The 72,089-nt window shown below is 32.8% G+C and overlaps 4 protein-coding genes across 4 annotated transcripts; 3 read left to right on the top strand and 1 right to left on the bottom strand.

Moving 5' to 3' along the window:
- Window positions 1–24,223: 24,223 nt before the first annotated feature.
- On the top strand, window positions 24,224–28,792 carry LOC129223146 (uncharacterized). Its single transcript, XM_054857714.1, has one exon. It carries the CDS (start codon window positions 24,224–24,226, stop codon window positions 28,790–28,792), a length of 4,569 nt encoding a protein of 1,522 aa, XP_054713689.1.
- A 4,543-nt stretch (window positions 28,793–33,335) lies between these two features.
- Window positions 33,336–34,262, bottom strand: LOC129223145 (uncharacterized). The gene has a single exon (XM_054857713.1). It carries the CDS (start codon window positions 34,260–34,262, stop codon window positions 33,336–33,338), a length of 927 nt encoding a protein of 308 aa, XP_054713688.1.
- An 8,526-nt stretch (window positions 34,263–42,788) lies between these two features.
- LOC129223144 (uncharacterized) lies at window positions 42,789–44,714 on the top strand. Its single transcript, XM_054857711.1, has one exon. It carries the CDS (start codon window positions 42,789–42,791, stop codon window positions 44,712–44,714), a length of 1,926 nt encoding a protein of 641 aa, XP_054713686.1.
- Window positions 44,715–45,014: 300 nt separating this feature from the next.
- LOC129223143 (uncharacterized) lies at window positions 45,015–47,159 on the top strand. The gene is made up of 2 exons (XM_054857710.1): window positions 45,015–45,782; window positions 46,029–47,159. Exons 1-2 carry the CDS (start codon window positions 45,015–45,017, stop codon window positions 47,157–47,159), a joined length of 1,899 nt encoding a protein of 632 aa, XP_054713685.1.
- Window positions 47,160–72,089: the final 24,930 nt, after the last annotated feature.

Below are 72,089 nucleotides of genomic sequence, written 5' to 3'. Positions count from 1 at the left end.
TTCGTTCTTCGATACCATTTCTTAGCTTAGTATACTTGAAATATTCTACGAGCTTAAATCGTTTTTTAATTCGATTTCCTCCTTAAATTATATTATAAAAATTAAAATGATAGTCCCATTTACACTTTCAAATCACAAAACTGGATTAGTATGTATTAAACGCTTTATATTCATTCAATAACTTGTAATCGTTTTTGAAATTTACATGGGTCAATGTCAATTAGGTTGTTTCCAAAATTTAAAAAAAAAAAAAAAAACAAGCTTTAAAACACAGGATTTAACCATATTTTTAATAATTTGACAAAGTTTAGTACTTTTTAACAATTATTTTAATCGGTGCGCAGATTGAGATTCATTTTTTTACGCTTTTACACATGACATCACAAGTGATAAAATCCCATTCATTGATACAATTTGTACACAGAGCAGATTATCATGTCTTGGCAAAGCGGTTGACAGCAAAGCGTAAACATTTAGTGCACCAATGGAGTAGCACGCCAAAGTACACCACTTTTGTCGTCATAAATACCACGACTTATTTCCAAAATAGGACACTTAAAAAAATTAAATAAAAAATAACTGTTGGGGGAAAAAAGTTTTTTCTAGATCCAGGTTATTTTTTCACTTATTCTATCAATTTCAGTGACTAAAAGTAGTACTTTTGACTGAAGGAAACGACTCTCTTGCTGAATTGACAAGTAAGATATCAAATTTTCTTTTTGACAAAAATAAACCTTTGTTTTACAATTTTACCTACAGTTTACTTTATTTTACTTTTGAAAAATCATATCTATGGAAGCGACAATATTCGAGTGAGCTACTATTTTTATCCAGTTGTTGCAAATCTGTAAATGGGTTTTTCTTTCGAGAGCAGGATAGCATTAGTGAAGCATACTTTACAGTACCTATCGTTGACGCGTTAAAACCTACCTTTGTGACAATTCCGAACTCTTGTTTCACTTCAGAAACAATAATAAAAGTTCATTTGGTATTTAATTTTTAGAACAAATATTAAAATTCTATTTTATCATCATTTTGCTTTGTTTAAGGGGTTACTTTCAAAACAATGCAGAAAACTTCAGTAGTTTACGACTACATTTTCCCTTTTTTGAGAAGAGGTTTTATACTAGCCGAAACTTTTTTTTTTGGTTTGTTTTTTGTGCAATCTTAAAAATTTACTTGAAAATATATGTAAAAGAATAACATTTTTCTTTCTTTCTTTTTTTTCCCTTTTTTTCGTGAATGAGTTTATTTTAGAATTTGAAGGAAGATTTAAAAAAATGGTAATAAATAAACTTTCAATGAAGTGTCAATACTATTTGCACGAAATTTGCAATGAACAAAAAATCAATTAAACATAAAATTTAATGAAATTTTTTGGTTAACATAATTATAGTATTAATGTTTGAATAAATTAGTTTCAAAAAGCGTGTAATTCAAATAATTGATATCAAAATTGACCACTAAAAGGCAAAATAATAAAAATGACTTACAATTAAACATCATCCAGGATTAAAAACTCTTTACTAGGATGTAAAATGCATACAAAGACATCTTACATACTAAAAAATCTTTTAGTTATGTCGAAAGAGAAATTAAAAACTGACAAGTATCAATAAAATCAATGAATTTTAACTGCAATTTTTTTTACAATAGAAAGAGGTTTTGTGAAACAGTGTAGTTTCTAATTACTTTACATGGACAAAAATATAAATGGAAATTAAATTTCATGATTAAACAGATAAGTTGTTCATTTACCGGAAGTAGTTTCTAATTTGAAAAATGTGGGAGAAAAAATGTCTGAACACAGGAAACTAAATCGAAGCGCTTTTTGTGTAAAGTATTGCAGATAGGAAAGCTTTAATAAAATGCGTCTTTTGATCAATTAGTAGATTAAAGCTATTTTTACTAATAACTATCCATTAAGCACTTTCCGAGATGCAAATGAAATATTACTTCAGTAAAAATGCAAATTAAAATGGAGTAGCTACTGTACTTTTTAACTTTGTTAAGGAAAATATTAATTATTAACATATTCAATTGCATACATACGCACAGTCTCATACATGTATCAGCTTTAATGCGATTGGCGCTAAAACTAATCAGTTTCAGTTTCCATTGAGTTGCAACTGTGTATCGTGTTTTATTTGATTTCTGAAATCTTTTTATTTTCTTCTGTATCTAATATATAGAAGAAAGTATTAGATTCGTGTAAATTTTCGAATTTTAAATTTTGACGGATTCGAACGTTTTGAGGTGTGTTGAGTACATTTAGATTATTCTTGGAAAATGTCTCTGTGTATGTGTGTGTCACGTATACGTGTGACCAATTTTTTGTGGCCGCTCTACAACAAAAACTGCCGCATGAAATCGAACGAAATTTGGTACACATATGCGTACTTATGTGAACTTGTGCCCATTGGTTTTTTGGCGCAAATTCCTCGAAGAGGGGTGGAGCAATATGACGTTTCCTGAGTTATGCTTGCCTGCTATTACCCAGGAAGTAACTGGCGGAATCAAACGAAATTTGGTCCATACGTTGCCCCTAACAGGAGTAGGTGTTGATTCAATTTTGGTGTCAATAGCTCAAACGCTGGTTGAGTTATAGAACGTTTTTTTCGTCAATTGTGACTGCTGTATCTCAAGAAATAACGAACGGAATCAAAAAAAAAAAAAATATCGACAAGTAGCCCTTAAAGGGTATAAGAGCTGATTTTATTTTGGTGTCAGCAACTAAAAAGGGGGTGGCGCAGTCGAACGTTCTTTTTTTCCCATTGTGAGTGCCATATCTCAAGAATTAATGCTACGTTCTGGATGAAATTTGGAATAAATGTGAATCCAAATGTAAACAGGCGTAGGTTCAAGTTTGGCGCCAATTGCTCCTAGAGGAGCTGATTTTTTTTTTTGCGAATAAAAATAGCTTTGTTAATGCAACAATAAGAAAGATAAATCGTAAAACTGTCGTCTGCGTATTTCTCGTGATTTTGATTGTATGGAAATGATCGGAAATATTATCTCAAAATGATTTAAAATTTTTAACTGTTGCCATCTTATGTTTGTTAACAAATAAAATATTTGTAATTAATTCAAGCGAGTCTTTTAAAATAACTTTCAATTTTCGCTCTTTGCTTTGATTTTGTGATAATTCAGTCATTGGGATGGTCGTCAAGTTTTTACATGTCTAATTTTGTTTTTGTTTTGAATATTGCTTCCTCGTCAAGGGGGAGGGATCAGAATTATAAGAAAGATATAGAAGAAAGTTTCGTGATGGCCACAACATACTAATTTAAGTTGGGGCTTTCACCAAAAAGTTCTGCCTATAAAACAGACATCCAAATACACGCACACATAACACATATGTATAAAAAATGCATTCTAATGTGTGTCAATGCAAACTGCACTGATTTAATGAAGAACATTTTAAAAATCATCCTCTTGAAGTACTTACTAAATGAAAACCAATGGTTCAAATTAAAATCACTGCGAATAACTTGACATGTAATAGTTACAATGCAAAGATTCTCAATAACATTGCATTTGAAGTAGAGCTCAATAACATTGCTTTTGAAGTAGAGCTCAATAACATTGCTTTTGAAGTTTTAAGCTCTATTTCAAAGCTTAAAACTTCAATTTAAAATTTTTATAACAACTTCGTTTCTCGTTTACCAATTGAAACTGGCAGAATTTTAAAAATAATTTTGTTAAACTTTAAACATTTAGTCAAAAACTAAACCATTGCGCCAGTTTATAATTGAATAAAATAAAGAAAAATATTAAACATAATTTCAACATTGCAGGGTCTTTCACTATGTGTTCCAACTACTCATCTCCGACTACACTTTTATTCCTCAAATTTCTAAAATTTTTGAACTTATGGTATGAAATCTCAAGTGTAATGTTATAAAATGAAACTTTAAAAGACCAATAATAAGAAATAGAAACCAAGTAACCTCAACCGCAGTTGAAATATTAAACTTGTCAAGGAAACTTTAAGAGGTCAAAAAAAGGTTTTTGTAGGCACATGCTACAAATTCATTCTTTCTTCAGAAGCCCTGCAGCTCTTCTCACTTCTTGAAAAAAGTTCTTCAACTATTGCAATTCCGTTAGAAAGAAATTGCTTCTCTCATCCCTAAGCAAAAGAAAAAAAAGGAAAACAAAGATCTTGAATGTATTTTAAAGGCCATAACGTTTGAATTAAAATATTTTATTCTATTTTGCTTTAAAGTAAATATTATACAATAATTGAAATAGTTTCGCTGATACATTTTTCTGAGTTTTCTTTTAATCTTGAATACAATTTAGTTATAGAGTAGTTTTAATCGTTGAGCTTATTAAAGCTATCTGAACCACAAAAAGAAATATACCAAAGTAAAGTTATATCTGTAGCAATAAAGGTATACTTTACAGTTCTAAATTAGCCGTTGCTACATGCCGTGTTGCGACTAAAGAAATAAAAGGGCAACTGACAATTTCAGTATCATTCGGCACCTGGTTGCTATTTTCATCAGCCGCTCAAGCGTCTTCGACGGACGTTAATATCATTGGTTAGTTACATTAACCTTTAGTCAAACTGATCATTCTTATGGTTTAATAGCAATTTAAAAGCTAAATTGTTGTTTAGTTAGATTCTTGGTTTACAAAAAAAAAGTGGTGAGTCAAAAATAAATAGGTGGTGACTATGTCTTGCGCTTCCACTCGCTTCTGGAGACCGAAAATTATTCCCAGCTTTGAAATTCATTTATCCTTTGACTGATGCATAAAAGCTGTAATATTAGTGCATTAGCAGTTAAAAGATTAATGTAGTATGTAAAGGAACCCCCCCCCCCCACCAAAAAAAAAAGCATCACTAGTCAGCAGTAAAAGTATAATGTAGAACAGCAGGATGCAACACTTCAACATGATATTTTTTAAGAATTTATTGTTAGTAGACCAGAAAATATAAAATGCCTTCTTAGTTTAAGAATTCACTGTATCCTCACAACATTAAAAAGTTTTAGTTATTCAAACGAAATATATGCATTGATGCTTTATTGATAAGAATAGTAAATGATTATAATTACATTCATGTAAATATACATTCAACAGATAGAAGCTTTCGTTAACTGTCTGTTTCTCAAAATGTGCTTTCTAAATGATAAAAGATGTTAGCAGCGATGAAAAGGAAATGAATTTCAAGAATAAAACATTTCTATCTTTGGTAAAAATCTATAACTGCACCCGTTGCAGTTATGAAGATTTATTGTATGTGACAGATTACGTTTTGTAAAAATCAAGTAAAATAAAGAGTACAACTCTCATAAATTATGTATCAAAGTGCTTATTTAGTCTACAACGTTGGAAAACAAGTGTCTTTCAACTTTTATTTTATTACGTTATGAATCAGTGATACACAAAAATTAAGCTATTTTCAGTAGCAAAGAGAAGTGAACTTCAAATTTGAAAACATTCAACAGGATTTAAGCCATTCATTACGCATAAAAAATGCATTATGCAGAAACATTCACGAATCGTTTTTCAAGAACGGAAAGAATGTGACGGTAAATGCCAAATGTTAGAGAAGCCATGAATTATTTATAGAGAAAATTTTTGAATGACATGATACCATTTTCTTTTTTTATTACAAAAATGATAAAATGAAGCTGAGGCACAAATCGCTTTTCTAGAGGGGGTAAAAAAGTGTTGTAGAGAATGCTGATGGCTTACATCAAAGTCATCAGAGAGCATAAAGTGAACCTTTGTTCTTTAAATCGATGTGGAAGCGAAATTTATTTTCTAGTACTTTTATTCATAAAAATACGTAATCGGATACTTATATGAATAGCATGAAAGTAACAGATATATACACGTATTTGGAAACTGTTAACAAAACATAGGACCTTGCTAACAAAGGTTTTATCCATCATCGTATCTTTATTCGTGTCTATGATTGTATCTTCTAAATTACAGATGAACATTTTTTAAAGATGTAACACAAAACTTACACATCGTGCTAACAAAGGTTTCATGCATCATTTTCAGCAAATTTTTAGTGTACTAATGCCGATAATGAACATTTTAAATTTAAACAAATTTTAAAGTACTACGGGTATGAATACCAAATTTTAATCGAGTTATTGCTTTTTTTTCTTGAACCAAAAGCAATGGTTAGAAGTCGGGATAAAAATATTTCATGTAAATCACTAGGTAACAATGCGATAAATATCGTGTTATAAGAATACCGAAACAGATCGATAGGAATTTAGTCCGGCTGAAAAAGATTAAACATTATAAAATTTTTATTTAGCAATAAAAAATAATCAGTGCATAGAAAATGGAAAATATTTCAAAATGAATAGTTACTTTAATTTGTGAACTGACGGTATTATTTCAGATTTATCAGTTTTTCCTACGGTTCTATTGATACTGACCTATTATGAATAAGAGATCAGGGATGAGAATAAACTTTAAAAAAAAATTGTTTTTGCGATGATAAGGGCACCAAAGAACTTAATGATGATTGCGACAGAAATGTATCTTTGTCGTATATTTTTTATGTATATCAAATTGTGTATACCAAACGTATATAAACGTATTGCAATTTTTTATTATTTTACAAATGTTGTAACACGTGAATGAAATGTCTAGTTTCATAAAAAAATAATACCAATGATTTATTCAATTAACATTTTTCAAGCAGTATTAGTTGGTCAAGTGCTTAAAGATTTACTTCAAAAAAAAAAAAAAGTATAAAATGACAGTAAACCCTTTTTAAGGTTGGAATCACTGTGCATTTAAGAAATACGTACCTACATCTTTCAAGTATTTTCTTACTTTGCATTACTAATTGATACTTACAACTATTAATTGATACTTCTTGTTTAATTGCATAAATAAATTTTTCAAGTTACGAATGGAAATTTCCTATAATTAATGGTTATTATTTTGAGAATAAAAGTGCTATCAGAATCAAACCCTGATGTCGAAACAGTAATGAATTAGTGCATTAGCACTGTATATGATGGAACGTTTCTAGGGGATGTGAAAGCCTTATTCTCCCCGCTAAACATATTGACTTGAATTCAATATAATCAGGAAGGACTAACCAATAAGAAAAAAGCTAAAACATGCGAGGGACAATCACTCTTCCTTCAGACTGCAAGGGGAAATTCATTAAAAAGTCCCATGAAACAAAGGCTCCGCACAAAATTTCTCTCAACAACATTCTTATTTTAAGTTCAAATCGTAACTTCTAGAAAAGCAATTATACTACTTATTCGTGCCCTTTATTTGGCAAATTCTCGATACGAAAATGCATTCCTTCTACCATTGAGTATTGTATCAACCAACTTATCTCACAAACCAACTTGAGAAAGAGTATTTTCAAGGAAGTATCAAACCATTTATTAGGACTTTCTTTCGCGAGTTAGAAAAGTGTTCGAAGAGATATCTTGCAGAATATTTGTCTTCGAAAGGGAACCGTCTCTTCACTTCATCTCATGTTGCCAAAATTGATGGATCGCGTTGCATTTTGGGATTATCGAGTGCTTATTACAGTTGATGGAAAGGAACCTCACTGGGCTGCTCTAGGAATGCTTGGCTGTTCTTTCCATAGGAGCTAAACTCATAGATATATGCCGTACACGAAGAAATTCATTGAAATAGTAAATTGAAGATAAAGATGCTTAAAATACAAATTTGTAGATTTTTAGGTTCAAAAAATAGTTTAAAATAATATTGAAAAATCAAAAAAAAAAAAAAAAAAATTCACAGTACTCTTTTTTTTTAATTCTAATCAGTTTATTTACAACAATTTTGTGGACAATCCATTTTGCTTTCATAAGATAACATATATTAGATTTTTTTCTGAAAAAAATATTTTAAATTGCTACGTTAAATTCATTTTACATCAATGGTATTTCATAAATCAATATTTTAAAATAAAGTTTTATTTAGGTAGACAAATTACTCAAGTTGAGCAATTTACTAATCTTGCTTACTATTTCTTTTTAAATTGAGTGAAACAATTCAGGGAATTAAAGTGATTAGTTAAACGTGCATAGTTAAACGTGTTTAGTTTTGAAATACTAAAACTAAAATAAAAGAAGTTCTTTGAACTAACCTGAGTTTAATACTGTCATCTATTAATGCATGAATATGCATATTGAAGTAAATTCGATCTCAAATGAAGTCAGTTTGGGCAAAAATAAATTATCCTACTTAACTCAAATAGTTCAGGTAAATAATTATATGTTTAAATCATTTACATAAGCTTAAAGGTTGCAATACTTATCATAACAGATTTCACTTTTCATACATAAAGTCTTCAATTAAGGAACACATTTTTGTTTAGACATCATTATTTTTATTGGACGCACTTGACTTAGCATTATACACTCTAAAAAAATCGACGCATTTAGAAGGTGTTTTTTTTTCTTTGAAAGAAACGAATTTTAACATAAGGAACAGCATTGAAATAAGAAAGTGATGTCAAAATGAAATAAAGTGATCATTTACTGCTGGAACCCGAAAGAATGGAAGATTTTGTACCCTGTTGAGCCGTCCTCTAGCGTGAATATACGAGGCGATACAGGTGTGACAAATTGGAGAATGAAACTGACCAGAAAATATAATAAATCGGTAGAGGAAGAGTTTTGACACCTTTGTTGTGTGCGACCGGACACTGTCCTATTGAAAGTGTCTCCTGGGAGCACTCCCATGAATGCAAAAGCATGTGAATGAAGTATGACACAAAGGATGTAATGGTGCTGTGAACTAATATTAGGGGTGACCATGTATCATATAACATGGAGCTTAATAATATCACATGTCACTGCAACTGGTCCTTTCCGGCATGCCGGGAAAATCGAGGTTAGGAAAAAATATACGTTCAGCAAAATGAATATAAGTTCTATACATATCTTATTAATACTAATAAACAGTTTAATTTTGTAAAAATATTTATTAACAATGTAACTTGTTTTTTTAACAAGAAAAATATTGTTTAATAACGAATAATTTTATAAAAATTAAATCTAAACTAAGGAAGCAAACATTTAAGCAGTAAGATACCGCCCCTCAACCAGTGCTAAAGAATTTACCATAACTATTCAATAAATAAAAATTAAACTTACCTCTCTAAAAGAAACCTAAAATAATTTAATTAAAAAAAAATTATGAACAAATCGCAGTAACGGCGATTGGTTCTGAATTGATTACTTTATTGGCATATAATTAAATCCATTAATAATGACCTACCATAAATAACAAGCACATATGTTATGCAATACACATTTTTTTTAAAAAGAAGGTTACTTTTATTTTATTTTTCTTTCAGTGGTTAGCTTTCTGATTGGAACTAAATGAGGAAATTTACTTTTGTTTTGTTGCAAAATAAACCTCGAAATACCTGACATGCCAGAAAACTCGAATTTCCCGGCATGCTGGTCAACCTCATTTTTTTTTCCGGCATGCTGGATAATGCGGGGTAATATAGTATTTAGATTCAATTTGGAAAATGATGACAATCATGTGAACTTGTACAGAGCTTATTGTAAACTCCCTAAGAGTGCCTCTTATTTTCGGCTACACACAGCGCCAACACCTCGGGTGATGTTATGAAGTACTATCGTATGCGAAACAAGATTACTCTTAATATTGATCCATAACACCATGGTACCGTAGCTGTATGTTTGGGGCACGCTTTAGATCTATAGTGTTGGCACCATAGCGGGAATTCTAGGCCATATTCTTAACAGGACAATGCCCCTTCACACGCAACAAAGATGTCAGGGGACTTCCTCACCCACATTGTCACCCTCTCATCCACATTGTCGTGCATATCTAGAATCACTACGGACAGTACGTTAGACGGCCAACGAGTTTGATCGAAATAGTGTCCTCTTTACAGTAAATGTTTAACGAGATGACGTAGGACATCGTACGATACTTCAAAACTACAATCCTTTCCTGTATAACTCGTGCATTTATGCTAGAGATGGTAACAGCGCACTATTGCTACCATTCATTTGATATTTTTCCTGTAAAAATTAACCCTTTTGCTTTGGTTTTGTAATCACTTTCTTAAATCCATGTTGTCCTAGCTTGTGTAAAATTTCTCTTTTTTCTGACACCTCCTTTTTGGTGCGTCGGTTCTTTGTTAAAAAATTGTATAAAACAAACTCGTTTGCCAAAAAAAAAAAAAAAAAAATTAGCAAAAAAAAAAATTGTTTATTTTGATAACTGTTCCTTTTGATAAGTGTCCGTTTATTTATCAGCAGAACGTATTAAATAAGTTCTTCAGATGAAAACTAAAGTCGAAACACTAGTTCTACTAGAAGAAATTCACAGACGCATTTAACTGACTGACCGTTATATGAGATGAATTTCGAACGTCTTCTAAAAGAATGTAATTAACATTAGAATTTAGAATTAATCAATTTTTGAACTATTAAATTAAAACCTATCCGTCCAAAATGATTCTTTAGTTGCACTACAAATGTTTTGGTGCTGAAGACAGCGAGAATAATCATTTACTGAAATGAGAAATGTAAGGCAAAGTATTGACGATGACCAACTAATTGATTTGGAGTCCTAACAGAAGCCCTCCTCAGCAGACACAATAATTGTATTACATGAAGATTGGAATCTCGAATCTTTCAGGAAATTAACTCTTGTAACTCTGCAACATATAACAAATGTTCGTTTTATTTTCTTATTTCAATCCTCCTTCAAATTGATGTTGTCATTTATTATAATATAATAATAAATGATTTTGCTATACAAGAAATCCAACTAGCACACTGCACTGTAAAAAAATAATGTGCATACTTGCTCCATAAAATCGGTGAGAGCTTAACTGTCCCCACTGCTCTGGCGTAACTTAACGAATATAACTGGTGTAAAGTTACGCTTTTCTTGTTAAAAATTACACCATGGCAATTTATATAGCATAATGTTACACTTCAAGTTAACTATTCGATGATTTAAAGTAGATATGTTAAATGGTCAACTAATATTTTTTTTTCTATGCGTTTTAAATTAAAAGTGAAAAAATAAATTAATAGGTTTCAATATTTGCAATTTACTTATAACAGTATTTTAAAAAATCATGCTAGAACCTTCTCTCTCTTTTTTTTTGTCTTCTTTATAGCTTTTGCTTTTTCAGAACTAATATACATCAATTATTTATTTACTTTAATACACAAACAAGACAGTTTTATTGCACTAAGGGTGGAAATATCCTGAGTGGTGTCCAAACCCTCAACGTGATTTTCACAGACGAAATGCAAAGCAAGAGCTTTTTCTGCTCGTTCACCAAAGGCTGGTTTTCGTTTCTGTAATAAGCGGTTACCTGCTGTGAGCCGACTCTGACCTTTACGCATGCACTTTAAATTTCGCTAAAACCACAGGGCAAGGATCCTCCAACAATTTTAGTATTTAAAACAATCATACTTCTCATTCCAGAATTCATGTAATGTTACATCCATTAATACTAGTAACTTTGCATAAACTATTCACCGTGTGGTGGCATATTTGTCACAGAACCAAATTTTAAGTTATAATTCCGAAATTACATTAGTTACTTTGAGAAAAGAGGTGGTGATATGCTGCTTTATTACCTGTAGAATTTCCTTTTAGAAGCTTTCCTATAGTTAACCTGTTTATAACAATACTGCTTTGCAGCTAGTCTTAGAACTCCTCCCAAAAGGCCACATTTACTCTGCTCTCTAAAAAAAAAAAAATCAAATTGAACTTTAAGTGTAATGGCTTCAGAGCTTGTAAGCACTTGAGCTACTAAAGACAGAAAAGTACAACGTACATCTAAATACTTCAGTTAAAGCAATTTCACAGACTTATTATTTATATCCCTTTCTTTGCCGTACATGAACTAACGGGTCTAGAAGACCGACACCCAAAATGAACCGCACACAGCGATCTCCTAAAACTGAACGGCCGTTCTTTTAAACGATGAACGATTTGGTACTTTGAGCAATATCCGCATGTGCTAATTGTACTCCTGCCCCACTTCTTTTGTTCCTTTTTTACATTGAGGAGTTTAGAACACTGCACTGGTCGTGCATGTATTTCAGTTAGTTCGTTCTTTCATTTTACTTTTATTAAAGTTGAAGCTAAATAAGACGCACAAATAAAATTGTTTTATTTATTTTCTGTTTTAAAGTAATGCAATAGGCATCACTAGCTCTTAATCTTTTTTTTCAAGACCTTATTACACCGTTGAGTGTATCCAGAAGGTGGCCAAATTATTATACTCATACAGAATCGTTAATTATTTTTAAAAAAATCACACTCTCGCAAGAAGAAGCTTGTAGATTGAAATTTTAACGAACACCTTCACTGACGTCTGTCACATTTAAAATAATAATAAAAAAAAATCCAATTTGAATTCTGAAACTTTGAATTCAAATTATGTTTTTCGCAATCACGAGTTGCGACAAGACCCTACTCATTAGAGTTATTGTTTCTAGAAATGGCTCCCCCCCCAAGCATGTCCCTCCTCCTGGGTGGTTATGTGTGTATAGTTGTGTGTGTGCAGGCTTAAGTGTGTGCACGTAGGCCTGTGTATGTGTGTAAAGGCGCTCACGCGTTGGCGAGTGTGTATGAGCATGCGTGTGAAGGACATGGACGCCACCACCCAGCAGAAGTGGATTCCGGGGGACAGTGCTCAGGAACAGAGCAGCCGTGCCGCCGCCGCCGCGCCGGTGGTGCTGCTGGTCCAAGCTGAAAAATAATCCCAACGTCAAGGACTGTCAAATGAGAACATTAAGCAATCGTGATTGCTCAAAAAAATAAATAAATAAAGTGTTACCAAAATAAACTTTATTATTTAAAAAATCTTTAAAATATGTGCAAATAATAAAACTACTGTTTGACCACAGATTGTATGGAATTGACAAACATCCAGTTAAGGCGACTCCATCTGATTGAGGGGAAAAATAAAAATTTTATGCGCGTATTCCGCTCATTTGAATGAGACTCTGCTTAATTTAGAGGCTAACATACATCTGCAAAATCTGACATCCCTGAAAACTAATAGATGCTTCCATTTCCGCGTGTAAACCGGATGTTTGCCCTTCCATACAATCCGTGGTTAGACAGTATGTAACAACAATAAAAATACACAAAAGTTTTTTTGGATATAATAATTTGGTCACAATCTGTAAATAAGGTTTTATAATTCTTATAGTCTACCATGCGGAGGTTTTAAAATTATTGTTATTTGGTTTATTTATGAGTTTTAATTATTTACATTAAATTATTTAAAACCAATTTTTCAAATAAACGAATAGAATGTACAGGGGAAAAAAAAGACGATAATTTGATGATTATAAAAAAAAAAAAAACGACTTTTTTCATGTCTAGTCTCTACGTTTCACCACTACATAAAATATCTTTCTCTGAACTGTATCATATCAAGAAATGCGATACAGGAATTACGACTCAGCTTTTTTTCTGACTTTTATATCTCCCAAGCCCATTCCTCGTAATAACTCATCACACTCTTGATGGGTCACTTTGTACATTTACGTAATGCCATCATTTGATTCCAGTTCAAGAATCGGTTGTATTTCCTTTTATGATGATACATAAAACATGGCTATAAAGATGAGGAGAATCTCCCCTAGCTTGAGGTTGTTTCTACGTTGTATTTGAAGTAGAGGGTTCAAATAGCTTTTAGATTACATCTTACGCGGAATAGAGATTTTTATGCACAGGTTATGTTTTACACACGTACACATGAATATGCTTTTTTTTTTCAATTTTGATAAGCATGTTTTATTGATTTAGGTACTTTTTCAAACTATCTCAAAATAGCATTTTTAATAAAATATTTTGAGTGTTAAATACTAGTAGTAACAAATAATTTTGCGCGTACTTTATAGGAACGTACGTATATCTTCCTTACTAATAATAAAGCAGAAAGTCTCTCTGTCCGGAGGATGTCTAGATGTCTGGATGTCTGTAGGATGTCTGTAGGATATCTGTAGGATGTCTGTGACGCGCATAGCGCCTAAACCGTTAGGCCGATTTTCATGAAATTTAGCACAAAGTTAGTATGTAGCATGGGGGTGTGCACCTCGAAGCGATTTTTCGAAAATTCGATGTGGTTCTTTTTTTATTCCAATTTTAAGAACAAAAAAACTATCATAAATGACGAAATGATCATAACGTGGAACCGTGACATGGGCACAAGCCAATTGGCGAGATACGAAATGATAATAACGTGGAACTGTAACGTCGGTACAAGCCAATTGGCGAGAAAATTCACCATACATTATTTGTAAATATACAGGCAAACCAAAAGACCTTTAATTTTTCTATTACGGGCGAAGCCGTGCGGGTGCCACTAGTTACTAATAATACAGCGGAAAATCTCTCTGTCTGGATGTCTGTAGGATGTCTGTGACGTGCATAGCGCCTAGACCGTTTGACCGATTTTCATGAAATTTGGCACTAAGTTAGTTTGTAGCATGTGGATGTGCACCTCGAAGCGATATATCGAAAATTCGATTTTACTCTTTTTCTATTTCGATTTCAAGAACATTTTCCGGAGCAAAATTATCATAAGATGGACGAGTAAATTACTAAAGTATCATGACGTGGAATGGGAGAGCAAATAAACATAGCCAATTGGCGAGAAATTCGTCATCCATTATTTGTAAATATACAGGCGAACCGAATGACCTTTTAATTGTCAACTACGGGCAAAGCCGTGCGGGCACTACTAATAAGTTTATAAATTACTTACTTTATGCGTTATTATTATTATTATTATTATTATTATTATTTTTTTTTTTTTTTTTTTTTTGAGGAAGAAAGTTGAAGTACTTGAAATAACTTTTAAACAAATGAGGAATTACCAAAAAGAATTTTTTTTAAAAAGGGAAGAAATGAATTAACTTGATCTTTAGCTATCACGTACAGTAGGAATTTCAGGTTAATAATTGAAAGTATATTCTTATATACCAATTACCAATGCAATTATTTTATTCTTTAAATTAGAACAACACTTAATATTAATATTATTATTTCTAATTTAAGTTCATATTTTTCGTTGTTTCTACTAATAAAAGAGTAATAGAGTAAGTCGGAGTCTCACACGCATCTAGGTAAAGTAACTGTATTTCATGATTTCAGCAACAGAGTGAGCCTATGTTAACTTTTTCAAGAGCATTTGTGTATGAAGAAGTTTTACGCACACACTAAAGTCATTTTCAGCGAGTTTTTAGAGGTAATTACAGCTTTATAGCAAAGGAAAAGCAATAGTGATATTTTTCAACTCAGTTAAAAACCTTTTACATTTCCATTTTCCCACATCTTTACTTTGCTAGAATAACTTTGAGTTTGATTTTTCATTTTGTTGCTCATATTATGATAGATTTGCATTAACTTAGTTACGCTTAAATATCTTTTGCTAACCGTAACTAGTTTGGTGGTGTTAACTGAAGTGAGACTTTTAACCAAATAAAGTTGGGTAAATCGCCTGATGTCAAGGTAATACGCTCTAAATCTGAATTTTTTTCTTTTTTTTTTTGCAGTAAAACATTTGATTCGGTGTTTTTGGTCATGTTAGATTTCACACGCCATCTGAACATATATTAAGAGAAGCAGGATGTATTATATTTTACTTTTAGTTAACATAAATTTTAAAGAAAAATGTTCTGCTTAGGCGGGGCGTAATACCCCAACTTACTCTGTATACTCTGGGACCTGCGTGGCTTCACTTCATATTCCTGATTCATGGTTTCGATTTTCGCCTGTGCCCTGAATGTTATTTCCCCTCTGTACTGTAAACTTTTTGTATTGTTTTGTCAGCAAATAACTGAAGAAATCCAATTTCTCGAAGCGACGGCACCTACTCTCTTCATGCTTTTTAGGATGATGTTAGAACGAATATAAATTACTCCTCATTATTGCATTTTTGGTATACTTTATTGCATTAGTTCAGTATAGAAGGGTTTTTGCAGTGGTATACTTCCTTGCATTAGTGCAGTATAGCAGGGTTTTTGCAATGGTATACTTCATTGCATTATTGCAGTATAAAAGGGTTTTTTGCAGTGGTATACTTCATTGCATAACAGCAGTATAGAGGTTTTTTTTGCAGTGGTATACTTCATTGCATTAATGCAGTATAGAAGGGTTGTTTGTAGTGGTATACTTCATTGCATTAGTGCAGTATAGAGGGTTTTTTGCAATGGTATATTTCATTGCATTAGTGCAGTATAGAAGGGTTTTTGCAGTTGTATGCTTCATTGCATTAGTGCAGTATAGAGGGTATTTTGCCGTGGTATACTTCATTGCATTACTGCAGTATAGAAGGGTTTTTTGCAGTGGTAAATTTCATTGCATTAGTGCAGTAAAGAAGGTTTTTTGCAGTGTTATACTTCATTGCATTAGTGCAGTACAGAAGGGGTTTTGCAGTTTGCAACATCAATGTCTCTTTTGTTTAGGCTGTACTTTTAAGGAAGCAGAAACCCTAACACCAAGAAAGGAAACATTCAGTCTTTATCCATTCCTTCAAGCTGTACAGTCTGATGTACATTAAGCATAGTTATGCGTCGTCAGAGATCACTGTGAAAAGTTAAACATAATTATGCCATTTCCATTATATTCATCATCACTATAAAATTACTTTTAATTATTTTCTGAATAAACTTCTTTTCCAGATCTTTGCATTTTTGTGAATTTTGTTGCACTTTTAACTATAAACTTAAAACAACTATTACCACAGTTCAATAAATTAAATAGTTCACGTGTACTTGTAGAACAAATAACTTATAATTTCTCCTTCGTTTGATAAACTCATTTTGTAAGCTTCTCAAAGAAAACAATATTATTATTACTAGCTATACGTTTATGATGGAGAGCTATAATGTGTAAAACGTCGGGCACACTGAACACCAACAAAGAAAGCAACTTAAGAAAGCTTATCTAAACTTCTTAAAACACGTTTTTCCCCCCTCTCTTTTTTGCGTACAAACTGGTAAAAAAATATTCGTTATTGACAGAAAGCGAATACATAGATATAATTTAAGCTTTTTTCTACTAATTTAACTGTGTTGGAGGTGACGAGGGAGGGAAGAATATGTTTAATATAACCGTATAACGTTTTCTAAACAATTTGCAAAAACGCATAGGATACATTAATTTATCACTAACTGCTTACTTTTATAATTCTTAACTGTAATAATAATAACAATAAAATAAAAAAAAATAATAAAAATAACAAGATCAGTTTATCATAACAATAATATCAACAATAAAAATAACATTAATAATAACAATACTAACAATAAGAATAATAATAATAACAATTTTAACAACAATAATTGTAATAATAATAATAATAATAATAATAATCGTAATCATAATAATAAAAATAATACTAACAGTAACAATGATAACAACAACAATAATAGCAAGAACAACAACAACAACAAATGAAATAATAATAATAGCAATAGTAATAAAAAATATTTTTTAATAATAATAATTATTATTATTGTTATTATAATTTTCCTACACCAAACAATGAATTTATAACAAAAAATTCTTATCAAACTTATAGCAAAAAATGTTCCTTGTGGTTTACGCAAGAAAAACGCTGCATACTGGTACCTTTTATACTAAATAAGTTTAATTATAATCTAGTCTATTGTTACTTTAAGACAGGCATCTTTATCTTCTTTACTAATAATAAAGCTGAAAGTCTCTCTGTCTGGATATCTCTCTGGATATATGTCTGGATGTCTGTGACGCGCATATCTCCTAAACCATTCAGCCGATTTTCATGAAATTTGGCACAAAGTTAGTTTGTAGCATGGGGGTGATCACCTCGAAGCGATTTTTTGAAAATTCGATTTTGTTTTTTTTTTTCTATTCCAATTTTAAGATAATTTAACCCAGCAAATTATTTTAACGTGGAAGAGTAGATTACGAAATTATCATAACGTGGAACCGTAACATGGGCGAGCAACTGGACATAGCCAATTGGCGAAAAATTCATCATCCATTATTTGTAAATATACAGGCGAACCAAATTACCTTTTAATTTTCTACTACTATCAAAACCGTGCGGGTACCACTAGTTTATAAATAAAATAACGCGATAAACAAGATTACCCGCGTGAAACACGAGCATTTACAAAGTTTCTGGTAACTTTTGCCCGTGTAAGACACAGGAACATGTGTTAAGTGGTTAAATTAAAATAAAATTATTATTTCGTAAAGCTGTCGTAAAAAATGTAATCTGCATTCTTTTGAATATTGGACTCACTTCCTTCCCATTTTCCTTACCAACTATTCTCTTCTCTGGATGTTCTAATGAAGAAGTAAAGTGATTTGTCGTAAGATCTTTCGGAAATAATATTAGGAACATTCATTTAAAAAGTGGCAGCTAAGTTTTCTGCGAGAGTTACTCGCGAATTGAAAATGTTTATTTAGTTTCATTATATTCTTTTGAGGAAAATCAACTAAAATTACTATAACAGTTAGAAAATATACCAATAAAAAGTTCTTCAAAAAATATTTTATTTATGTTCAGATGTGAAGCAATTGTAGTTCACTCTCTAAGTCATCGATTGGAAAGATATTTGTTTTCGATTCCAAAAGTCACAGGCCCGATTCCTGCATTGTACAAAATTAAATTATTAAATTTCTCTTTAATAAAAAAATAGATTGATGTGACTTCAAAAAAGTTGAAAAATTGATATTAAAATAAATAAATATATAGCAAAATTCACTGAATGCAGTCCTATAAAACATGTTGAAGGCGAAGGAAAAAAAAACACGATTTTGAATAGGTAAAATAAAAGTAAATCAAGACATAAAAAATAAATTTAGAAATCAAATTTAAAGGAGAGAAATAAATAAAATAAATATCACTCAAAAAAACAAGCAGTGTTTTTTAGGAGATCGTTCTGAATTGTTCATTTTAATGAGTCGTTCTTTTAGACTCTTTCGTCCATGAATGACAAATCCCTAATTTTTAGCTTTTTTGAAAAAAAAAAAGACTATAAGTAATTATTATAAAAAAGCAACAGACAAAAGCAAAAAAGATAAAAAGTTATTGTATAATTAATAAAATTTTGATATCATCATATATCCGCATGTCAGAAAACTAATCACACTTAAGTAATAATTTTTGAAACATTATCAACATTTAAGTTAAAGTATATTGATCAATTAGGTACTTATCTTTATACATAAAGGGCTAATCTCTGTCCGGATGTCCGGGGTAAACTTCAAAACTACTGGAGGGATTTTAACCATTTCTTCACCATAGATAGCTACATAATCGGGGAACAACTTAGGCTATAATTTATTGCTAAAAAACTTAGTTTAAGAATGTCGTGATCGTAAACTGTAAATGTAATGCAATTTCAACATCAAATGATTTAAGATTAAACCCATTGTTTCGAAAATTCGTTGCCTAACAACAGCAATATTAAAAGTAATAATAATGTAAATTTTGAAACAAGGCCTCTCAGGAGCAAGCATGACATTCCTTTCTTAGGAATTGCATCCTCATCTTTATACATAAAGAGCTAATCTCTGTCCGGATGTCCGGGGTAAAATTCAAAACTACTGGAGGGAGGGGGGAACACTTTGCCGCCACGTTTCCACGTTATGATAATCAAGAAGCGAATTAAAATTGCGCTCTACTCTTGCGATCAACCATATCGTTGGAAATACACGTGAGTAAAGGTGCGAATTAAATATTTAGCTGTGTGAGGGGCAACACGAAATGACATTTTATCATTTGTAATGACATCCGGCAGAAGTATAAACAATGAAATCGCACCGATTTAAGTATTTTTTTTTAAACATTAAACTTAAACAAATTATTAAAAAAATGGTCAGATCTTATGTTTTTAAGCATGCTCTTACGGAAAAAAATAACTTTAAAATTTTGGAAACGACCCCATTATTACTGACCCAGGCAACGCCGGGTATTTTTGCTAGTTATCTTATAAGTTGATAAGTGCAACAGAGAATAAGTCGCAATTACATCAATGGGAAATAAGAGAGAAATTGCAACAAAAAAAAAAAAAGTAAATTTACGAATATATGAATAAATAAATCTGAAACAATTAAAACTTTCGTAATATCAACCTATTTGAATTGTATTAAACATAAACTATAGAACGTATACTTTGAATTTTGCTGATTAGATATGTTTGAATGAAAGTGTGATGAATTAGCACAAAAGAAGTTGCCTCAGGACCCTCTGGAACTGCATCAGACACTCATTAACGCGTAAGGATGGAACACGCCGGGTGGAAATGCACGCGATTTGATTAATTATTTGGGTGGAGAACCAAAGAGAAATTTCTCATTCTCACGAACGGAACATAAAGATTTTCTTTCCGGAAATGCCTTTTAGCAAACTTCAATGACAGCTACTTTAGGAATATACGGGAAAGTGTAAAAGAAAGCACATATTTCCGTAATTATAATTTTTTTTTTTTCAGTTTAGGAATTTAATAATGTTTCTTTTTTAATATCATAGGGTCTATGACATCCACTGCTATAGTTAAGTCTTTTGCTACTATGAAAATGTGACTACAAAAATTACCATTTCTCATTTGAAATTTTGGCCAAAATAACACTGAGATCTAGGGAAAGTGAGCTTTTTGAGCTTTTTGGTTTTCGCTGTTCAAGCTGAGAGAAGACAAATAAGCTGTAAGTTACAGCCTGTAAGCCATGGATTAAGCATAACTACAAGCATGTCTCTACAACCCGGTCATAACCTATACAGAGACTGCAGTTTTGTCCTCGTTATGAACTCATCAGTCGGGAATAGTCAATAACCAAAATGGAGGCAGATATCCTCCCGTTGAAGCTGCGATTACCTTTAAACTGGAAGCTAAAACTAATTTAGAAAATCCCGCAAGTTGAGAAGCACAATTGCTTTGCGGCATCTGCACTCGCTATTTCACGAGTTAGCAATTTTAGTCGCATAATTGCTTACGGACTCACGCTGGTGTGTTAAGTTAGTTTTAGGAGTCAGGACCAAGATTTCCTCAGCTTCAATGTCTTGTAGTTACATCGTACTAAGTTCCTTTTTTCTTCTTAATATATTTTAAAACAATAAATTACCGTATAATTTTTATAAAAAACACAATATAACTAACTATCGAGACTAAATTAAAATAAATGACAATATTCAAAAGAGCAATAAAAGATATCATAAAAAGGATTCCTTAAATAACTGCGTACGCATGGTGTTTTTTTTTTAATTTTTTATTAATATGAGAGAAAGCGTTTTTACTATTCATGTTAAAATGTTAGTCGGGTGGTATTGAAAAGAATTGCAAATTGAGAAAATTATATAACAAAAAAGAAAAAAAGAAATAAAAACATTTTCTAAATTTAAAATTTAGGAAGAACTTGGATGTGATTTATATGAAAGCAAAGGGGTCTAGTATATCAAACCATGAAATCATCTCTAATGCATTTTAACCTAATTTTACTGAAAAGAGTATGATCCAAAATAACGTTCACGAAAAAATGGTAAAACACTTAACTCTATTAGTCCCTCACTGTAAAACAGTGTGCAACCTTATTCATACTAGAGCAGAGTATCTTTCATGTATTTAGTTAAAAATCTTAGTTATTCATAACAAAAGTAGTTCATACAACATTCGAATTCTGTTTTTTTTTCCTCAGAAAATAAAACCCAGATACTTATAATATTTTTAACCCTAAGAAACAGTTTTTGTTTTTCTCTTGGTACTTCTTTTTACCTCAAAAGGCGAAATAAACATCCACAAAACTCTTGGGGAAAGAAACGTTTTTACACATTCAAAGATGCAATTAAGGCTAATGATCTGAAGCATGTACGAAGTTTTTATTTAAGTGAATCCAAAGCAACAGAATCCTAGCTAAAGTAAACACGAAAGAACTTAGGCTTATTTCATTTACTGTTCTTCTAGAGTGTCTCGTTAAACAATTAAAAGGGAAAAGCTTTAGAAACTTTTGTTAGGGGAGCCTCAAAGAACCAGCCTCTATTTTATTGCTATTTGCGATTTTTATTAACCTTTAGTCTTTCTCCATTCCAGTTTCTTAAAAAAAGGAAGTATACTGTATTGTTAGAGTAAGAAGCATATTCCCTCACCGCTTCAAAACATTTGACAGTAAATTGAAAAACAATTTTTTTTGAATATCTGGGATTTAACCTGGTACGCTGTGACCACTATGTAACTTTATTCCTTGTGTTCCTTAAAACACTTCTAATTTTTAATTTTTCGAACTGTTCCATTAGAAGTGATTGATATCAATCAATATTCAGCATTACATTTTGTTAGGGGTAAATCTCTACCCCATTTTTTTGTTTGATATTGTACCTTATTTTAGTGGATACTCACGTCGAATGGTCGAAGATGTTGCGCCAGTCTATGAAGGAGTATGCTTGCAGTTAAATCGCACATCAGGGTCTATCAGTACTTTAAATTTGATTAATCTATAGGAACACATTTCAAAAGTTCTCACAGGGTTTCATTAGTATTAAGTACAAGGGATTACATTTAGTAACTTTTCAAACGTTAACTTTTTCATGTTGTAAAGGCAGTAGAAAACCTTTTTTCAATTTCTTGGATGATCCGCATATTTATTTCAGCAGCTAACTATATTTACTTCTTGACTCTACTGTGCTCTGCGTATTTGTTTCCTACTTTTTAAAAGATCTTCGGAAAGTTTTCACACTTATCCTATTACGCAGGTACATTGGTGCGTGGAATGGGGTAAGCTATCGAATTCAAAAGCACTCATAATACACCTTTAAAATTTGACAGAAAGGCTGAAGGATGTATTAAATAAGCATTTAAAACTAACCCAAACCAGTAGAATAAAACAAAAATAGTATTAAAACTTGCTTTCAAAGTAAGTTCATCATCTAAAAGATTCAATTTTTATTTTGGAAATAAATTAATTTGGAAATTTTTTTTTAAAACAAACACTCTGTTAATCGAAAAAATAACTCTACTTATTTTTTTTACATTGGATGATGAACGATACCATCATGGAAATTATGGTTCTCCAGTAGAAGAAAAATCTGAACTTCCCCTGTGTGGAAAAACTTTTATGTTTTTTAAAAGGGCAACAGTATTAGCCAAGCAGTTTGGTGTATATATACTCAGTGAATTCATGTTCAAGTGCTTATGTTGTTTCTGTTAGTTCTGTTATGATTTTAATTTATGTTCGTTCATTCAGTTCATAATTTTTCTTCAATAAAATGTTTTAAGTTAATTGGTTTTATGTATCCTATAACCGCGTGGCAGAAGAGAGTTAGAAGTTGTTTCGCGACATCATTTTTGGTGCATCGGCCGCGAAGTCGTGAAAGGTGGAAATTGTGAGAGTTGTGTTTGAAGTTGCTTGTGGGGGAAGTTGTTGGAAATTTTGTGGCACGTGCAAAGGTTGTGAGTGGTTTTTCATTTCTATTTTGACTGAAGTTTGTGTTATTTCTACTGTGTTGTTGTGAGCTGAACTGTTGTTGAATAGTAGGAAATTTGGCTCGTGAGTTGAGAATTATAGAAATTGTGCTTTTATATACGTTAGTTGGTAATTGAAGTAAATAAGGATTGAAATGGCAGATATTGCAAAGTTAAAAATTAAAAGAGCAGCTATTAGAATGACGACAACTAAACTAATTAAAAAAATAGATGACTTTTTGGTGAAGATTCAAACTTGCAGCGAGGATAATGATACTAAGTCGAGTATTTTGAAAGAGTTTCATGAGCAATTACTTGAGAAAGAAAAAAGTCTGAAATTTGTGAATTTGGATATTGAAGCGTATTTACCGCTAGATGAAATTGAAAAGGATTGTACTACTTCCGAAGAATATTCGGAAAATATAGTACTTTGAAAGCAACGAATAAAAAATAAAATAGAACTTTTAGAGACTAAAACTAACAATTCCAGTTCAGTTAATTCCTCAGAATTAAATGTTCAGAATGTTAGGACTGTAAAATTGCCTCGATTGAACATTAAAACTTACTATGGGGATCCAGTGGGATATTTGGAGTTTATGAATCGGTTTAATAATGCAATTGATAAAAATACAAATTTAAGCAAAATTGACAAGTTTAATTATTTAAAGACATTTTTGGGAGGTGCTGCAGCAAATTGCATTAAAGGTTTTACTTTATCAGAAGAAAATTACGATTCGGCTATTGAATTACTAAAAAAGCGTTTTGGTAATACACATACTTTGATTCAGTTACACATGAATAATTTATTGAAAATTCCTGCTGTGTATAATTCAAGGGATTTAAATAGGTTGCGAATTTATTTTGATAAAGTGGAAGTTCAAATTAGGAATTTGAAAAGTTTAGGCATTGAAATAGATTCATACTGTAATTTGTTAACACCAATCATACTTGATCGTGTTCCTAGAGATCTTGTTTTGGAATTCAATAGAAAATATTCGGAAGGGTATAAATTTCAGGACGTTCTTACTTTCTTAGAAAGTGAAATTCAATCGCGTGAACGTGCATTACTTGTGCAATTAAGGTCGGAATCGTTTAAATCTGGTTCAGAAAATTCTTATAAGAATGATTGTAAAAATGGGTCAAGTAACATTAAGAGTTATAAAAACTATGCTGCAACAGCAAACTATGTGGCTAGTACAAAAAAGCATTGTGTATTTTGTAATAGTCCAGATCATGAGTTTTGTGAGTATAAAACTATCGAAGATCGTAGAAATAAGTTAAAAAATGAAAACCGTTGCTTTAAATGTTTCTCGAAAAATCATTATAGTCGCATGTGCAGGTTAAAAGTTGAATGCAAATTTTGTAAAAGTAAATTTCACAGTTACGTTTTATGTGAAAATGCTAAGAATAAACCTTTAAGTAATGACAGAGTTAATGAACAAAATAACTCTGTTGTGACGCAATGTAATTCGTCGGCTTTAAAATCAAATATTTTATTGCTTACATGTTCAGTGATTGCAAGTGCAGGTAAAGATTCAAATTCTGTAGAAATTGCTCGAGTACTTTTAGATAACGGTTCTGAAAGATCTTGGATCACAAAATCTTTAGCAAGTCGTTTAAAATTAAATATAGTTAGAAGGGAAAAGCTTTCAGTTTATTCTTTCGAGTCGGTAAAACCATCGGAAAGAATTTATGAGGTTGCAAAACTTAAACTATCAAATAGAAATAATTCTGAATCATCAATTGAAATTGAAGTTTTAGTAACGCAAACAATAACTTCAGCATCCTTAGCAGTACCTAATGTCAACGTTCAAAATGCATTGCAACAGAAAGGCTTGTTCCTTGCAGATATGTGTAATAGTGAAAATGAAATTGAAGTTTTAATTGGAGGGGATGTGTTTTGGGGTATAATTTGCGATTCAAAAGTGTTCAAAATAAATGAAACATTAAGTTGCGTACCAACGATGTTTGGGTTAGCTATTCAGGGGATCCAACAAAATTGCAATTCAAGCTTCGTAGGAGTTTTGGCTACGGATTGCGTAATTGCAAAGGATGTTCAGGTTCTTTGGGATCTTGATGTTTTAGGTATCACAGATAAGGAAGAATTAACTTTAACAGATAAGCTTATAATAGATAGATTTCAATCAAATTTAAAATTCATTCAGGGTAGATATGAAACACGATTGCTATGGAAATTTTCCCCGATTGAGTTAGGGAATAACTTTTGTAATGCAAAGAAAAGATTTGATGAATTGCAAATAAGTCTTCGGAAGGATGAATGGTTGGCTAAAGAATATAATAAAATTATTGAGGAACAAGAACGGCTAGGTATAGTTCAGGAATGTATTAGAACTGAAAACGAATACTTTATGCCACATCGTCCTGTTGTTAGGATTGATAAGGATACGACTAAAGTGAGACTCGTTTTTAATTGTAGTTCAAAATTAAAGCAAAATATTTCGTTAAATGATGCGTTAGAATGTGGTCCAAATTTAAACGCTAACATTCTTGATATTATGTTAAACTTTAGGAAGTTTAAAATTGCATTCAATGCAGACATTGAGAAGGCTTTCCTTATGATTAGTATTGCAAAAAATGATCGTAACTATTTGAAATTTATTTGGGCTTCAAATAACTCTGAGGGATATAAAATTATGCAAATGAATCGATTACCATTCGGTTGTACAATGTCAAATTTTGTTCTCAGTGCTACAATTAAAACTCACATAAAAAAATATGAAGATAATAGGCGTACAACTGTTGAAATGTTGAAAAGTTCATTGTACGTCGATGATTTGTATTTTGGAGCTGAAAGCGTGGAAGAAGCATTTCAGTTGTCGTCTGATGCCGTATCAGTTTTGAAAGATGGGGGTTTCAACTTAAGAAAGCTCAGATCTAATTCAGTTGAATTGGAATCTTTATGGGTTGACCAGGGTCTGAGTACTAGTGAGTGCTTGGAAAATTGTCAGTTAAAGGTGTTGGGGTTGAATTGGAATACTAAGGAGGACAGTTTGTCATTAGATGTAAAATCTTTGTTGAGTAATTTATCTTCGTTGAAAAATACTAAGCGTTGTGTGCTGCAGACAGCCGCAATGATATTTGATCCAATGGGTTTTTTGTCTCCTTTTGTTGTAAGAATTAGATGTTTAATGCAAGATATTTGGAAAATAGGTGCAGATTGGGATGATGAATTGCCAGAGAATTTGACTTTGAAGTGGAGGAAGTGGTATGGGGAGATTAAAGATTTAGATTCAATAACTGTAGAAAGATATTTCTTTTTAAATGTGAGTGACCTTAGGGATTCTGTTGAAATACATATATTTTCGGACGCGTCATTAGTGGCTTATGGTGCGGTTGCATACTTTAGGTATAGTAATAAGAAGAATGAAGTTTCGACATCCTTTATAATGTCAAAGGTCAGAGTGGCACCGTTGAAAAAGTTAACGCTTCCGAGACTGGAATTGTTAGGAGTGTTAGTGGCTGCAAAATTGTGCAAATATTTGTCTGGTTTATTTAATAATTTGTCTGATAGAGTAATATTATGGACGGATTCAGAAATCTGTTTGTGTTGGATTAGAGGTTCATTTAGGGAGTGGAAACAATTTGTTGCAAATCGTACTTGTCTTATTCAAGATTTGACTTCGCCTAGTATGTGGAAATTTTGTCCAGGTTTAATGAATCCAGCAGATAAACTGACAAGAGGTGAATCATTGAGTTTGTTGAAAAATGACAGCGTGTGGTGGCGCGGACCAAAGTGGTTGACTAGCCCTAGTGATGCAGAAACAATAGTGTTGCAGAAACAATACTGTTCGAATGACGCGGCGAAAGTTGAACTTTTGAAAGTTAGTGTTAACACGGTTGTTTCATCGTACAGTCCTGTATTAAAAGTTAACGACTTTAGTAATTTCAAAAAATTACTGAGAGTGACTGCATGGGTGTTGAGATTTATTTCGAAGTCCAGAAAATTATCAATTGAAAAGGGTCCACTGAGTGCTATAGAATTACAAGAAGCTGAAGAGATGTGGATAAAAACTGTGCAGTGGGAAGTGTTCCGCGAGGAAATTCAAAGGCTTCAAAAGAATCAGCAGATTAGTAAATCTTCTAAGATTTATTCCTTATCTCCATATCTGGACGAGACTGGTGTTCTTAGGGTAAGAGGACGTCTAAAAGAGGCTCCATTGACTGAAAATGAAAAACATCCAGTTTTACTTCCGAAATCGAAATTTGCGGAATTGGTGATTTTTCATGAACATCTTCGTGTCTTTCATTCGGGTGTATCATCAACTTTAGCTCAAGTGCGTAAAAAATTCTGGATACCGAAAGGAAGACAGACCGTGAAAAGAGTTATTTCTACTTGTTTAATCTGCAAAAAATATTCGTTAAAACCAGCTAAGCAGTTAACTGGTCCCTTGGAACGTATTGCTGAAAGTCCACCGTTTACTAATGTGGGAACTGACTTTAGTGGTGCAATAACTGTTAAATCTAAATTAAACAGTTGTGAGAAAGTGTACATTGTATTATTTATATGTGCCGTAACTAGAGCGGTTCATATTGAAGTAGTGCAAGATATGTCCGTAAAAAGTTTTATCTTAGCTTTGAGACGTTTCCTAGCAAGAAGAGGAAATACAAAAGTAATATTTTCTGATAATGCAAAGACTTTCCGTTCATCTTGTGAAATACTGAAATCTTTTCGTAAAATAATAAAGCATCCAGAGCTGCAGAATTTTGTAGCGTCGGAAAACATCATTTGGAAATTTATTCCAGAACGTTCTCCATGGTGGGGAGGTTTCTGGGAACGATTGATGAAAAGTATTAAAGACCCGCTGAGAAAAATACTCGGTAGAGCTCTGTTGACATTAGAAGAGCTTGCTACCATCCTTACAGAAATTGAGTTTATTTTGAATAATAGACCAATTACCTATGAGTTCAATGATTTAAATGAACCAATTGCATTAACACCTTCATGTTTTTTATTTCCAGGAAAGGACAAGATTAACTTTCCAAATTATTTCCTTGAGGTATTTGACAAAAGCTCTAACCAAAAGACTTTACAGAAACGTAAATTGTTCCAGACTCGTTTAATCAAGCAAATTTGGTCTCAATGGAACGAACAGTATTTGTTGCAATTGAGAAGTGCTCATAATTTTTTAGTTCCTCACTCCCAACAGAACTTAAAAATTGGAGATGTAGTGCTTGTTGAAGGACCTTTGAAAAATAAGTTACTGTGGGACATGGGTGTGATCGATAAAGTTCTCATAGGAAGAGATGGCAATGTACGTGCATGCATAGTCCGCACGTCTAAAGGTTGCTTAAGAAGAGCAATTCAACTACTCTATCCATTCGAAGTGACTGTTTTGTCATGAAATGTATTGTTTATTGAATGTTTAAATTAGTTTAATTTCAGACTGAAGTATGTTGATTGTTAATTTAAGTGATGATTGAAATGTCTAATTTAGTTTAAATTGATAGATCTGTTTAATTTATATTAAGTTTTAGTGTACTCATTAAAGAGTACAGGTGGGGAGTATGTGGAAAAACTTTTATGTTTTTTAAAATGGCAACAGTATTAGCCAAGCAGTTTGGTGTATATATACTCAGTGAATTCATGTTCAAGTGCTTATGTTGTTTCTGTTAGTTCTGTTATGATTTTAATTTATGTTCGTTCATTCAGTTCATAATTTTTCTTCAATAAAATGTTTTAAGTTAATTGGTTTTATGTATCCTATAACCGCGTGGCAGAAGAGAGTTAGAAGTTGTTTCGCGACACCCTGCTTTCTAGGTCCACATGGGGCATTTCTTTTGCCAGACATTTTTTTCTCGAGGTTTGCTATTTTTGAAACTTTTCAAGCAGCACTGGCAAATCTCATCGTCTTCTTCCTCGTATTCTGTATCTTCTTTCTTCTTTTTTGTCCTTTCTTTTGGTTTGCTTTCATCTTCCGATTTCTTGTTGGCTTTGAGGATTTTGGATACTGATTTTCATTTTACTGCAACGCGTTTATCATTTTCTAGAACCTTTTTGATTGGAGTGTCAGTGAGCACTGCTGTGTTCACTTTTTCCCGCTTTTCTCCGCTTTTGGTTTTCCTCTCTCTTGCAACACGATAAAGTTGAGTATGATCTGTAGTAATATTCCGGGGTACCCGTATGTTTGGCTGAAACATAACAATCTCTTTAAAAAGCATATATGCATTCCAAATAAAAAAATTGAGGGTGTGCCAAAGCCCTTGTGGAAGCAGATAACGCCACATTCTCATCGGTATAACCAGTTAAACCAGTATAACCGAACACTTTGTCAAAGCTCATGAGTTGAGGTGGTGGAGAAAAACTTGAAACATACAAAACTAACGGAGTCTGCTATAGTACCGGAGTGCCATGTTTAATTTTTCCCCCAAGTTCAACCTGAGCCTACTGGTTAGACGTAAAATCATCGATCATTGAAACGTCACGACTGCACCTTTCAACAGAAAAGATTGATTCAAAATGAGATAACACTACTCTCTCTTCTACCTCATTGTACGAGTAGTTATAAGTGACAACCCTTAGATAAATACTTATGGTTGATTAAAAGTATGAATACGGCCTGTGAATCATAGATAGTGATTCGCATCCAAGAAAAACTTTGCCTCTCTCGTTGACAAGAAATACTTTTAATCAAACAGAAGTATTTATCCAAGGGTAACAACTCATAACTAAAATGACGTAGACGAGAGAATAGTGTTAACTCATTTAGCATTTTAGTAATCAAACTTTTCTGTTGAAGAGTGTAGTCGTGATTGTCAGCTAAAAGAGTCAGAGGTTGTGCTGCAAGGAGCTTTATATATGATGAAGTTATCCTTTTATCGGTTTTATTTTTCATCATCATACATCATTCGGTAAACATTTACTAAAACAACAGCGATTATGAAAACTATTGCATAGACGCATATAAATGGCGACATATGTAGCACAGGAGCATACCCTCCACCCGACTCTTCGGAGTCTTAATAAGGACATCTGAGTCTTAATAATGCCGTTGAAGGTCTTATTGGACTAAAGTCAACTTTTTTAGGGTTATCAAATCATGGTAAAAATAATGGCACACAGCGACATTTTTCTTTTTGAATTCGTCAACAACGTAAGCGAGCCTTTCTAGACAGTTTTTCTATAATAGTAAACTATAGTGAACATTAAGAAACAAAATTTTTCTATAAAAAAAGATCAGGAAATTTTGTCAAGAGATTTTTATAAAAACTGTTGCTGCACTTTTGCCTGTTTATAACAAATTGCTTGGCGACTAAGCATTTTTATAAAGTAGGATAATGATAAAATAAAGATCTAAAAGACTTTAACTATCCTACGTAAAAAAATTGGAGGTTGGCCTTCTTACATGGTCTTATTTGGTGAAACACCTTGCTGTCCTATTACTTTACAGAAATGTATGCTTAATTAGGCGAAATGATTATTTTAAGATGAATGTTAGTAGCTGAATATAAAACGAGGTTTACCCTTTAAAGTTAAAAAAAATCTTGTCAAAAGGAGCAAGAAAAAAATCTAAACTCGCTGATGAACACGACAGGAGCACCGATTCTCCCTTTCTTTCCATTTCTAAGTAGATGACTAAATTTTACGTGTCTCAAGAAAACGTTTTCTGTTTGCATGAATTATTTATTAGTTTCGTGAGTTCTTTAAGTTCAAAAACTGACATCCGAAATCCCCTCTGATAGGACAAAAAACGTACTTTTACAAATGGAAATTTCAATATTTAGATTTATTTCTTTATTAACTTCAAACAAGACGAGAAGTTCTAAGCTTATTTTTCCCAAAATAAATATAAAAATAAACTTACAGTTTTAAGAAGAGATTCTTTCACAATCATTGTTTGGACGGGAAAATTTGCAGTTTTTTTTTCTCTAATTAAAGCCTGATTATTGAACATGCGTCACTTGTCATAACTTTTATTTTCGAGGTAGATCGTGCAAAGCCGGGTAACGCAGATAGTATATAAATATAAGTGAAGAGCTACATTAAAAAAATAAATAAATAAAAGTTGCAAAGTAGTTATTTGTTTTCGGTTTAAGGAGCTTTATAAGCAAAAAAAAACTTGATCATTATTAAACTCTCTCCTTTAAAAAAAAAAGTCACCACCCTTTTGGTTATTTTTTTTTATAAATGCTCACCTACGTACGTAAAGTTTCATTGTGGGGACTATATAGCTGTGAAATACATTTGCAGGGTATACCCTGAAAAAACTACGGAAATTGGGAATGGCTAATTTAAAGTATATACCATGAAGAAATATAAGGGAAACTTGTGTTGGCCTGAATCATGGACATAATCTGGTACAAATTTAATAAAATCATCAAAAAATTGAACCATCCATTATGATAAGCAGTGTCGCCGCACTTTATTCTGTTGAAATGTAAATTAACTGAATGATTTGATTTTGACTTCTTATGATTTGTACATTTTTGTCAATATACTTTTTGTGTACTTAAAAAGTTGTTTCTTTTTTCTTTTTTGACATATACAATGTACAATTTCAGGGACATTAACATTATTTCTAATTGCACCTTACATAAAGAAGAGTAGAAACGCTTGCCTCACATCATATGCCAAATTGCCCCACTACCTATGCCAACTAACCCCGACTCAGGGATTAGTTGGCATTGTTGAGGCGTCTTCGCAAAATATTTTTCACGATTGCTCACGATTTCATGTAACCGGATGTGAATTTCTAGATGATGCTCCCAGTGTTTTTTGTAGCGAAGATGTTACCCTATCAGAGGCATAAATAATTTTTACCGTAAATACTACAGAAAAAAACAGAAAAATCAAAAAGTGAAAACTGTGACAACTAGCCCCGGTCTCCCCTATATTTTTATAAATACAAAGAGAGGAACAAAGAGATGAAAATTAATTTTCTGAAGAAGGCACTGGCGTGGAGTTGGGAAAGGAAATAGCATATCTCTAATAATAAATAATCTAACCTCGAGAAATTCCATTGCTGCTTTCGGTGGTAAAAGACAACTCATTTTATTAGCGCAATGCTAATAATATTTAGTATGTTATTGGCAATATTAACAGGATTTTACTACCACTATTTTAACAAATGGAATTTTTGAATCCTTAATCTGAATCAGTTTTTTTTTGCAGCACGTAACCGGATGGTTTTGAACAAAGGGGGTACTTTTGTACCACAAATGCTTTTGTAACAAGTAGTACCGTCTCAAATTTCTTCCCATAACGTGAAAACCATGGAATTCTGAGATCAATGACGTTTATTAATATATATTTTTTTTAAATTTCCAATGGCACATTTAAAGACAGTTGAATATCAAAAGGATAACAACAAAACTATAAATGAAAACGAGCAATCCAATAGCGTTCCCAGATGGATGTCCGAGGGAGAGCAGGACATCTGGACAAATGAGGCATGTCCATTACTTCGTGGAGATCACACAAAGTGCAGAAAGGGTCAGGAACCACGTTGATACGACAGAGATGTTTTCGTAGGCAATCATGGCCAGATAATAAACGAAACATGGCGACAGATTTCATCCTAGGCCAGTTAGGGACATTCAGAATCAGTTTAAACCATGGTTTATTGGTGTTGCGATTTTTGAGTTCTTCGTGAAAAGTGTCTTTAAAGATTTTCTTTATTAAGCTTTTGATGTTACTTAATTGAAGCTTAGGATTGGTTCTCTGAAGAACCGATGCTCCCTTTTTGGCCAAAAAATCGGCCATCTCATTACCTTGGATTCCACTGTGGGCCGGAATCCACTGAAGAACAACTGTCTTATTATTTCTGGCAAGCCGGTTAAGGAGCTTCAAACAATTATCGGTGGTTAAAGTTCGGGAGTGGCTAGGTGTATCGATAGCTTGGAGTGCAGCCTTTGAGTCCGTTAATACAACTACTTTTGAAAAAGAGTCTAAATGTGGCTGGAGCTGTGACAGGGCCTGGCAATCTCGCCATCGAAAGCTAAACTATGGTTGCCAATGGGGGTGTAAAAGGAAAAAAGTTCACAGTAAACACCAGCACCAGTATTAACACATCCATTCACTTTAGAGCCGTCAGTATATATTCTCAACCATTTCTCTCTGGGGTAACAGGATTCTATTGTTTTGAGAGCAAGAGCTCTTAACACTACATCATTTGTCTCCGCTTTGAACACATTCTTAATCAAATTAAGGCGAATGGAGAAACCTTTTTCAGAAATGGGGTTTATGGAGGGAGGAAATTCTTCAGTCTCATATTTTAAATCTAGTTTAGAAGAAATATCAGCTACTCCCCGGAGAAAACCTTTTTGTGATTTTAAGTATCTCCCTTCGACCAGAGAGTCCTGGTTCCACAGGGACAGACACCCAGGGATTCTAAGTATTCTTTCCCATAGGAGAACAGCTCTTTCTTCAAAGATCATCTTTAGAGGTCTATTCTCAGTGCTGAGTAACATGCAGTCAATGGGTGTTGTCTTCACTGCTCCGGTAATCAGTCGTAGAGCCTGATTTTGAAAAGTCTCACAGTGTTGAAGGACTTGCTCTGATCCTGAGATCAGCGGCTCACAGCAGTAAGTAAGGATGGGTAGAATATAAGTTTTGTATGTAAAATTTAGCGTGTCTCTTGACCAACCCCATTTAGAACCCGCTAATATTTTTAGGAGATTAACTCTTTTTATGGCACGTCGGGTGATGTCCTCCACATGGGACCCCCATGTAAGTTTTCTATCAAAACTGACTCCCAGGTATTTAAAGTTTTCAGTCAGTGGTATCTGACACCCTTTGTAGAAAATTTGAGGGTAAAAAGGTTGATGCGTCAATAAAAAAGACTCAACAAAAGTCTTATCAAGATTTACCTTCATATTATTCGAATCTGTCCATCTTTCAAGAACTAACAAAGCCTTTCCTAAAATCCCTCTATGGTGACTTTGGCTTTGTTCTTAGGGGCTGTAGACCAGATGACAAGATCATCAGCATAAAGCAGGCATTGCAATCCGTCAATCTTTTTCAATTCACTGATTAAATCATTGATGTATATGTTAAAAAGTATACAACTGGAGACTGCATCCTGCGGTAACCCGGTCTTAAGAGCTCTGTATCTCGACAAGGAATAGTTGTATCGTGCTCTACATAATCGAGTTTTCATAAAACCGTAGAACCATCTGAGCATGTTGGAACGTATTCCGATGTCAGACAATTTCGAAAGGAGGTTCTTTCTCCAAACAAGGTCGTAAGCAGACTTTAGATCAATGAAGACCGCAGAGAGAATCTGTCTTTTATCCAAAGCATCTTTTATTTTCTGACTAAGCAATGAGACTTGCTGGTTGGTTGACCTAAACTTCCTGAAGCCAGCCTGTTCTTCTTCCAAGATCCCATTGGTTTCCAAATACCAGTTCAGTCTACACAGGATAATTCTCTCCATGGTCTTGCAGAGAATGCTTGTCAGAGAAATAGGTCTGTAGTTTGTCACTATACTTGGATCTAAGTCTTTTTTATGTATCGGGATGATAGTGGATTTACACCATTGAGAGGGAAAATTTCCCGAATGCCAGATTAAGTTGAATAGCTTTAAGATGGTTTCACTGGCACGAGGTCCCAAGTGCAGGAGAAATTCTGCAAAAATGTTATCTTCACCTGGAGATTTTCGTGGTTTCAAACATTTCAGTGCCGAAAACTGTTCAGCTAGACCCAAAGGAGCATTAAAAATATCCGAGATGGTAGGTAAAGTACCTTCTTCTTTCATCTTGATCTTAAGATTTTTAGTAAGAGTTCTCGAGAGCTGTCTCGCGTAATTACTTTTCTGTTGAAGGCTTGAAAAGTGTTGGACAAGAGTTTGCGACTTTGGCGTCGGAATTGATTATCCTGTCCTCGACCAGGAAAGCCTGTCTAGTACTTGTGTTGGAAGCTCCACAGTTGTTGAGGCTGAAGACAAATTTATACGCCTTTTTTCCATTCTTGCGAAAATCCAGACCCGAGAGAAAGTCATTGAAGGTGGTACGCTTCTCCTGCAAAATAGATTTTTTGAAAAGAGCAGACTGTTTTCTCCAGTTCTGTACGTCAGAAGGGCGACCGGTTATTTCAGCTTTTCGCCTGAGTCTGTCACGTTTGGATTTAAGTTATCTAAGGTTATCTGACCAGAAACATCTGTAGTTCTTTACCTTACCTCTAGGGATGCTTTTTTTAGCACACCAAGTAAATTTTTCACAAATAAATCTATATAAAAGTTCAATATTTTGATTGAAATCTTCATTTGGCTCGGTTAGGGTATGCTGCTCCCACCCACTGACGAAGAAGCAGATCAATTGCTTATATTGTTGTTCTTGTTTTTGGTCATTTTTAATAATGTTGTTCATTTTCGTTTGCATACCTACAAGTTATCACAATTTTTAAATTCTAAATATTTGATATAGTTTTAAATGCAGCAGTTTTGCGCCTCGTCTATATTAATTTTTCGTTTGTTCAAAATCTCTCTCTCTCTCTCTCTCTCTCTCTCTCTCTCTCTCTCTCTCTCTATATATATATATATATATATATATATATATATATATATATATGCATATATATAGTTAAGACATAGAGAAATATCTGCAATGTAGCCGATTCTATGTTACACCGAAGCACGCTGTAACGAGATTTTATTGTATTGATTAAAAAAAAAGGGTTAAAATTAAATAACTTGATTAAACGGCTCGAAGAACAACACAAACCTAAAACCGAAAGACATTTTGATCAATTTTTATTTCTTGAAAAACCATAGTAGTTTAAACTTTATTAAGGGAGAAAAAAACCCTTTGAAATAGGACGTTAATCATACTTTGACAAAAACCAAAATTAAATGTATCTTTATCTACGTGCCATTTCCTGTCCCTAGGAAACAAGTGCTTAATATCGAATTTCAAATCTTGAAAATAGATTCTTTTTCTATAGATCTCGAAGCCAAATGTTCCAAGCGTGAGCGGGTTTTAAACGAGGTCTATTTCGCTTGCTATTCCGAACATGAAATCACCAGCAGAAGATCCATCCAGATTTAGGGTGGATTCTCGAAAATTTATTCTTCCACTTAGGGCTTCATATTTTCCGTAAAATGTTGTTTTTGCGAGTTCTTTTACGTGACAAAAGTATCGCTGATGTATTTAATATCTGGTGCCGTAAAAAAATTTTAGTCCATTAAATTACTATAGATTGATTTATTTGGAACATATATAGTTTTTTATTATTTTGTTTTTACTACCCCAACAATGATTTGTGTCGAGTTATTAGGTTTTTTCTTTTATGGTGAATAAAATATATGGCTGTTTATTGTATTTTAACAATGAATGGGAGTGGACCTACTGATAGGAGGTTTAATTGACGTTGCTTGAGAATTGGTACACAGATGTGTGAATAAACTTTTTATAACATTAATGTCTCGTAAAAGAATACATACCCTTTATTAAAAAAGACTAGATATGTTTCTTAAGAGATATGATTTTGAACATAAACATGCATTTTTTATAGTATTTTGTTAATTGTATATTTTTGATCTTAGATATGCATGATTTTATTAAGTAAGCAATTCCATGGGTAAATGACTGACATTTTTGTAACAAAACAATACGAATTTTTTAATATTCAACGCTAAATATACATTGAAAAAAATATTTTTTTCCTGTGGAAATATATATATGTACATAATTTCCAGGTTGAATTGTTGTTGTCGTATACCAGCTAGGCTGGCAATTTGGGGTGCGTTGCTTCACTTTTCAAACTTTACTGTAAATTGGTGTTAAGTCCGACTTACACAGTGCATATATGCCATAAAAATCCGATTATAGGGTAGGAAACCATTTACAACACAGCAACACCTGCACACAAAGAGATGGCAGGGACGAGAGAGAGAAAGTATATCCATGCCCGAGCCGGGATTCGAGCCCGAGACCACCCCATCGCAGCTAGACTTCTCTAACCACTAGGCAAGGTGGGCGGTCTTTAAGCTGAATTTAATGGTATGATTAAAATCTCAAAATACATTTTTGGACGATTAAAAAAAATGTTAAACGCATGGTAACTGAATGATACATTTTTAAAAGAATTCTGTTTGTATTCATGTTTTCAAGCAATATTTGAAAATAATCCAAAATGTATTTCAGGAGTTCAATTATACCATTAAATTAATCATGAAAAATGTAATATTCCAGGACAAAAGATCTTTTGCACAACATATTTTGCGGTGAATGTTGCAAAATGCATATTGTTTTGCTTCAAAAATGTCAGTCAATTACCCTTGGAGTTGCCCAAATAAGTCTTATGAAGCACCATTTTTGTTGCGTAAGTTAATGTTCAATAGACATTTTTGAAAAATCTTTTTTTTTAAATGAAGAAAAAAAACCCGAAAGTAACAGAATTTTTTTTTAAACAGTACTGGAACGAAAATATTTTATTCTTTGCAATTTAAACAGCAAACCATTTTAGCAATTGATTTATTAATTTAAGAGCAAATCTTTTATGTCAAAATGAGATAATATACATTTGAAAAACGTCCGTTTATTTGCTGCGTATTATTCGTTTTCGCATTGATTTTTCTTTAAATGTTCGGTTAAATACTTTCATTGAATTGGTTACCTGTATAAAAAGGTACGAAAACGTCACGAAAAAAGCAACTCATTTTTAAAAGAAGCAAATAATTACAGCAAATCATCAAATATATTGTTATGAATAGATGTTTGAAACGATCAAATGAGGCAGTGAGAAGCAAAGGGATGTAAGTGCCGAAATTAAAAATTTGGAGATAGTCTGTCAAATGATAAGAGAACCTCTCCTCCGTTTTGGGGCAAGAAATAATAATAATGTTAGCCTTTATAATTACTGATTTACAGTATGATTTTGAAAAAGTTTTCAATGAAATCATGCCAGGGATAAGAACTAATCGCGTTTTACTCAAAACTTGAAAATATCCCCTTACATCTCTGTTTCTTTCTGCCTTAAATGTATGACAGATTTAAGGAGGAGTTTTTCCGTGGTTCCTTATAATGCTGAGGTGTAATCTTATAACTTATATGCTAATATTGAAAGCTGCAACATTTAAGATTAATTAGAGGTGACAAAAGTCTAGTTAAATATTTGCCAAAATTGATACGTAATGATATTTTAATAGCGAATCATTTGAGTTTCTTAATTAAACGCAATCAAGTAATATTAATAACAGTTTAGTAATTTTAGGAAAATTATTCAGCTTCAAACCATCTTCATGAGCTTGTAAATTTATGCTATTTTCATTGAACTAAGACAACAAAATGTTACGTGTAAATATATTTATTTTATTTTTAAAAACGTATAAAACAACGAGAGAGGCTTTGGAAAGGTGTTTTTTTAAATAAATTTTGATTAATCTGAATATTTTAGTAAATTACATACTCTGTTGTTGACAAGAAAAGAAAATTGGAAAAGAGTTGATGAACGGAAGATGTAATCATTCATTTGGTTGGAAATATAAAATCAAATCAAAGCTATTTATATTTCCCTCCCAATATCAAAAAACTATGGCCAAAAAAATGTAAATTTTTATTGACTAACTGCATTTTTTTTCACTTTAGCGCATTTTTTCCTGTAATAAGAAAATAAATTTACTGAAATTAATTTAATGTTAAAAATTTGTTTTTTTTAAAGCCTAAAATGAATGAAATCATTCTTCGTGTTTGCCTTTTAAAGCTATTATTAGTTCTTGAGTGACTAAACTTGAGGGCTAGACTTTACACTCCAATCGGTCTTTGCCCCACATCTTTGAACTGTTCTTACTCTTTTGTCATATTCGAACTCTCTCAATTCCTACTTTTTTTTAAAATGAAAAACAAATCGAGTTTCATGTATTTAAGCTTAAATACTAAGTGTAAGCTTAGTTGGTATGTTATATAATATTTTTGGATTTATTAATCGTAATATATGCTTTTCAGAGACCAAGAAGTTTACGAGGAACAAAGTGTCGAACGTGTATTTTTTCACTAAACTACCAAATAAGTAATAAAAATAAATTATTATTTAAAATGTAAGAGCAGTGATCAGTGGCGCAAGCAGAAATTTCTAAAGGAGGTGTGTCGGATCTAGGATCGAATTTCCACCATTCTCATATCTTACTTCAACACGCATCCAATTATATTCTCTCGATTTTATCGATTGTCGGGGAAAAAAAACATTAAAAAATATTGAATAATTACTTAGCGTTTTATGAATAACAAATTCTTAAATAAATACCAGGAAGCACAAGAATAAATGTATTTACTTTTCTCATAATTTAAAATAAAAACATCGAAACAAAAATCATCATTCTGGAACAATTTATGTTCACATGTAGTTCATATTTGTTAGGGAAGCAAGAGAGAAATTAAATTATAATTTTTTCATTAAAACTGCAATTACTGTTACCTTAGATTTTAATTACTTTAAGCACTACATACCTAGGGTCATTGTAAATTTAAAAAACTCAAGGGCCATGTGAGGAGTCCAGACCAACTGCACCCTGCCATTGTGTGCGCCACTGACAGTGATAATAATTGCGTTTATATCAGAACCCTTCTTCCATAGGCCCATCAGCACTAGAGCAAACAGTGATGATATAAAAACGTCACTGTACTGTATAACGATGCTCAAATCAATAGAAAACATAATGTCTTACACAGAGTTTTTACTTTTAGTTACGCATTTTTAAACAAAGAAATAATACAGCATAGTATTATGAAAATATATAGTTTCTCAAACTAAAATATGCTTTATAATAATAGTTTATTGACTTAGTATATGTTAAAATCAAAATTTTAGGTTGCATTAAATTATTTACTTAAAGAAATCAGCGTTGTGTATTTATACGTTCAAAAATTCTAAATGGATGAAAATCTCAAGTTCTTTTTATTTTGAAAAGTTTGAAAAGAAATCAAAAAACATTCAGTTACACAAAAAACACTTTCATTGAAAAACACTATTACACTAACACGTAGTCCTTATTTTGTACACAAACTATTTTTCGCATTTTTAAGAAATTGAACATATTACTTAGGATAAACACATGCATCTTTTAAAATAAAGAAAAATTTTGTGGCGTCATAAATATATGTTCCAATAAAGAAGTGCACGTGCTATCAGACGCACTAAAACTCATACACTATCAACAAAACTGGTAATATGCAAGGAAACAATAGTGTAATAAATATTTTTTCCAACATATCCGATAACTTTCTTTAACGTTTGGTTTTAAAACTTAATACGAAAGAACTGTTTCATCATAGGTGGGTCTTATCTATGTGAATCTGCCACCTGATTCCAATATTACAATCAATATTATTGGTTTTATGGATGTACATAAAACAACAATGACTTTAGTCATAGACGTATCAAAAGACACTGCAAGTAGACATTGAGACAGCGTCTGTGATAGCTTGCAGATAAAATTGGAGCAAAACAAAGTAATTTCAGTGCATTATGTTCCATAAATATTTTAGTGTTTCCATTTCATGAGTACTTCCATTTTTTACTATCTCAGAAAAAGTTTCATGAGATTTTTTGTGATAGAAGCAGTTTCAGCTTATCTGGCTCATTTTATTTATTTACGGTAATCCAGAGGAATGTTCAGGAAAAACTCCATTTGTCTTTAAAAAATTGTCTTCTTACTGTTCTTTGAAGCTAAATGTATATTATTTTATACGTAAATAGTAGTGTTTCTATGAGTGCTATCAATGAGTATAAAATAGAGAAAAATATTAACCAGGTGTAGAGAACTAAAATTCAAATATACATGAAAAATACTGATAACCATAGACTAAAGTTTCGTCCTTGTTATGGACTAATTAGTCTGAAATACTCAGTAACGGAGCTGAACAATGGTGTTTCCATACGGTGTAATCCATATACGCCATATACTCTGAAACATTTTTTAGACTTATACTGCCGTGCTAAGCACAAAAATGGTATTTGCACTTTTTGTCAAAATTGAGTTATTGTCAGCAGGTGGTTCTTTGCCACATATTTTACCCAAGTACAATGTTTTATGGTCATTTGTCGATGGGAAACATTTTAAAAAAATTCTGAAAAAGTTTCATCTGAATCAAATACATGGAGGCACACAACCTTAAAGGGTGATTTCTCATTTTGAACTCGGCTGCAGATACCACTTTTGCGCTTAGCACGGCAGTATAGCGTTTACCCTCAAACTTCAGAAATTTTCATTTATAATTCAGATTCTATCATCGCATTTTTAACTTTTCCTGAAGAAATAAATTAATTTAGCTACCGATTACAGTTTTTTCCAAGTGACCCTTATAGCTGCACATAAAGAGCAGTTATTAATCGTTACAGTGTAGTTAATGAAAGTTAATTTTCGAAGCATAAGGAAAAAATATGAAACTTTAATTTTACCAGTTTTTTTTCTACTCCATGGAAAACACGGAGCTCTATCACTCTTGGGTTATACCCTAAAAATTTTTTGAACACATCATGTATATGATCGCATGCAGATATTGTGTGCAATGGATTACTGTGAGTATACCCCTCAGGAAAATCAATGGGAACATCACTGGAGCTGAAGGCATATGTTACATCTCAACTCTAAAAGTATTGCGCATGTGGCGCCATCGCAGTTGTTAAAAGGCTCGCACCTTCTGCTTCGGCTGTCATTATCTGAAGACTCAGGAGCAGGTGCACCGAGATTTGTTTATACATTATGTTTAGTTACATAATAAAAGTGTTCTACCTACGTTTTATCAATTTACCTTTTTAAAAATACAGTCCACTATAAATTAAACCAGTGAACCTTACCAAAGTGGTCCGCCTAGCCGGACAGAAATACCAAAAATATGGTAACTGTCATAGAAAAAGTTCCAACTGTGATAAACCGTCAAGGAGGAATTCTCAAAGGAAGAGTTACAAGAATTGAAAATTTCCTAAATACCGTTGAGTTGTAAGAAGAAACGGAAGTTCAACTGACAGTGAAATTAGAAGCCCTAAAAGAAATTCTAAGAGATTTGAAGACCCTTCAAACAGAGGTACTTGGGCTACCGGAAAGCGTTGACATAACGGAAAACCTTCAGGCATTTGAAGAAATTGAAATTTCGATTGAGAATGCAGAGGTAAGAATCCGAGCTCTCCTCTCTCAAATTCATAAAAACGCTAATTCTCAGATTAGTACTAATGTATGGGCTACGCAGCATGTACCTATCGCTAAAACTAAATATAAACTGCCAGAAATTCCCTTACCCATTTTTACCGGCAAATATGAGAAATTTCAAAATTTTACTACGCAATTCAAAGCCTTAATCCCTGAAAACGACCAATTAAATGACACGCAAAAGCTATTTTACCTTAAATCTGCGTTAAAAGGTCAAGCTCAATCTTTGCAAACCTCGGAAGACACTTACGATTCTTTAATGAATGCCTTAACTTCCCGTTTTGAAAATAAAAGACTTGTTGTAAATGCTCATATTCAAAATTTACTCAACCTAGAAAAAATAAACAATGAATCTCCAAAAGAATTACGAAATTTAATAGATAATTTCAAAAAAAATCTACGCGCTTTAAAGGTGCTAGAATTTGATCAAAATAACCTATCAGAAAAACTTTTGTCTCATTTATTTTTACAAAAGGTTGATAAAGAATCTTCTAAACAGTATCAAATGTCTCTTAAAGGTAAAGATGTTGAAAGCTTCGATCAATTGCTAGAGTTTTTTGAAACTAGGGTGTCAATATTAGAAACCGTGAGTAAAAATACACAAACTAAACAACCTCTTAAAAACCTTGGCCCTTCGTCTCGAAAAAGCAAAGCGTTTGTAGTTCAAAATAAAAATAATAAACCGAGGGTATGTGTTTTGTATAAAAACAACCATACATTGTTTTGGTGCGTTGGATTTCATGACATGAGTGCATCTGAAAAATTGAAATTTGTAGAGCAAAAAGTACTTTGCAAAAATTGCCTTAATGCTCATGTGGGGATCTGTAAATCAAAATATGTGTGCTCTGTTTGCAAGGGCAAACATAATACCTTGTTGCATAATTCTTTAGATGAAGTTTCTCATACCAAAATTATTTCTGACTCAGTAGGTCGCAATTTACGTAACTTTTTGGACTCCTCGCAAGGAAGTTCTACTGTTTCTGTAGGTCAGCAAAGTAAATTTGACAGCAAAACAAGTGCGACTTTAGTATCTCGCACACAACAAATAGGTAATTTGATGACAAAATTAAATGTGTTTGTTTTAGGAAAGGGCAACAATCGCGTGGATGTGACTTCGTTAAGTGATTCATGCTCTGATATAAATCTCATGACGGAAAAGTTAGCAGATTTCTTGGGACTTAAGAAATTGCTAGTCAAGAATTTGTCTTTAAGTGGGATTGGTGACCATTCTGTACCAATAAAGTACAAGGTCATTTGCTGCATTAGCAATGCAGATAGTACTTTTGAAAAACAGATTGAATGTTTTCTTGTTCCGCAAGTCGCGGCAAAAATTCCGTCTAAGTCTTTTTCTATAAACGAATGTCAAATTCCTAGTCACATTGTGTTGGCTTGTCCAAATTTCTATAAGAGTACGGACATAAAATTGTTGTTAAATAGTAGCTTGTTTTTTGAAATTTTGCGACCGGCAAAACTGTATTCTGAGGATAAGAAATTAATATTTCAGGACGGTGTTTTCGGGTACCTGTGTACTAACAGCACACTACAGGAAACAGATTTAATTAACTGTTATCTTACGCAAAATTCTAAGTTAGACACTTCTTTGGAGAATTTCTTTAAAATCGAGTCTTTTCCCGGAGATAATATTGAACCGACTAAAACGGAAGACGAAAAATTTTGTGAGGAACATTTTGTTAGAACTCACTCTAGAGATAGTACAGGTAGATATATCGTAAAATATCCAATGAGGGAGAACGCGGAATCGTTATTAGGTTTTTCAAAACTTACTGCAGAAAGACGATTGAATAGTATTTGGGCCAAATTGAATAAAAACAATACTATGGAAAATTTGTACCGGAATTTTTTGGCTGAATATTTGTCGTTGGGACATATGGAAGAAGTGGAGGATGTCGAAGCTGATGAAAAACCGGGTAGGGTATATTATATCCCACATCACCCAATATATAAACCGGAAAATAAATCTACACCTCTGCGGGTAGTCTTTAATACTTCGGAAAAAACCTCATCAGGATATTCTTTGAATTCCATTCTTCTATTCGGGGGAACTATTCAGCAAGATTTGTTTTCGATTGTGCTAAGATTTCGTAAGCATAAAATTGCCTTTTGTGGGGATATTCGTAAAATGTACCGTCAGATACTAGTGCATGAGTCGCAAAGAGATTTGTAAAGAATTCTCTGGAAAGATAGCTGTCAGGCCCCTGTAAAAATATACAGACTTACTACTGTATCCTACGGTATTTGCTCGGCCCCTTTTCTCGCGACCCGTGTGTTGCAGGCTTTAGCGGATGATGAAAAATCGGATTTTCCTATCACTTCAGATATTTTGCGTGATGACACATGTGTTGACGACATCTTAACAGGTGCAGCGTCTGTAGATGCCGCAAAACAGTCATTAATATCATTGCGTAATCTTTTAAAGAGAGGAGGGTTCGAATTACATAAAATTATATCAAACTCCGCAATAATTATGGCAGATGAAGAAAATGCTAAATTATCGTTTGACTTTTCTCAACCTGTGAAAACATTGGGAATGTTATGGAGACGTGACACCGATAACTTCACTTTTGACATCACATATGAAATTAAGGACATGTTCACCAAGCGGGAAGTCTTATCTACTATATATATGCTCTTTGATCCCCTTGGGCTAGTAGATCCAGTTGTCACCAAGGCGAAGCTTATATTGCAAAGTCTATGGACACTGAAGTCAAACTGGGATGAGTCGTTGCCGAAGGATGTGATGCAAGAATGGACTTCATTTCTCGCTCAGCTCCGGCAAGTTGATCAAATTAGTGTAAAAAGACCAGTGATTGCCGATAACACCTATGCGTTTGAAATTCATGCATTTTCGGATGCATCTCAACGTGCATATGGAGCAGTAATTTATTTGCGTTGTGCTGATCCGTCTGGAAATTTCACAACCAGACTTTTGTGCAGCAAATCTAGAATATGCCCTTTAAAGATGTTAACCATTCCCAGACTTGAACTTTGTGGAGCTCTGCTGCTGGCGCGATTGGTGAATAAGATTTCTCTTATTCTGGAGCTGCCAATATCAAAAACTTTTTGCTGGACAGATTCTACTATTGTGTTATGGTGGATCAACACTCCCGTGACAAATCTCAAGACTTACGTCGCCAATCGGGTGGCGGAGATTGTGAACTTAACCGGTAATTGCAGTTGGCGGTGGATGAGTTCAGAAAATAACCCGGCTGATTTGATCTCGAGAGGTACCACAGTAAAGGATCTCGTTTCGAATGAACTTTGGTGGAATGGTCCGGAGTTTTTACAAGGTGAACTGCCATCAACTGAGAATTGCGATTTTTCTTGTGATCCTGCTTATGAACTAGAACTCAAGAACTTTAACATTAATACATTTCTTATTTCAGAAAATGATGAATTTTTTGAATATTTGTTAAATGTAACTAATGATTATTTTAAATTATTGAGAATTTTAAGGTTTATTCTCGTATTTTCTCGGAAGTGTAGAAAGGAAGAAAGAAGTCAATCCACCCTCTCTTTGGATGACTTGCAAGGAGCTAGAGCCATTCTTGTTAATAAGGTGCAAGTAAGGCATTTTGGGCCTGAACTTGCGGCCTTAAAGAATGGAAAAGGTATTTCAGGCTCAAGTAAAATTTCGTCCCTAAATCCCTTTGTGGATTCAAATGATAATTTACGAGTAGGAGGACGCCTTACTAAAGATCAAATAGAGTTTGATGCCAAGCATCAGTTAATCCTTCCTCAACATAGCAAATTAACTTATTTAATTTTTGAAAGTTTTCATAAAAGATACTTTCATATTGGTGCCCAGGGATTGCTTCATTTTGTGAGGCTGCAATTTTGGCCTATTAATGGCAAAAGCACTGCAAGAAAGGTTGTGCATAACTGTAATGTTTGTTTCAAAAATAGCCCAAGTTCGCCATTGCAGTTAATGGGAGAATTGCCTTCTGAACGAGTAAACCCAGTTGCCCCCTTTGTCAATAGTGGTGTCGATTTTTGTGGACCATTTCAAATTCGCGTAAGTAACCTTCGAAAGGCAAAAATTGTTAATGTATACGTTTCTATTTTTATATGTCTTTCTACAAAGGCCATTCACTTGGAGATTGTTTCCGATTTCACCTCGGAGGCATTTATTGCTTCTCTGAAGAGGTTTATCTCTAGGCGGGGAAAAATTTCTAGCATTATCAGTGATAACGCAACCAATTTTAAGGGCGCGAATTCTGAAATTAAGAAATTACTGGCACAAGCAGACGCGCCTACCTCAACGTTAAATAACTATTTATTGTCTGAAGAAATTGTTTGGAAAAATATTCCCCCTCGTTCTCCTCACTTTGGAGGGCTATGGGAATCAGGTGTGAAATCCTTTAAGCATCATTTAAAACGGACAGTAGGTAATAATAAATTCAGTTTCGAGGAATTTACCACTGTAATGGTTCAGATAGAAGCAATTCTGAATTCCCGTCCACTTACTCCTTTATCAACCGATGTGAACGAGTATGAAGTTTTGACCCCTGGTCATTTTTTAATTGGCCGCCCACTACTTGCACTTCCAGAGCCAAAATTAAAGGACATTCCAGAAAGTAAATTGTCTAAGTGGCAAAAATTAACAAATTAAGTGCAAGTAATTTGGAAACGATGGCAGACTGATTATTTGAATCACTTACAGCAGCGTAACAAGTGGCAATTTGCTAAGGATAATGTTGAAGTTGGTACGATGGTACTTTTAAAGGAACCCAACGTACCCCCGTTACAGTGGCCACTTGGTCGTATTGTGGAAACTATAAAGGGTTCAGATAACAAAATAAGAGTCGTAAAAATTAGAACTTCTAATGGTATTTTCACTCGATCTATTTCTAAAATTTGTATTTTACCAATTCAGTAAAAGTTATTTTTGGGTATTAAAATTTGCCATTTACAATTTTTTAAACTTCTTTACATGTTTACCTCTTATATATAATTTTGAAGCAGTTTGTTATATCACTATGTTCATATCCTGTGATAAATTTTGATTGTTTTTGAAATGTATGTTATGTATGATTGGTTTTTGAAAGTTGAACCTTTCAACGCGGGCGGCATGTTACATCTCAACTCTAGAAGTATTGCGCATGTGGCGCCATCGCAGTTGTTAAAAGGCTCGCACCTTCTGCTTCGGCAGTCATTACCTGAAGACTCAGGTGCAGGTGCACCGAGATTTGTTTATACATTATGTTTAGTTACATAATAAAAGTGTTCTACCTACGTTTTATCAATTTACCTTTTTAAAAATACAGTCCACTATAAATTAAACCAGTGAACCTTACCAGCATAAGTTATCTTTATTGAAGCTGATATTATGAAAAAACTGGAAGCTTATAAGAATATACCACAACAGTGAGAGTCTGCAAGTTATGATGCGGTTCAATTCGTAAATTAGAGGCAAAAGTTATGTAATAACCAGTAAGTTACAGCCAATAATTGCTTATACATTAACTTTTACCTTCACTAAACGAGTCGAACCGCTCTATAGCTAACGTACTTTCGCTGTTGTGCTAAAGTCCTTTTAGTTTCAAGTTTTTTGGTAATCTCAGCTTCAATGAGAGAACATTTGCCTCTAGCTCGGTTATTCACTGCTATAGACTCATCAGTCTATAGCAGTGAATAACTATAGACTGATGAGTCTATAGCAAGGACGAAACTACTGTTTCTGGATATCATAACCGGGCTGTCTAATGTGTGGGGAAAGTTGCTCTACGTCAGATGTTCCATAAATTGTCGGGGTTTTGTGGTAATTCCTTCAATGGCTTGGAAGATTTATTAAAGAAATCACTACCAATACAACAACAACGTTGACTTTACTGGAGAGAGAAACACTATATATTCTGCATTTCATAAAATTACATACAGTACTGGCCAAAATATTAGACTAAAGAGGTTTTTTTTTGTTTTTTGTTCACTATTTGTATTAAAATACTATATATTTTACTGTTAAAGTACAGTACATACTGTACATTGATTATTACGTTATTTTAGCATAATTTAATGTTTGCAGATGGCAGCACTGCCTGCTTTGTTTATGTTCTTTGTTTATCTACCTACCAGGAACATAACCTCAATCAACTTAAACAGTTCACCAGTTCTTTTTATTAGTGTATTCTGTTATATTTAAAGTTAGTTTTAGGTAATTAGTGAGTATGTGTATGTGAGTATATGATGCATACTAAATATTATATAATTATTTCACTGTTCGTTAATGAGTCTATAGTTATATAATCAATAAAGAATTCGCTTTTAAAACAGTCTTAGTCTAATAATTTGGCCAGCACTGTAATTGATTCATTAGCACTTTAAGTTTAATTTTATTCCTGTAAAACAGCATTTTATTGCTTTGATAAAGATAGCTTAGCCCTCACCATATGAGAAAAGTTATTAAACGTGTCACCACAGCTCTTTAAACGAAATAAAAAAACTATTAGTATTATTTAAGGAATGTTAACTTATTCAGATTAAAAGTACAGTTGTAATTGCAGAAAAAATTAAAATGTCCAAATGCGATTGTTAATAACTTAATACATACGAGAATATAGAGTAACTGAGTTCGTAAAATCACGTTAAGAGCTAGAATGGAAACTACTTCAGAGGTTTACACAATTGTTGAAGATTACCAGAATTCTTTACTTGATAAAATTACATAATTAATTTATTATCAAGTTAAGTTTAATTTTATTTCTGTAAAACAACATTTTATTGTTTTGATAAAGATAGCCTAGCCCTCACCATATGAGAAGTTATTAAACATATCACCACAGCTCTTTAAACGAAAAAAACTATTAGTATTATTTAAGGAATGTTTACTTATTCAGACTATAAGTACAGTTGTAATTGCAGAAAAAATTTAAATGCCCAAGTGCGCTTATTAATGACTTAATACATACGAGAATATGGAGTAACTGAGTTTGTAAAACCACGTTACGAGCTAGGAAAGTATATAATCTGTTATTTCCTTTAATAGAGCTAAGTTATCGTCTTTCTTTTTCTGATCTATATCTCAACCGTGATCTATCATAGGAGATATTGATCAGGATATTTGAATAGAGAAAAAGAGTCATCCCTTATGTCTCATATCTCAAGAGATAAAACTGACACTTTGGATACAGAGATTATCGCTGGCAAACCTCAGGGTAATTCACTTTTATTACATATCTTTCAGCAGCGGCAAAGTAATGAAAACAGGCACGCCTAAAGGATGTAAAAACTCAAGCAATGGATGCGAAATTTTATGTATTAAATAAAAATAATGTTTTTGTTCTCAAGTATTTTGTTTCTTTTCTCAGAACAGTTTTCAGCCTTGTATCAGAAATTGTTTATTTTTTTTTCTCTTTCAACCTTTTCAGAAGCTAATCATATGAGCAAGAAAACATTCAAAATTTTCTGTTACATGCAAAAATCTCATACTTGAAAAAAAAAATGCATTAAATGTAACTCGTCAAAATCAAACCAGAACAGCTGACCAAAATTAATTTTTAAGTATAATAAAATAATATAACAAATAAAATAATATCAACATTTAAGAAATACAGTCTCATACTCTTGCGGAATTATCGTCTTCAACAGGATCACACATTTCTTCCTGAAGTTCTTCATAACTACTGTTTTCTTCCTCTTCGCCTGTGCTTCCATCACCTTGAGCAGATGATGCCATCAAGATGTTTTGTAAAAAAATCAAGCTCTCGTCAGTCTCCTAGTTTGGCCCAAAATGTTTGGTCAGTAAGTTTTGGAAATCGCGCACTTTCTGAGGCTTTACCACTAAATCTGGAAATACACTTGTAACCTTACTGGTTGCAATGCTTCTCTTAGTCTTCACAACAAACTTTTTTTGCTCCAACCTCAGATCGATAGAAAATCTCTCCTTGAACCAGTACCTAATTATTCTACTTGATTATGAAAAATCTCTTCGTTGGTGCGAATTTGAAATGCCATTGTGCTGGGGGTTTGAGGATGGTACTGCTGGTTCTCTTCCAATCAAGATCAGTGGCTTGATCTTCTCTCAAGTCAGGAATCTCTTCCTGGCTTGTACACTGTTCCATTTTCCGAGAGAATGTCGTCAAATTCTGAAGGCTGAACGAGGGTCTCAATTTTTTTCAACTTTTTCTCAATTTGGACGAAAACACGATCTGGAGGAATAAATGACTAGGAATGGGGAAAATGACTTCCACTTTTTTAGATGGGTTGGGGCTTAACGAGTCATCCAGTATTGAAGCATGAACATCATTGTTGTGTTTTTGTTTTGGCCACCACAGTCCTCAAAAAACGCGCATCTCCGACCAATATGAAACACGACGACTATGAAGCACAGGGAAAGGTAAACAGACTGATGCAAGTTGAAAAGGAACATTCCAGATCTAGATCGGCAGCGCCATCTAGCTGATATGGACATAGCTGGTTTTGAAACTCACAGACGAGAGGATTTGGCCGGGTTTGCAGCACATCATGATTTTCAAGTGCATGTTAAATGAGGATTTTGTCGGTTTTGCCGTGACTTTAGATATCCAATAGGTGGAAGATGTATCTTAGCACCGAAAACACTGAAAAAACATGTTTCCCAAAATTGAGGAGTTGACCGGTTTTGCAACTACACGACACGAATGTAAATCTGGCCACTACAGTGAAGCTCTTTAAAGGACTGGTCACTACCGGTGTGTTTACCTTATGTGTTTAGCTTTTAATAAATAAAAGAATTTCATTTTAATGTCTAATGGAAAACCAACAGCATGTTGAAACATTTTCATGTTTAGTTTTAAGACTAAATGAAAACTTCAAGACTAAACTAAGAGTAATATCGTTTTAACTTATTAAGTCATATTAATTATGTTAAACGCTTCCAAGATGTAAAACACTTTTTTTTGTTTTAATTTCAGGTGACTTTGTTTTGCAAAGTATTAAATTCGAAGTAAGTTTTCTTTTTTTAACAAATGTTTCTTTACGCAACTATCAATTCAGAGAAAACATTTTTATAAAATAAAATTTAAACAATTAAAAACACTGATTAGAAATAAAGATCTAATTACATGAGAACATTACAGGCAGTTTATCCAATTTCAGTTCTCTGCTGAATAATTATTCTACTAAACAATGCGTACCGAAAATAATATTAACAAATCGCAAGCTTCAAAAGTAGTCAAACCATTTATGAAAGAACGTATTGAAAAGTAATGTAAAATATTTAAATGATTTATTTTCCCATTACAGGCGAAAACAAATATTTGATCAATTCTCCTATGATTTGGAACGACATGAATTCTCTGAAGGAAAAGTATCTTTCCAAAACTAATTTCGGAAATACATATCGTATTAATTAATTTTAGAAAGGGTTCATAAAATTTAAATGAAGTATTCATTACTGTTCATAAAGTAAAAGTTACATAACTGCTTCTATCATAAGTAAATAGTCCACTAATTCTATTTACGTATATCTAATGTATTTTGACGAATGTATTAATTAACAGACAGATGCATTACTGATTTTACAATATCAATGTCTTGTTTTTTTAAAACTGTAATACTTATTTCTATATGTTGAAGATTAAAAAATTAAAAATAATAATTCTTATAATTCATTAATTTCCTCAATTTATTTATTTAATTAATAGCTTTGGGTGATGAACAAATATAAGTTTTAAGATGGATAACGCTGGATATCACATAAATTGGATGATGCAATCAGTATTGCGGAGGATAACTTTAATTAGATTTCAAAGTCGGGTTCCTTAATTAATTTTTCGACATCTCCGGATGGAATACTTTCTAGAAAATTTTCTGCTTGAGAGCGCTCCCAGTAATGCGTAAATAATTAAATAATAATCAATCTTATGCAATATTAATGAACTATTCATCAGAAAATTTTCCGTTAAATAACGAAGTTGGCTTCAGAAAATTTATTTTCGAAAATATTAGGAGTTTTTTTTTGTGCTGTCTACGTTTCCCAACACTAACCAATAGCAAAAATACTGATAACGAATGTTTTTTAGTAGAAATGATTTAGTTTATACCAGATTTAACAACACAAAGATTAGTTATTTCGTTAGATTTTTTAAGTAGTATGCACTTTTAGAAATGAAATTGTTAAAAATCTGATTAGTGTAAAATATTTCTTCCGAAAAACGAAAGTGAAAAGGTATTTGTTGTAGAAAATGTTAACTGTAGCTCGAAAAAAGAAATTTCTTTGTTTTTTCCTAAATTAACTGTAGTTTGTGTTAAAGTAAGGGGGGATGCTGTGAAAGCGTTATCAAGAAGCTTATCCTAGATTATTATTATAAGTCTCTAACTTGACATCTGTCAAAGAAATTTATAGGTGCTGATTCAATACCTGAATCTCAACAGTATCACCAAACCTTACTAAACCTATATCACTGCAGGACCAAGAACTGAAATAAAAGGATGTTTGCAGTATTTAATTTCATGATAATTTTAGAATATTGATTACTTGAACGTATTAGAAAGAAAGCAAGTCAATTTTAAGTTATTAACAGTTACAGTTATGATTCTGGACAAAATACTTAAAATTTGTAGATGCAATTTAAATAACGATATTAACATTTCAACTGACTATTCAATAATGGTGCTAACTCCCAAAGCTATCACCTATTGCACTGCAGTCATAAATGTGGTTTAAATTCATCGAAAATTAATTACAATTTTATTCCATTTGGTTCTGCATATATCAATAGATCGTATCGATTAAATCTTGTAGAGATACATTTAAAAAAAAAAAACCTCTGTGCGAGTTTTTTGTAACTTTTCTAGAGATAAGTGACTTTGACTTTGTCCCTTTTTTTAACACCACATCGATTACGTGTGTATAAAAGAATAGAGTTGATCAAAAATGGTTATAAACATTTTTATTTTTTTTTAGTAATCTAAAAGGGTGAATTTTTCTTAACTTTAAAAAACTACTTTGTTTTATTTCTAATAGGTGGAAAAGCCGTCGCACTTACCGCAGCTAAAAAACAAATGTTGTAAATCCAATGGGGTTGTTTCCTTCAGTCAAAAGTAGTACTTTTTGTCACTGAAATTGATGGAATAAGCAAAAAAAAAAAAAAAAACATGGACTCAGAAAATACTTTCATTTTTCCAACAGTTATTTTTTAATTAATTTTTTAAAATGTCCGATTCTTCAAACAAGGCGTGGTCTTTATGACGTCACAAATGATGCACTATGGCGCATCTTTCTACCGCATTTCCACGTCATGATAATAAAGAAGTGAATTACAATTGCGCTCTACGCTTGCTATCAACCATATCGTTGCCAATATACGTGAGTAAAGATGCGAATTAAATATTTTAAACCGTGAATGGCAACACTGAATGGCATTTCATCATTTGTGATGTTATTGGCGGAAGCGTTAAACGATAAAAGAACACTGATTTAAGTATTTTTTTAAAAATATTAAACTTAAAGAAACTATTTAAAAAATGGTCAGATTCTATGTTTTTAAACATGCTCTTTCAGAAAAAAAATACTTTTAAAATTTTGGAAACGACCCCACTGTTATAAATTCCCGAAATGACTTAACACGTTTAAACTCAAAAACGAGAAAGATTTTTTAAATCAATAGTACTTTCAGAACGCTCACACGAAAATACCAGACATCACTGTGTTTAATTCATAGAGAGGGGGATTTTCTGAAAAGCGAACTTTCGCATTTGATGCGTGAGAAGGCTAAATTCGTCTTCCGGATACACCCGCCCAATTAATCATATAGCGTGCATTGAAATCTTATGTATTTAATCCTTTACGTGATAATGAAGAATCTGTTACAGATGTAACGAAAATACATTTTTGCACTTATCAGCGCTTTCATTAAATAACGAAATCGATGTTATTGTTTGATATTCCTCCTTTTTTATTTGTTGATACTTTTGTTAGTATTATTTTTAAATTAGAAATCGCATATTTTCTTACGAAATATTTTACAGGGGTAATCTTTATTTTTTTTTACAGAATATATTGTTAAACTGTGTTAAAGCAGATACATAGAATTTAATTTAACATTAAAATATTTCTTCAAAATTCTATCTCAGAATCAGAAGGCCATAAGTCACATTATGATAATTTTGCAGGAGAGGTGATTTTTTTTTCGGAGCATGCAAAAAACGGGACCAACGTTCTTTTAACCCTGGTAAAAAAAGAATTGAAAAGGATTTTTGTTTAAGAATTACGCTCACACGGCTCGATGCAGAATAGGCTTCTACGTACAATTCACTAATGGACAAAAAATTGCAGTTCTTGGACTTACGTCCTTCTAGCTTTGAGGTACAGAATTATTTATGGAGTCTTTAGTCGCCTAAAGCAGCTAGTAAACAAAAGAGAAATTGTTAAAAAATACTGATTTTATGCCACTGAATATTTGAACAAAGTTTTCAATAACTTCAAGTTTAAAGTTTTCCTAAAACAGTTCAAACTGAAAATGACGTTCAGTCTTGAAATAATTCACTTACCATTCTACATGTTAGAAAATCAAAGTCGACGCCATGTGAGTCTCGGTTTTCTAACCTTAATGCGCCGGATCCAAAAGTGAACCCAAATTTTCATTTAGACATTGTTGGGATGATCTTTTACTAAAGAGGAGAAATAAATGACCATATTTTGGCTTTTGTGGTTGTAGGTTTTATTTATTTAGTGGATTTCTCGGAACTCTGGATATACAGTTTACATTTGAATATATAAACTTCTTACTTCCTTTAATTAATAGAAAATTAAGTCATTAATTCTGCCATGTGCAGGTAAAGAGCAGTAACAGCATTTTTTCCATTTTTCATTTTTTGCATTTTTGTCATCTATTGTACGTTATCTTTATTGTACATGCTCGCTTATTTGGTTTACGCTGAAAAAAAGGCACGAAAAAATTGTCTAATTCCAACATTTTCCTATTGTTAGTATTGAATCCACTACACATTTCTTCAAATATCTCGAAAACTAATTTCTGCAGATACTGCGATTTACCTGCACAAGGCAGAATTCAAATACCCTAGTAAACTGGCATTTTAAATGTAAGGAATCTTCCTTCTCAAGATATTTAACGAATTGCATTCTCACTTAAAAATGTTCTACTATAAAAGTTCCAGATCAAACCTGCTCTAGTGTAGAATTCCCATCGTGTTAGGGCAGCGGTTCCAGCGCAACGGGCAATTATGGGCACGTGAAATTGATGCATTTTCCTGTTGTTACACTCAGTGTAACGAATCGAAAACTTAGTTCGAGAGTCTTCGAAAACAACCAGTCATCCATAGAACAATTAGTGCAAATTTACAGCCTAATAATCTGAAATTGGTTTCAAAAACAGATAAAACTTCGCATTAATAAAATGAGCATATAGATAAAAACTTCTATATTTTCTAACATTATGCACCAAAAAAAAAATCAATTTTTCAAACTCTTATTTCAGTTCTTGCTTCGCTCGTCAACCCCCAAACCGGCTTTGTTCACCCTCATTTTAGAAATTTTAGTTCAGTCCTTCGTCCACTGGAGTTAAACTTATAAAAACTAAACTGTATATGAAAACACACATTTCAGTTTTTTTTTTTTTTTTTTTTTTTTTTGCTATTTAAGCGTTGAATTTAACTCTTTTTTTTTTGGACCAAAACTTCTCCGAGATTTTGTATCTGACATTTTTGCAGAGATTGCTCATGAGGCCTCGAAAATGCACTACACTTTTTAAAAAACATTTATTACAAAGGCTTTGATTCTACTAAGAAAAACATTTCTTATTTTTTCCGTGAAAGGTTTCTGAAAACGATTAACTGTTAGATAGACAACTAAACTAAATACAAAGTGTAAACAAAATATGAAAAAAAAAAAAACTACCGCTTTTGTTGCCATTTTTTTGTACATGCACATATACAAGCGACAGTCCGCCAATAATTCCAGCAGAAAGCAAAACAGTTTTTGAGTAATTGATCTTATGTAAATAGAATTGTAAAAGTTATTAAAATTTTAACTCGAACATTTTTAAACTCAAGTATTTTAAGCATAAAAAGTTTATCTGAGGAGTTTCTAGTTCATTCACAACTTACACTCATTTCTAAATTTTATAGTTTGCCATAGCAATAAAAACATGGTTAAAATTTATTGAAAATGTAAAAAATTGATGTTACTACGTATGATTTTTTGGAGAATATATCTGTTTGAATAACACGTAACTGTTAAACTTTTTAAAAATAGCCTTACCTTTCATTAAATGAGGGAGCATTAAAACAGCAAAAGCATATAGAAGAATACAAAGAACTCGGGTCATTCCATTTTAAATCAAGAAATGGGGTGTGCATCACCATTTTTGATCTTGATGAAAATTTGCATGTGCATTCCTTTTACTTTCTAGACCTCAAAAAAATAAATATTTTATTTTTAAAAAATTTACCCTTTGATATATAGGCCATTTTTGTTGTTGGCAACAGCAAAAATAGGGCATTTTAATGCTTTGTCTTATGGACAACAACTTTTTTTCTATCAAAACTTTTGAGCTCAAACATAGCTCATTGTAAAGCTAAGAAAAATATCTTTTCATATATCATATCAATAAATTTCAGATTAAAAAAAAATACAAATTTCTTCAAGATCAAAGTTTGCGATGAAAAACTATTTTTTTACCACTTTTGAGAATTAAAAGAACCATGAAGGGTTTAGAATAACTAACCATATTTTTCATCATATATTTATATGCATGGCTACTTATTGTATTAAAAAAATTGGCTTGTTACTCTGCCCCCTTTATGAGATATGCTCCCCCAAAGTTGCAAATTTTCAAAAAAATCCAGTTTTCAACGCTAAAAAAATGCATGTGGGGGGGAGGGCAGATAAAATTTTTTTTTATTCGTGGTATTTCAAGTACTTTTTACCAGCTTTCTAACAAAATAAAAGTTGCTTTGTTATTCAAAGGTCTTTGGCAAATATAAGGGTCTGAATTTTCAAATAATTGCACTGAAACAACACAATTTTTTTCACTTTTTAATCTTAGTTTTTTATTGAAATGTGCGCTCCTCTTGCAAGAACTTTTGGTTAAGTGTTGTGGAAAATTTGGAACCTGAAGAGCAACCATTTCATTGCCAGTAAACAAGCAGAGTTTTTAAAATAAAAAAGACGCCCTGGATAAGGGCATGGGCGTCCATAGGCAAAATTTTAAGGGGTGAGGGGGCCTCAGATATTTTCCTCATGGTTTAGCAGGATATTTTCCCTGCAGAAACCAATTTCAGTACCGATTAGAGTAAGTAAAATTTAGCATTTTTAAAAATAACTTATTTGTTAAAGACAAAAGAAGAAATGTTCTAAAGTACTAAAAGCAAGAAAGTTCTAATTTCTAAGGAAGGGGGGGGGGGTTGAGCCCCTACTTGCCCCTCCCCCACCTATCATATGGGCACCCTTGGATAAGGTAGAAGTTTTGGTACTTGGAGACTTCTCAGAAAATTTTTCTTTTGTTGTCCAAGACGAGGTCCAGACCTATCACTGGTCAGGTGTTCAATGCACACTTCATACTCTTGTTGTATACTGGCAAAAAGATGGAAATGTTCAAGCTGAAAGTTTTTGCTTTGTAAGTGATTACCTGGATCACAACACTACCGCAAAGATCCTTGTTGGAAAAATTAAGGCAAACCATCCTTCAGTTTCAAAATTAACTTACTTTTCAAATGGGTCTGCTGCACAATATAAAAACAGAAAGAACTTCATTAACCTCAGCCACCATGAAGAGGACTTAGGTACAAAAGCAGAGTGGCATTTTTTTGCTACATCCCATGGGAAAGGCCCATGCGATGGGATTGGTGGAACAGTTAAGAGGCTAGTTCGAAAGGCCAGTTTACAGCGCCCAATTAATAATCAAATCTTAAATCTATTAGATGTACATGATTATTGCACCAAACGTATTAATGGTTTAACAATTTTCTATGTTTCCTGAGATAATGTTAACATAACATAAAGCGGCACTGCCACTACCCCAAACTGTCTTTTCTCTACTACAACCCTTTCAACAGACATATCATTCATGTCAGACGCGCGTCTGTTTCTTCAGATTTTACAATTTTTCAGGTCATGAAAGACGAACCTGCTGAACAAAAAGCAGGAATACGATTGAAATTATCAGATTATGTTTGCTGTATGTATGATAGTGACTGGTGGTTAGGAGAAGTGTTGAAAGTAAAAGTATTCAATGTAGAAGAAGAATACAGGATCCACTTTTTCATCCTAAAGAGCCTGGAGCATCATTTAAAAAATCAAGTGATAATGACCAAACTTGGGTTCAACTGAAAGACATTTTAAAAATCTTGATTGCATCTGAACTATGGTCTGCACAAAGAAGAGGACACAATATCCCACCTGTGATGAGTGAACATTATCAACTCTTTTCCGTGAGGCAAAATACTGAAGAAAATAGCATTGAAAGATTTATGTCCCTAACTGTTAAAAATGTTAAATTGTCTTTTTAAAGTTTAAATACAATATGTCATAACTCTTCAAGTCTTTTTTTTTAACCATTTAAAGCAAAAAAAAGGTATATAATTACATTTCAGTAAAAAACTAAGATTAAAAAGTGGGAAAAAAAATGCTCTGTTTCAGCGAAATTATTTGAAAATTCAGACCCTTATATCTGCCAAACACCTTTGAATAACAAAGCAACTTTAATTTGTTAGAAAGCTGGTAAAACGTACTTAAAATACAACAAATAAAATTTTTTAAATCTGGCCCCCCACATGCATTTTTTTAGCGTTGAAAACTGGATTTTTTTGAAAATTTGCAACTTAGGGGGAGCATATCTCATAAAGGGGGCAGAGTAACAAGCCAATTTTTTTTATACAATAAGTAGCCATGCATATAAATATATGATGAAAAATAGGGCTAGTTATTCTAAACCCTTCGTGGGTTTTTTAATTTTCAAAAGTGGTAAAAAAATAGTTTTTCATCGCAAATTTTGACCTTGAAAAAATTGGTATTTTTTTAAACTGAAATTTATTGATATGATATATGAAAAGATCTTTTTCTTAGCTTTCCAATGAGCTATGTTTGAGCTCAAAAGCTTTGATAGAAAAAAAGTTATTGTACATAAGACAAAGCATCAAAATGCCCTATTTTTGCTGTTGCCCACAACAAAAATAACCTATATATCAATTTTAAATAAATTTTTCAAAAATAAAAAATATACTTTTTTGGGGTGTACTAAATGAAAGGAATGCACATGCAAATTTTCATCAAAATCAAAAATGGTGATGCAACAACTTTTTTCCAAATTTGTTGATTTAAAATGGAATGACCCACTCTTATTTAAAAAAAAAAAAACATTAATTTTCTTTAAGTCAAAATTTTACCAAATGTAGCAGTCTGTTACTGAATTTCAGGTTTTAAGGTTGTAGTGTTTTTTTCTTTTTCAATTATACATGTAACTACTTTTATGGCCCAAAGTTGTAATAACATTGTAGAGACTAGATTAAAAAAATAAATGCACATCCAGCGTCCATCATTCATTTGAATTTTTATGTCTTGAATTCAGTTTTTCTTTTTCAGAATCACGAATTGCTATAGGACACAACTCGTTACTTTTCTTTTTTATACAAATGGAATGGAGTGGAAATGGCCAAGAAATTTGCACCCGTCATATTCTGACTGGTGATTTTTTAGAATAGGTAATACGAGGCATATTCATAAAAAAAATAAATTGTGAATTTTATGTGGTAATAAATATAAAAGTGCATGCCCGATATTCACCAGTACACTTACCATAAAAATTGTTTTAAGTTATCATAAAGACAGGGTATAACGATACATTTTATTTATTGTCAGTCTTGACTGATTGGAATAAGTAATCTGGAAATTTCGTCTTTGTATTAAGTTTTCCTGCTTAGGTTCATCTAGGTGTTTCTCCCTGAAAAACGTAATTTTACACAAAATCCACTTTTGTAATGTAAAGTCTGATTTAGTTTAGCCCTGAAAAAATATGAATAAAATCAAACTGCAGACGATTTGTAATTATGACGACGAAAATTTCACTCTCTAAAAATAAATATTAAAAACAACAGTCATCTTTGTAATCAAGAAAAATCAGAGCAACATCAACTTTGGTCAAGTGATAATAAAAAGCAATTCGTGATTGCTCAAAAAATATTGGTGCATCTAAGAAGTCCATTTCCAATAAAAATTTAGGCTAAAATAGTCGCCCTACCAAAACCCATTTAAAGTTTCATTAAAATTTAAAGGATATCAACAAGATCGATACTTGGGGAGTCAGGGGCTAGATCTTAAAATTCCTCTACCTTGTCTTTGTAACTATTAGACTGCACGAAAAAATTTACTACTACTTCAATGAAATATCATAGGATATTCTGCTTAAAATAAAAGTATATAAGAGGGGAAAAGATGAAATTTTGGAGCAATACATCATGAAGATGGAGAAACGTCAGGGAAATGCATTGTTTTTCCTTTCTGTTCGTGAGAAAACTATTGTAGTTCTCATGCTTTTGGAGATAAAATATTTCCGAGATTATTATGAATTATTTATCAAACTATAAAAGAATTCATCCGAGGGAAATTGAACCTTGTTCTATAAGTACGAAATTCGCTTATTGGCTTACAAAAATGATTAGAAGTTGTAAAAAATGCAGTAGTTATTCGTTTTATTTTGCTTCTGGTGAAGAAAAATTTAATTTTTTCAATCAGTCACCAAGCATTGCACCTTTTTTTCGAACATAAAGTTCAATTCATAGTTAACTTTACCTGTGGGTTGAAGTTAAGTGGGAAAAAGCATCGCTACCAAGTAGAAATTGCAAAAACTATTGCAGAAACTAAACGGAGAATAAAATTACAAATCCCAGATTTTAAAGTGGTATGCAAAATATAAATGAGCAAAAACAATTTTGTGACACGCAAAAAGAAAAATATACATTATAAAACTCAAATGTGTGACGTTGCAACTCATAAATTACCATAATGTAGTAGTAGATGCAAAAACAAAAAGTGGAAAGACGAAGTTGTAAAACACAAATTACGAAATATATTATGAAATTGACAATGGAAGAATGTTTTGATAGCTCAAAAGTTATTAAATATGCAGGATTCATGTGCTCATACAAAGCTTTATCCAATGTGATAAAGTTCTGAACATTAAGACGTAATTAGCTGCAACGATGAAGGAATATACACTCCACACTTAGAACGTTACGATTGTACCTATCAAAGTAAGTCACCACTTTAGTAAAGTCTATAAAAAGTTCTGTTTAATTCCGTTCAAAAAACGGAAAGCATGGCAAGACAGAATTAATCATCAGATTCAACCCGCATTACTAGCTTGAAGACACGTAAACGTGGTAATCAAATATTTATGTTTTCATTAGAGCCAAAATTAACCTATTCGTTTGTTTTCGTCGTTAGATTTCATTTAATTTTCTATGAAACAAATATATTGTTCAAAAATAATGATAATGCTACTTCAAGGATGATAAAAATAGAAGGTTCTGATTTATTGTTGGTACACCGCTTATTTTGAGTACAATTTAGAATCATTGTTGCTGCTTAAAATACGTAGTGAAGGTATCAGTCCGGTTTTAATCACAACAAAGCGGGAAAGATGAAGAACGGAAATTGAGGCAGTAAGAAGCAAAGGGATATAAGTGGACATTTTCAAGTTTTGCGTAAAACGCATTAAAAGATTAGGTCCTAGGTAGGCTTTCATTAAAAAGTGTTTCTAAATCATGCTGTATAACGACAATCAACAGAAACTTTAGTACAGTCGACTCCCGCTACAACGCGATTCGGCTTACGCGAAATGGCTATAATGCGAATTTTTCCGGAGTAACGAATTTTAGAGCTGACGCGAATTCCTCGTCTACAAAAAACTGAATTTTTTTTGGAAGGCAGTATCGGCTTTGTTATTGACAACTAAATATTGATTTCCTGTCCGTTATTTCATCTTTTTACTATCACTGACAGCGAAGGTTCCTACACCAAACTAATCTACACATAGCGTTGTTAGTTCACCAAATATCACTCAGCTTCTTTCAATTTTTTTTTCACTCCAAATATTACAGTTGTTGAAATGTAATGGCACCTTAGTGCGCCGTTTCATCCAAAACTTGTGAAGATGGGAAAAAAAGAAAGTTGACCAAAGAAAGTTATGACCAAAAAAAAAAGGGTTAAGATTTTCGATATAATTGAAGTTCAAAACGTCCACAGTAGCTCGTCAATAATAAATGAAAACATTATAAAAGAAAAGGCGAAGCAACCGTATTTAAAAATTGTACTAAATACGAAAAACGATCTGATCATGGAGCATAAATCCTCATCGTCTTTATTTTTTGACTCATTAATCTTATTACTATATCTACTGTACAGTACTATTATAGTGTAGCATTTTTTTACTACATACTGTTCGTACCGTGTTGTTAAATTTCTTTTCTTTCTCTCCCATTGATCATTCATTTTGTTCATCTTAAATTATTTTATGCTGAATAAAACAGCTTTTTTTAATTTTTTAAATACGGCAAAAGTTCAGTTCTTTAGGCAAGAAACTGTACTCGATACGTTTTTATTCAAATATTATTTTAATAACTTTTAAAACACATTATACTTTTACATATTTGTTACAAAAACGAAACTTTTAAATCCACTTAATCCAGTAACATTATTTTTTCAATTAAAATCAATTTTATTTTATTGCCTTATCTCAAATTTCCGCAATGGCAGCAAAAGGTTTAGAGTTTCATCATCTTTTATTAAGTTCAATTTTTCAAATCTTCGTAAAGCAAGCGGTTTCATGTTTTTATTTATTTTGATAAATGATACTCTAAAAGGTTATTATATATAATTCTACTAAAATGCGATAAAATTCCTTTTAGTTCATTTTTTTCTTGATATTGCTGAGATCGCAAGTGAGTTTCAATTGCGAAAATGGTTTTATAAGATAAATGTTAGGGCTTTTATCGCAATCATCATTTTTCCATTTTTGCGCGCTCCCAAAACAATGCAGTAAACTCGTCTTAAAAAATAAAATCATCCTCGAAAATATCAGCTTAGTTTAATAAGTTTTTCCGATAAACACTGAAAAATTGGAGATCATTATAGTATCATTTAATGATACCAGATTATAGTGTTTAGATAGTAAAAGAATATTGCATTTTTTTTTCTGCGTCAGTTTTTGAGAAAGTATTATTGCGCATTAAATTTTAACCTGGATTTGTTTTCAATACGTGTTTAGAAGCTTATTTGTTTGAATAATGATATCCTAATTTTGGAAAATCGCAAGTATTAAGTACGTAAGCTTAAAATACTTAAGTATCTTATTATTAAGCAAGTTAATTTCGCAAATATTAAGTAACTCAATTTCGCAAGTATAAAGTACGGATTAAATAAAATTTACAACATTGGCAAAAATAGCATATAACATTTATAAAAAAAAATGCATCATCAATAATCATAGATATACTTATCAGTTGCAAACGAAACACATATTATTAATTGATTCATTAGAAGAACAAGACTTGTTAAAAACTTAACTTACTTTAGTCGTATAACAATGATATTTCTTTTTTCATACTCTTAAACTCTCTTACTGCCGCGGGCGTATATAGACGTCTTGCTTAGCTGAAGCATAAACTGCTTCGAACGTATACATGTGCTCATAAAAAGTATTAACATTTGAATTGCGTTGCTACCAGTAAAAGTATTATCAAAGCTTCGGAATGCAATACAATACATTCTAACGCATTTACCTTTTTAACAACTGCTTCGAGAACTATCGCAAGACAGATAAGTTTTAACACCTTATTTGATCGTAATTTTTCTCTGAACTTACAGAACAGTGAAACCGTGAAGAGACTCTCGTACGTTATTACCCCAGTCCGGACTTAGCTCCTTCCTATTTCCATCTTTTTTCTCACATGAAAATTCAAATTAAAGAGCAAAAGTTTGACTCATACAAATGTAGAAATCTGGCTGTAAAATCAGGTGGCAGCTTTGTATGCGAGGATTGGAAAGTTAGTACAAGGCTACGACAAATATCTTAATTAGAACGAGGGCTATATAGAGATGTTGCTGGATGTATCTAAACATTCCAAGTAACACAGTTTTCATTTTCACTGCAATATGCTTGTGATTACCAATCGAAAGTTGAAAAAAAAAAAAAAAATAGCGCTAGGTTGCGTTCGGTTCTCGAAGGTTATTTAATTTAACTTGGGTTAATAGACCAATATCATAAACAACTCAACAAAAAATCAGAACTATCCGATTTGAAGCCCTTTCAAGCATCTATGTGATTAAAAATGCTGATATTTAAATGGATGTTAGAATGTTCGTTTACTGATGCTGATAAAAAACGAACATTTTTTAATTAAAAAAACAGCCGATTCTAAAATAGAAGGGCGGGAAATTAACCAGTTTCAGTAAATGTTATCTAACACCAACTCAATATTATCACCTTACCATCTTCGAGTTTTTTTCTTTTTTTCTCTTTTGATTTTTTACACGATAGCCACTTGGTGTTGTTTTTGTTCTTGTGAACAAAAATATCGATCCAGATATAAAAACGAACAACCCCTGATTCAGATGTTGTTGTTGTCTCGTGCCAGCCTTGTTGGCAATTTAGGATGCGCTGCTTCACCTTTCTAAATGCACCGCAATTTAGTGTGAAGTCCAACTTCTACCGTACACACATGCCATACGGACCATATTAAGGGGGGGGGGAGGCAAGCTTTCACAGCATAACAACACATTCACATAAAGAAAGGACAAGTACAGAAGAGAGAAAGTATATCCATGCCCGAGACGGGATTTGAACCCAGGACCTCTCCATCACAGCCAGACTTCTTTGTCTACTAGACAAGGCGGACGGCCCTGATTCAGATTCTATTTGGGCACTGATTTGTGATGGAAACTTGGAGGAATTTTGCAGTCACATAGCACGACCACACGACAGATTTGATGTGCAAAAGTCACAATTAGCAATGTTATTTCCCAAAATTGGGCTAAAAACAGGGATTGTCAGTTTTGAATTTTCTTTAGTAGCTATGTCGATTACGATAGTAGGGGCTTCCGTGGTAGAAGCTTCGTCTTCTAAGCCGGAGGTCGTGGGTTCGATTCCCGCCAGTGCCCTGGGTGTTATTTCCTTCTCCGTCCGTATGTGTCCGGAGGCAAGGCGCTTAGTACGCAGTCCTCTGTGTGTGTGTAGCTGTGTAATTTCTTAATAAATAAATTAATAAATTAAATTACAATAGTAACAGTCACACAATCGTAAGTAATCTGCAAACTTGCATTGAGAAGAGATAAAATGGAGGGAGTCAAGACTTTCATTCGTGAAGCAAAGACCCCGATTCGCGTGATAGATTTTTCAGCAAAGCATTGGAAGAAATCAGGTTTTTTTCGCTAGTTTCAGGCAAAACGTTCCAACCATTCGTGGTGGTTTGTGTCACGTGACTTGGGGTCTTTTGCCCCAGACTTTGTTAAATCAATGATTGAACTTGCTCCCTCCATTTACTAATTCCTGCTCTAAGCAGTCATGCTTTTGTACGGTGCATTCACGACCGTTCATATGTTAGCATCATAGAGATGAGATAAAATGGACGGAGTGAAGACTTTCATTCGTGAAGCCAAGGCCACAAGTCACGTGATGAACTTTAAAGCAAAGCAGAGGATGAAATTAGGATAGTTTCGCTTGTTTCACTCAAAACATGCCAACCATTCGTCGTTGTCGAGCCACGTGTTTGGGGATCTTTGAGTCTGCTTTTGCTTGTCAATGATTAGACTTGCTCCCTCCATTTACTAATTCCTGCTTTAAGGTTAGCATTTTGAGTTTTATCTGTCGGAGGGATTGCGCTCACATTTCAAATATGAAACAGTTCTTCTGGCGCTAGCTGTAACCCTTGGTTTTGAAACATAACTCAAACAAATGGTTACTTAGACAAATGCATGTACCTACATAATTTCCCCAAAATAACATAATCTCAAAGAAAAAAAAATATCTTACCGTTTGGATTTTTTTTTCCGTCTGCGTAGTTTTGAATTTTTTTGTTGGCAGAGGATTAGAAGGTTGAAGTGTGAAGCTCGACGGGTGTTGCTGAATCGGTATGCGTGTCGTTTCAGTATTGAATTTGTTGTGATACGTGATTTTGAAGACACTGCAAGCGATTTTATGTGAATGTGTGTTTAAGTTTGGAAGTAAGTGTGCAAGCATTTTTTGAAGTGAAGTCCGCGAATCAGCATTGGATATTTAAAGTTTTCATACGTAAAACTTTGCAGAAATGGGTAAGTGTAATTTCAATTCATTTTTATTACTGGTATTTTTTAGTGCTTGTTGAATTTCGGTACGGATTTAAAAATTATTGAAATCCGTATCGATTCGAAGTCATACTTTGGTAATCTCTAGCTATAACGACATAGACATGATGTCCACATTTGGTATGATGAAATTTCGTTACAGCGAAATCTTTTCACTGGTCCCCTGAATTTCCTTTGGAAGGGATTCGACTGTACTGCGTCTTTGCTAAAGCTCCTTGTAAAAAAATATACATAGGGTGAAAGAGCTACGTTTGGATTCAATTCGCATCTAAATTCATTAAAAAATCCCTAACCAATTTTCGTATTCAAAGTCAATTTCGAGTGATTATTTATGAAAATTCAAAAAGATAATTAAAAAAAAAAAGGATTTTTACATTCCGTTATTCAACTTCGCTTTGAAAAGCACTACTATCTGCTCCAAGATAACTTAAGAATTTGTCACATTCATTGTGTCAAAAGTACTATGTATTTTTATGTTCTGCGTGCTCTTTATCATAATTGCCTTGTTGAAATTATGTGGACGCTTCTGTCATGTATAGCGTGTGTATTTTGCCTCTTGGGGGGATTTTAAAAGTTTTACACTTAGCCAGATTTACGCGAGGACAATCTCTAAGTAAGAGCGTTCAAGACTTGTGTATGTAATGGAAATTACGACGAAGGACATAGTTGACCCTGTATGTGAATCGGATTTTTCTTCTGAGTTCAAAATATTTTAATTCTGGGAGAATTAAATGTACTTATTATTAAGCATTTTTCCAAGGGAAAAATAATAAAACAAATAATCTTTCCAAAGTTCAACTTGTGATACTTGTCACAAATGCTGCATGTTTCGTTCGAATGTCACATCATACTAGATATTCATAGTTGATAGCTAAAATGGTCAATTTTGTAATGCACCAGAAAATGTTTCATCAATTAACCAATTTTTTTTATAGAAAGACACACTGTCTTAAAGTTGATAATTGTTTCTTTGTTTTGTACTAACGCATCAAAAGAGTAAGTTTCATCTTTTTTTCTCTCTAAACTTAAGTTCCATTTCGTGAATATTTCCTTTTTTTTACTTATGTGAAATTAGATTAAATTTTTTAGTGTTGCCAAATCTTTTTTACATTGAATTTTCCTCACTCTATTTCTCTTGGACATTCTACTTTTTATTGAATATTTAGATTTGATTTAAAAAAAAATCTTACTGTAACAACGTGCTAACTACTTGTTTTAAGGTTCGCTGAGATTATTTTTCCTAATGATTTATCATATTTGAACTCTTATTGTTATTAAATCCGCATACTTTTCTTGCTGATAAAACTGTTTTTTTTTTAAGATGAAAACAAAGTTACGTAACTGTTACTTTGTTTCAACATTGCAAAACTGGCTGAATTTTATGCGTTACCTTTAGGATACAGCTATTTTTAAAGGAGTTTAAATGATTTATGTCTTCAGAAAATATACTCTGTAATAGTTTTGAAATCATCGTTGTTGTTTTTTTTAATTTTACTGAATGGGAATTGGTGAAGATTCAGTCGCGATTACTGGATTTTGTATTTGACGAATAAAATTATGATCATAATTTTTTTTCTGAATTATATTTGTTCAGAAGGAAATTCTTACTTCGGTAATTTATTGTTCTCTGATGGATTTATTTACCTTACAGTCATTTTCAAGGATATCTATTTCTGAGATTTCAAATATTGGTTTTCCCAACGGGGGATCCACATTAACAGGGTCAAGTTCGTTGAACCTGATTTCAGCACATGTAGATTTAAACGCCTTAAAAATTAGTTTCGTCACCAATTAAATTACAAATTATAATTTTTTTTATTTATTCTTTTAGTTTACAAATTTGTGTGATAAGAACGGTTGCAAGTGCATCGAATAGAATTCGATACCTGTGTTGGAGTTGTGTTTATGGTAGAGTTTCATAAAATGTGCTTTGTGATTGTGGAAAATTTAACGAGGATATGTTCATCGAATTTTCCCACCATATACGGTTGTAATGACATATGAACTAATCATCCTAATAGGCACTATAATCTTAATATAAAGTTATCTTATTTGTTTTTACTGTTTAAAATGTGTAAAAACAAAAACTGTGTTTCTTTCTTAAAATAATGAAATGCTACATCTATATCGTTGATAGTGAAAATGTAGTGGTACAGATGTGATATACCCCTCCCCCCGTTTTCCTCCATTTGGCGACATCCGATTTTTGTACAAAATTGAAATATTTTTCTCACCAATGAGGCGATAATTTTTTTAAGTATGGCATCCTTGGCGAAACTAACCTGTGTTTGGCAACCCGAAAGCAATCTCAGATCTGCTCAAATTTCTTTACTTGTTATTGGTTTCACGCAGGATTGAAATATACCTTACAGGAAAGCTTATTTTGTGTTAATTTAAATTCAGTAGTTGTGTTTTGATGAATAAATATTAGAAAATGCCAGTTTCTTCAAACTTGAACGTTAACGAAAAGTAAACTCCAACTTGGTGTGTATCTATAAGGTGCCTTTGTCATATGTTGTTTTGTTTCTGACTGAGTGTGAGGATTTATGCCATAAAAAGGTTAGATCTTTTTTTTAGATTGCAAAAAAAAAAAAAAAAACTCAGTTCCGAAATTTTTTGTTTTTACAAAATCTTGAGGGTTTTTTGCAGTTTTTAACATTATTTTTACTGTATGTAAATTAATTTTACAAAAATAGTGCGGTTAATTTATTTTAAAAGTTAATTCTTATCGATACCACGAATTATTTGGACATATTCTATAAACGTGCCTCCTTTAGGTACTGAATTTCTGAAAATAAGTTGACTCTAGCATTTTATAAAAATATGAAGGTGTTATTTTATGTAAAATATAATAGGTGTATTGAAAGCATGTCTGGATAGCAAATTAATGTATGATATTTTTGTATTGTTTATGTTTGGGATGGTTCTGTTGAGACATTTCTACTTTTCATATCTTGAAGTTTGAGTAACTAAGCGTTTTTTTGGCTGGAATAGTTATTGATTTTGGGGATCACAATTTGAACCGCTTTGCTCTTTTTTAGCAGAGGATGAGAAAAGTCTTTGCTCGTTGAAATGCATATTGGAAAAAAGCTTTTATTTCTGTTGGTTCATATTTCATTGGTGAACTGCTATAGTAATTTGTTAATTTAAGCATTTTAAATACTGTCTAGTAATTTTTCTTTGTGTACAAAAACTTTCTAGCTTCCGGTATTTTCGAAGCGTATATTCGCGTTGTTTTTTGTTGTGGTTTTATGTTGTTTTTATGCATATTGTGTTTTAAAGTGCTTTGATCATGTTTTTTATCTGAATTTTTCCTGTTGGTGCTAAAAAAGCATCGCTAAGAACGATGTATGACGTACGTCGTCATACATCGTTTTCTTGGCGACGCTTTCTTGGCGCCAACAGGAAAAAGTCACCAAGGGTGGGGTATATGACATTAGTTCCATGGATAACCATAAAACAAGTTCTGATTTTTGTATAAAACAACTGCTTATGCTTTGGAATCCCATCAAATTCTTCACATTGAAAATATTCAAATGTATTTTAAAAACCAGGAAACATTGTGCTCATTCATTTTATAGAAAGAAAAATCTTAAAGTAAATGACATTATCAAAAAAAAAAAAAGCACGTTTATGTCTCAGATAGACATGAACAAAATTTTACTTCAAAACCACCTGGGAATAAATACATAAAGGTCGTAATTGAGTTTATACGTTGTCTTCTTGTACTAGGTAGTAAATTCTTGGCTCTTTAGTGGAAAAACAAGATCTGTCCCATTACAGAATTAGAAAAAATACCGCGCATCGTAGTGTTTTCTCCAGATGTCAAGCCAAAAATTGGATTAAACAAAAATTCAAACTGAATCCAAATCGAAAAGATTACTGATGCCGATAAAGAGCCATCCCCTTTAGAAATTCACCATTGATATAAAATCTTGAAGAATAAGTGATTTTCGGTGACAAAAAATTGGTGCGCTGATTACTCTAAAGTTCTTTATGGCATCGTTGTCTCAAAAGCAAAAGTTTGCAACACCATGAGAGGGATACTATCAGGTTCTCCGTTTTAAAAAATCATAAAAAGTGAAAATGATCCCCCAATTTATATGGAACGAATGATGATGATAATAATAATAATAAAAACATCGGATTATTAGTGCACATGTAAGACAGTGAGATATCCTTGATTGCTAAATAATTCTCCACAGTACGTTTCGGTAATAAATATTTAGTTCTAGAATCTCGGATTATTAGTGCACATGTAAGACAGTGAGATATCTTTTATTGCTAAATAATTCTCCACAATACGTTTTGGTAATAAATATTTAGTTCTAGAGCTCAATTATGTCAAAGACTACACTGGTGTGCAAAAATTAAGGACGAAGTCGAAAAATTAGCATATCAGCTGAACAAAGAAGCAGAGCGGACAGAAAGACCAATCAGGAGATTAAGTAAGGTGATGTACGGTAGCACATGCGCAGATATGCAGGCAGACGTAATGGAGGAGTGTCTAAGTAGTATAAAGCATGTTGTCGGTGTAAGATCAGTATTTTTGCCAAAGAGATTGCACGCCGTATAGCAGTTAAAATTACACCGAGTTGCTGCCTCAGCGAGAAATGGCGAATAATCAATCTGTTAGACGACATCTGGATGCGTTTACCCGAGGTCGAATCATTGGGAAGTTGGAGGAAGGTCGCAGTGTAACAAGTGTGGCTGCAGAGTTCGGAATTGCTTACAGCATCGTTTCACGACTTTGAAGACAATTTTAAACTACAGGAATAGCTATCCGGGGGTTCAGTAGTGGTCGTCCACGAGGAACCACGCCCGCAGATGACCGGTATATTGTCTTACAGGCCAGAAGAAACAGGCGGCAGACAGCGGGAGAAATCGCTAGACACACGACACAGGCGACTGGACGACCGATATCGCGTTTTACCGTGGCCAGAAGACTGCACGGTGGTGGTCTGTTTGCACGACGCCCTCCCTATACGGTGTGTACCTCTAACGCCTGCCCATCGGAGAAGGCGTTCTCTATGGTGCCGGGAACACCGGAATTGGAGAGACAATGAATGGGGACGAGTACTCTTTACAGATAAGAGCAGATTCAGTCTGAGTAGCGATTCTCTTCGCATACTCATCTGGAGAGAGCGGGGAAGCCGGCAATCATCCCTCGAACATCATTAAAAGGGAAAGGTATGGAGGTCGCGGTGTTCTCGTTTGGGGAGGCATCATGCTTGGTAGTCGTACAGACCTTCACATCTTTGACGC

This window comes from Uloborus diversus, chromosome 5, assembly GCF_026930045.1.
Source record: "Uloborus diversus isolate 005 chromosome 5, Udiv.v.3.1, whole genome shotgun sequence".
Taxonomy (NCBI): Eukaryota; Metazoa; Arthropoda; class Arachnida; order Araneae; family Uloboridae; genus Uloborus; species Uloborus diversus.
The sequence above is the reverse complement of the archived record's forward strand: the minus strand, read 5'-3'. Positions and strand labels throughout refer to the sequence as shown.

What these genes read in the sequence shown, in the direction of transcription:
- LOC129223143 (XM_054857710.1), top strand. Translation starts at nt 45,015, where the DNA reads ATGGCAGATGAAGAAAATGCTAAATTATCGTTTGACTTTTCTCAACCT. An exon ending in TGATCTCGAGAGGTACCACA is followed by an intron (nt 45,783 to 46,028) that starts GTAAAGGATCTC and finishes TTTTCTCGGAAG; the next exon opens with TGTAGAAAGGAAGAAAGAAG.
- LOC129223144 (XM_054857711.1), top strand. Translation starts at nt 42,789, where the DNA reads ATGAATGCCTTAACTTCCCGTTTTGAAAATAAAAGACTTGTTGTAAAT.
- LOC129223145 (XM_054857713.1), bottom strand. Translation starts at nt 34,262, where the DNA reads ATGAAGGTAAATCTTGATAAGACTTTTGTTGAGTCTTTTTTATTGACG.
- LOC129223146 (XM_054857714.1), top strand. Translation starts at nt 24,224, where the DNA reads ATGAATAATTTATTGAAAATTCCTGCTGTGTATAATTCAAGGGATTTA.